The following is a 64653-nucleotide window of genomic DNA, read 5'->3' on the forward strand; positions in this document are numbered from 1 at the left end:
TTCTCTAGATCCCACCCTTGTTAGTCGAGATGGACTGAAAAATATACATGCGTTCGTGTCAGGAAAATGCATAAACATTCTGTTCTGGGCAATGCCCTGAGTGCCTTCTCTGATGAATGGTGAGATACAAGATGATGCACTTGTTTAAACGGCAATAGATTTACAAATAGCCTACTTGGACAGGGAATCAGTTAGGTGGCAGAAAGTCTGTATGAATAGGTTGATGACAGTACAGGGTCTGTGTCGTTTTGCTGTGGTTCTACCGCCGCCAGCCAGTCTGCTACTCCCTTGTGTGGTGTTATTTCTCATAATCATCAACAAAGATAAACAGGGTTAGGAGTTAGAATCTTACCTCTGGGTTGTAGTGAAGAAAAGTTGGCCTTGTTCAGGAAGGCAGGCAGTTCTGATGTGTGGGAAGGCGTTCGTGTTGACTGGCTGGGCCAGATGCAGCAGAGCAACGTCGTTGGCAAGGGACCTGGCGTTGTACTGTGGATGAATGACAACGCGGTCCACTGGGACTTCCAGATGAGGGAGTTGTGGGTGATCTTGTGGGCTTCGCACGTCGTGCTCACCCAGTCTAACTTTCACCCTGGCAAAGGAAAAAATATCGCTACAGTGAATGTCGGTTGGTATATGGTATATAGCTTTATACGTACCCATTCTGCCCTAAAATGGAAAACTGCAAAATTTTCGAAATTGAGATATGCCACCTATTGGGCTCGTGAAACACTAATGCACAAGTTACTGCAGTTTCAGAATGATTCTTCACTGCTTTATTTAGGGGGTTCCATTGGTAGTATCTGCAAAATCAGTAGCAAGGCCAGGGAAAACTGCAGTATCTAGCATTTTTCTGAGTGTTGTATCTTTGCAGATACTGCAGTTTTATATTTTAGGGCAGTATTAGTCAATACCAATTATTCATGCAATTGCTGCAGTTCTAGAATGTTGTTGTCCTCTCATACTCAAGTAGCTTTTTGGTACAAATTGGCCCAAGAGTTCTTCTTTCTTGGGTTTGACAAAGTAAAGATAAATGCGAGGAGATTGGTGAATAACGGGCCAAGATTGAAAACACCGAGTCCTAAGTTGAGCAAAAATGGAGGATGATAGAGAGTCATGAACTGGCGAATTGCAGGGAAATTCTGATAATGCAAATCACCAGCTAAAGTGATTCGGATTTCTCTGCTTCGACAGCGACAACAGTTAGATTTTACAGGGAACGTCAATAGAACTTCAAAGAACAGAATAGAATACAGAATTTAGGCCAATGGCCAAGCGCTGGGACCTGCGAGGTCATTAACTGAAAGGGAAATTGACTGTAAGAGGGTCTGAAAGGTGTAACAGGAGGAAAACCTCAAAGCAGTTGTACGAAGAAACAAGTGTTAGAGAGAGTGGAAAGTCAGATGGAAGAAAGAAAATATGAACGGAAATACAGTAAATGGAATGAAAAGGTTGCAGCTAGGGGCCGAAGGGACGCTGCAATAGAACTTTAAAGGCATAACAAACTTGGTATGCCTAGGGGGCGAGTAGTGTTGGTTTAGATAAAAAATAAAAAAAAGTTCGCGAATCAATATTTGATATAAAACTGCTGCGGAAGATGTGTGACAAAAAGGTTGTAAATGAATGTAACATAAAAGGAGATGGGTGAAGAGAGCCATGCAGTGTGAAAAGTACCGAGGCTAATTCGTGTATAGGAGCGACTGGACGATGTCATGAAAAATGTGAAACGTGTGAAATGTGCAGATGGAAGAGCGAATGGCCTGTAAAATGATCCAATAGCTGTTTTAATATTCATATACACAGAATAAGAAAAGAACAAGTTAATGTTCACGTAAGTACATGAGATAAGAGGAGATTGGGGTTCGCAGGTGGGAACGCTGTTCGATGATTCTCAAAACAACGTGTAAAATCTGGTGAAAGTTTGACAGGCAACGGAAGTGCATGGTACCCAGGAAATGAGATAAGTAGGCTTATTAGCGTGAGGAGGTTACATTACTAGTATTTTGGAGAACTTATTACTGGTGATGGTAAAATGAGAGCAATGATGATCACTGGGCAGGTGAGGTCAGAGTCATATAACATAGGAGATGAGTGTCGAATTGATTGATTATAGCTACTAAAACTGGCGTCACAACACCTAGATTATTAACGCCGAGATGAGTGTCGAAGGAAGGAATCAAAAGTTCGATTTAATTTTTGTTGTTAAATGTAAAAAAAAAAAAGTGGAAGCGGTAATGATGAACTTAAAGAACCATTCTGCTGTTTAATGTAGAGATGGTGGCTCGGAGTGCTTTGAAGTAAGTTGGTCATGAGAGGGGGAGACTGTTCGATAAAAAAAAAGGGTATTAATCTGAATTATCGAGAGAGAGAGAGAGAGAGCGCGTTAAAAAGCGACCAGAATGTTAAAGTTCAAAAGGTCCTATAAACTGAAGCACAAGAATGTGGGAAAGACGCAGTATATATCGAATGAAGCTCGGCATTCTTTTTAGATTTCACAGTAGGAAAATAAAGCGTGCAAGTACCAGTGAAAGGCAAAAACCTGGACTCGAGAAACTTGTCGATCTCGTTCACCTTGAATTTCTAGTCTGGGATAATCGGGTTCGATACAAGAAGTCGTGAGGGAATCATATATTTAGGTATTATTTAAGTCAGGACCCACTAAGAGTCCAGATTTAAGTAAACGCATTAGAAATAGGAAAATTTCCGTTGGAGAATGCTAAAGCCACTGCATTGAAATGAAGTATAAGTTGGCATTATTTCTTCGACTTGTGGCTGCATGGAAGGAAGATATGGATCTAGGAAACCGTATCCTGCCTTGTGTGGGAGGTTTGTTGGTTGAGTCTAGGCCTGGTGAGCAGGCCTGAGTCTAGCCGTGGTCTAAAACACTTACTAAACAGTTGTAAATTAGAGAAGTTCCATTACTGTAAACACTGTCATTATAAGAGAGACTATACAAAAAAATATAATCGTAGACAGTCGCTGAGAAGCAGCCACTACTGGAAAGATTCATGACATATGACGAAAAAGGCGAATATATATATATATATATATATATATATATATATATATATATATATATATATATATATATATATATATATATATATATATATATATATATATATATATACTTACTGATTTGTGTTGAGTTTGTGAGCAGCTGTAAGAACCCATTCGGGGGAGATAAGGACACCTCCACCCAGATAGTTGTTGCTCAGACCTAAGACGACGGCCATCCATGGGTACTCGCCGAAGTCAGCCTGAATTCGCAAGAGAGAGAAAAAACGTTAAACGTATACTTCCTTCGATGTCCTTGCTAGCACACACACACACACATTTATATATATATATATATATATATATATATATATATATATATATATATATATATATATATATATATATATATAACATATCGTATGATGCATAGAAAAAGAAATCTCTCGTGTGTCCGACTTCTTTCGAAAGTTGAGGAAGCCAGATTATTCAAATCTCCACATTTGAGGACTAGATTGTATCTTCAACGTTCGATTATAAGCTAATATAAAATGAACTGAGAAATATGGACGGAACCTCATTCTCCCAGGCCAAGACCCCCTTAAAAAGGTACTTAGACTTTGATGCAACGTTTTCTGAAATAGAAATCATACGGAAGTATTTGTCTTAAAAAATACATTATCACGAATATATTACATCACAAGTCATACTCTCGCTTACCTCAGCAAACTTGGAACGGCCAAGTGGGATGGGGCTAGACACTCCACACGATCCACCACCAACCTGGACGGGGTTAGGCACTACTGGGTTAGGCCTGGGACCACCAGGTGTGGGGACGTTTCCAGATCCAGGACAGCAGAGCTTCTGCTCGACATCCACGCAGACTCCTCCCTGAGGCTGTAGAGAAATTCAACTGTCAGTTTTCATTTCGAGAGTTGGCTTAGCTCGGCCTACTAGGATTCTTCTTCAGTCGGTTCTTTGAACGTTTGAAATTGCGTGAAAATCATTTTGATGTTTCTTATATCAAAGTATCGCTATACTAAAACCAAGGAGGCTGTCAGACTACACATTGTAAGCTAGACGTGATGCATAGTAAGGCTAATTTAGAATATAATACTTAGCAACGACAACAAGATTATTTAAGAACAGTGATGTCTACCAGTCCAAACTCTTACTCTACTTGCTGTCTCAAACGAGTTGTTTATTTATATTTTTTTTAGCATTACCTGGAACCGTGGGTGATTCTTAAAGCACCCGTTTTTCAATGAGGTAAAATTGAGATTTAAAGAAGCATACTCACTCTGTGGGCAATTCTGAGAAGAGATGCAATTGGCTGGTTGGGGCAAGCCTGGTTGACCGGCAAACAGAAACAGTCAGGGGAGTTCGTGTTTTGTGGGTTTCCTGAAAATACCACCGACATAAGTAACGAACATTCACGCACTGAATTTCACAAGAGACCAGTCTTGACCGACTTTATAAGCGAGTGCATGTGAATTATGAAATGAGAAAATTATGCCACGAATGTATGAATGCACAGAAATATATAAATATATATATATTACAGGCAGATAGCGAACTGCGATAGTAAGTGTGAAACTATAGGCAGACAAATTAAACACAGTTCCGTATAACCAAAGAAGACTAGTAAGAAATGGGTCATAGCACTCACCAAACTGGCCGCCGGGTACGGGCGGCACTCCGATATCACTGGAAATGAGGCCCAGCCGAGTTGCTTCGTCATTTTGACAGTGGACATCTGAGAAGATTGTGGCGAACGCCAGCAAAGAAACTAACAACCTGCAAAGGCAAAGAGAGAAAATGCTATAACAAAAGGATTAACTCCTCACTCTTTTGGGATGTAATTCTGCATCTGGCAACAGCGGTTAAATGCGCGTCACTGTAGTCCTGAGTTCTTGTCTTCCGGGGGGTTCGAGCCCACGAAATGATGAACTCATTATCAACTAAAAAAAAAAGAAAAATCTCCCTTCGGGTAACATATATGAAAATATATTATTTCCGAGGTAGAGCTAATTGGATATTAAAGGACGTTTGTAGCTAAATGCTTGTGAATGAATCACGGTCATGTGATAAAATTCATTCATGTATACATACACACACACACACACACATATATATATATATATATATATATATATATATATATATATATATATATATATATATATATATATATATATATATATATATATATATATATATATATATATATATATATATATATATATATATATATATATATATTATGTCCCTTTTTCGGACTGACAAAGTCGGCACAATAGTTTTCCTTTTACAGAAAACTAAAAAATGAATTCCCAGAAAGCAACAGACCTCATTGAACAAAACTAAAGAAATATAAATGTTTTCTTGGAATATTATTATGCTTGGCAAAAGTAGTCACGATTCTTTCGGCCGAGTCTCAATTATCTCCAGAAAACGAGTTCTTGGTATCTTCTTCTTTTTTCTACTTTTATGTATTTGCGCATCAGCCGATACGGTAACTAGTTCTTACTGTCAGAACTAGTTTTCAGTTACTTACTTTCCTGTTATCGTCGATGGTATTAGCGCGAGCGATTAGTGACGTCTGTTGACAAATGCCCCACGTTGTAGAATCCCCGTAGGGAGTTATGTCGTCAGTGTATTTCACGGGGTGCACTGTAGGCATTACTAAAGGTTCTTTGCAGCGTCCCTTCGGCCCCGAGATGCAACCCCCTTTCATTCCTTTTACTGTACCTCCACTCATATTTCTTGCTGTCCAACCTCTCCTAACAATTGAGGTTTTTCCTCTTGTCACACCTTTCAAACCTACCTACTCTCAATTTCCTCTCCAGCGCTGAATGACCTTATAGGTCCCAGTGCCTGGCCTAAACATTCCATTCCATTTCACAATGTAGTTCGCTGCGGTAACCGGTTCAATGCTGTCCGAACCAGTTTCCCGTACTGCTATTCGTCTATGCTTCGACTAGGACTTGTTATGCGTATTTGGGACGCTCGTGTAACGCATTTGGTAACTTTCTGCAAGAACTTGATTATATTGACCCGTGTTTTATACATAAGCGCCATCTCTCACGTCCAAGTGCTACAGCCTGCGACAGTGAACCATCTTCCTCTAAATCTATTCGGGATATTTAGAAGGTTTTAATGAGTCGCATTTCGACGTGTGATCATATATATATTATATATATATTATATATATATATATATATATATATATATTCTCTCTCACTAGATTCATGATCAAGGTTACCTGGTGGAGTTCAAAGCTAGTTTTTCTTACGGTTCCTTTGGCAAGCATCCAGGCACGCAAACTGCTTGCACGTAATTATCGGCATCATCGTTATTGCTTTTGTTGCTGGAGCTACGACGTCATTTGCCGTTACTGATGCATCGTTAACCTGATTGTCCTTTAACCCATTGTCTCGCGAGGAAACAAGTTAAAAATACGCCGAAGTTTCTTCGGCGCAGTCGAGTTTTCTGTACAGCGTATAACCAAGGCCACCGAAAATAGGTATACCTTTCGGTGGTCTCGGTATAATGCTGTATGAGCAGCGGCCCATGAAACTTTAACCGCGGCACGGTGGTGGCCTGTCCCATATCGTTGCCAGAAGCATGATTATGGCGAACTTTAACTTTAAATAAAATGAAAACTACTGAGGAGGCTAGAGGGCTGCAATTTGGTATGTTTGATGATTGGAGGGCGGATGACCAACATACCAATTTTCAGCCCTCTAGCCTCAGTAGTTTTTAAGATCTGAGGGCGGACAGACAAAGCCGGCACAATAGTTTTCTTTTACAGGAAACTAAAAAGCCACTGTTTATTGCTGTCGTGTTAACTGCGTTAAGTAAAAATATTCGGTGAGAAGACCTAATTATGCAAATGAACACAAGCCAGGAGACATCATTGCTGAGGTTTAGTTCCCCGTCAAAGAAAACTATTGAGTGGCTGTTTGTCAGTCCGTCCGCGCTTTTCTGTCCGCCCTCGGATCTTAGAAACTACCGAGGCTAGAGGGCTGCAAATTGGTGTGGTGGTCATCCACGCTCCAGTCATCAAACGTACCAAATTTTAGCCCTCTAGCCTCAGTAGTTTTTATTCTATTTAAGGTTTAAAGTTAGCCATGATCGTGCCCGCCAGCAACACTTGCCACCACCGGGCTGTGGCTGAAAGTTTCATGGACCGCGGCTGAGAGTTTCATGGCGGTAAGTTTCAATGGTCGGGAAACCAAGATCTCTAGCAGGAAATTCTCGCAGTGAGGGAGAAAAAAGGTGACATTCTCAACAACTGCACAAATTCATGGAGCCCTGAAATGAATGTCAATCAGAAATAGACTGAAAACTTCACATCAAGTTTTGTTTCCGTCATTTTTTTTTAAGTTCCCCACGGACGCCATTTTATTCAAGGTCCTTGATTTTCCTAAGAATTCTCTATCCGGTAACTACTCGCTTATTTAGAGGTCGAATTTTTTCTCAGGCGAGCAAGCGCGCGCGCGAGAGAGAGAGAAGTTCTGGTGGAATGTACGAAAGAGCCCTAATTCATATATATATATATATATATATATATATATATATATATATATATATATATATATATATATATATATATATATATATATATATATGAAACATACAAAACTATGTCATTAGCCAATAACAGCTGTCGCTACACGAAACGACAGGACCCCAGTAGGTAAAATTCTCGGGTAAAATCCTGGGAAACCCGTGACCAAGGACTAGTCCTTCCAGACTCCCTGAAGAAAGGTTCCAGACAGCGCTGATATTCATTTACCTTTGCTCTGTTCGTTCGTTAATTGTAAAATGGAAGGAATTTTGTCTTCGCACACATATATGTATATATATATACACGTATATTATATATATATATGTATTAATTTTATCTCTTACACAATTGTTCTGTGCATTAATACAATTGCTACCTGGGCCTCATTGAAATCGGATGGTATCTGCAGGAGATTTTTATTCAGGAAGAGTTACGGGTAGACTTGACAGTGAGGACTCTTGTTAGTCCTGGAAAGCTTGTAACTTTTCTTGAATATATACAGGTACATCTCTGCTAGATACCATTCAGCTTCAATGAGGTGCTGTTAGTAATATATATATATATATATATATATATATATATATATATATATATATATATATATATATATATATATATATATAATCTAAGTGTGAATATTATGAATCAATAACATGTGATCCTGTCTTAGTTCCCGTATGGGGGCAGTGCCGTCAGTGCAACTCGTGCGGTGTACTGTAGGCATCACTAAAGGTTCTTTGCAGCGTCCCTTCGGCCCTTAGCATTATCCATTACTTTTATTTTACCTCCTTTCATATTCTCTTTCTTCCATCTTACACTCCACCCTCTGATTCGTCCTGTTTCACCTTTCAAACCTTTTACTGTCAATTTCCATTTCAGCGGTGAATGACCTTATAGGTCCCAGTGCTTGGCCTTTGTCCTAAATTGTATATTCAGTTCAATTCAGTTCACAAGGATAAAGATGAAGATATGACACCAAGGCGAGTGGTTTTTGCTGTCACATCACCAGACTTAACCCTCTGATATTTTGCAGTGTAGGACCACAAGAGTTCATGGGCTGCAGAGAAATCTCCCTCAGATGACTAAGCTAACTGTAGACCCATATTTTCCCACCGAAGAAACATGACAAATCAAAAGCCTCCATCAAGGACACCGGGTTGTTTGATCTCTAGACCTGGGAGTGGAGGGAAATATTTCATTAATATTTACATTTAATTCCAGCATCGGCCTAAAGTCAGCGTGAGACTGGTGGGAATTGCGGAAAGATAGATGAGAAACATTACAAATATTTTATGTGTAAAGTATCTGACTTGTGAGGGTCACGTGCAAATTCCTGAGGTCATATGGACACAAGACTCTCTCAGCATGTCCAAATTAGTTTCTGTTTGAAAGGCACTGCGATCTACAGGCGAAACTTGACTCATTCGTAAGAATAAATAGATAGCAGGAGGATTTGCTTTCCCTTGGGTAGAAGCCGCCATGCTAATGTGGTAATATTCAAAACTGCCCTTGGGGCTGGGAAAGTTATGGCAGAGTTCGCAAAAGTTGAAGGATTTCAGCACTAAGAAATGTCTGACTTCAACTGAGAGAGAGAGAGAGAGAGAGAGAGAGAGAGAGAGAGAGAGAGAGAGAGAGAGAGAGAGAGAGAGAGATTAACTACTACGAATAGGTAACTCTCGCTAGAAACCATATTCGTTTAGTGCCAAACATCTTTCGTATTTTCTGAAACAAAGCGAAGATAAAAGCAAACTTCTTCTTATTCATTTACCAGCATAAACGAGGTCAAACCTTCTCTAAATGTGTCCCTAGACCGAACCGAGACGCAAGGTCTAATTCTTTAGACCAAGTCGTCGTTCCAAATTCTTCCAGTCGCTCTCGTATCTTTCTCTCAGGATGGAATTCTCTGGGGTCTCGTTCGTACACCGGTAAAACCAAGGCCACCCAGATGGGAGGTAAAAATCCCCCAAAAGCAGCTGCCCGGTGTACGAACTCGTTTCTGGCCCGCCCTCCGGCGCCTTCGACTCTTCCCATGAAGCCGGCTGTTATGAAGGCTTGCGATGAATATTAGTCTCCGTATTTCATTGGTTTTCGCGATATGCCGTGAGGTATGACTGCTTGAAAATTGGCTTTGATATTTCACGTTCGTTATTCTTGTTAAATGGTGCGTTTGGCGTCGTATCATCATCATCTAAACGAATACTGACGACGAATAACGCAGCCTTCCGTGACCGCGAACCCCACCAACTGCATACGCGTCTTTCTGTCCACTAAAATACTCTGTTATCGTGATAATGTTAATAAGTAGAAATGTTAGTATTAGATTATTATCAATGTAAATGAATTCTCATTTGAAATTTAGTGCCTTTTCCCAGCGTATATAACGTATGAACTAAATAAAGAAATGACCCATTTTTAAAAAAAAAGTGTAAATAGACATTTTCTCCCGACAGATGTCCCTCTAGGAATCAGCATGGACGTATCTCCATGTTAAGTAGATGGCAAAAATGCGCCGAAGCTTCTTCGGTGCAATCGAGTTTTCTGTACAGCGTATATAATGCTATATGAAACTCCCAGCCGCTGCCCATGAAACTTTCACCCAAGGGCCGGTGGTGGCCTGTGTCGTTGGCATCTGTAGCGGTGCCAGACGGACGGACAGACAAATAGCTATCTCAGTGGTTTTCCCTGACGGAAAACTAAGACGTGTACTTTTTAGCTTTCGTTAAATTTAATTCGCTCCTAAAAGATCGGAAGTAATGAATCAGCTTTCGTTTTTTCTGACAATCTCGGTACTTCCCTTAATTCAGACATCACCGATGGATTTCATTAATATCTCATTAACATTTTTGACTGATGGTCTTTGAGGTACTGACTGACATAATTGAGGTTGATTCATCTTCAGGAATTCGTCACAAATCCAACAACGAGAAATTCAAACCATATGCGCCCGAACCGTAGACTTGGAAAACACATAATCTCAGTCTGTGATTTTTTCCACAAATTCTCACTGGCTCATGATCGGTTACTGCCGCAGTGTGGGGTCTGCTGCGGTTGAAACCAACATTCTTTGGAAGCTTAAAGAATTTCAAGTGAGTGGCCCCTTTGGTGTGATTGTTCTGTGTGAATAGGTTTCATCTACTGAAATAATAATAATAATAACTAACCGCGTCAGGTAAATCAGAATATGCACTCCTCGTCAGGGCCGACGCTGGCAGAGGTATGCACTGAGGGCATATGCCAACAGCGCCTAGTACTGAAAGACGGTACCCCATCCAAGCATCGTGCATAAACAGCGTTGTTTAACTTCCCTGATAGATAATCGAGTAATATTGAAAAATTCACTCAACACATAAACCGCCCGATTTTTGCGTCGTTCTCATTTATTTCACTCATTCCGTAGATATCGTCCATTGACATTAGACGATCGCCAGATTACTAAATAATGTCTATTAGTATTTATTATAAGTGCATAAACTTACACACGCATTCGTTTGACCTAGAATTTATCAGAACACTATACAATGTTGTTCCTAAAAATTAACCAAGCATGAACAAGTCAGCATAACTTACAGTGACACTTTTTAATTACCAAATACATTTAGTATCAGTGAGGGAAAAATCAGAGTAAATGAAAAATGTATTCCTCTGTTGAACTGTTGAAGTTAACTACGAAAAAGTAAACGAATTTGATGTACTTTTACGCAATATATATATATATATATATATATATATATATATATATATATATATATATATATATATATATATATATATATATATGATAACAACTCCTTTGATTTGAACTGAACATACCTCATGATGGCGCACTGCTACGGACTAATGGTTCCACTCGCGTAGTCGACAACACCTACAAGGCTCAGGTACCCTGTTCTCCCAGGTAAATATACTTGTACCCGCGAGGTGACCAGTTCATCATTTCCGTCACCTATTTTTACGGGATTTCTGCTGCACGCCCTTTAACCCCAGCTTAAGTTTGGCGTCATGCTTTTGTAATTTTTAGCTGCTTACAGTACGTGATTCGAAGCTAGCGCGAATGGTTCAGAAGCTTTTAATTACGTAAATGGCGGTTTTGGTAACTTTCCCGAGTTGCCTCGGAAAACCTGAAATCACTGTGACGTCATTGTGTCTGCGGAACTCAGGTGCGTTGAACGTTTCATATATATATATATATATATATATATATATATATATATATATATATATATATATATATATATATATATATATATATATATATATATCTGTGTATATATATATATCTAAAGGAAGTCCGCTTGCCGCTAAATATTCTGTCAAAAAAACAGAATCGGTATTTCTGGAAGGTAGATATTTCTGAATTTGGAACCACCCCGGAAGGCAACACCGGGGGATTCTCTAGGAAAATATCTCAGCGAGACATTGACCCCCCCCCTCCCCTCCCCCCTCCTGGAACACCAGAAAAGAGTATTTCCCACAACGAACGTCACCACAGCAAAATTTGAATACTACGTGATGACAAAGAACTAACCCCGTGATTGAATCTAATGTACTTTATTATTATTATTATTATTATTATTATTATTATTATATTATTATTATTATTATTATTATTATTACTGGAGAAACAAATCCACAGTTATGTATCGTATATTTGCCTATATTTAAAGATAAATCTGCACAGAAGGTTTTCGGGAAACTTTTGTTTCCAGAAAGCCTTCTGCACAGATTTATCTTTAAATGTATGTGCATATACATAACTGTGGATTTGTTTCTCCATTTCAAGACTCATGCTAATATTAATATTTTTAATTATTATTATTATTATCATTTGTCTTTTTTGTAGTTTTGGCTTAGTTCATCAGAATCAGTCGAGCAAAACTTTGAAAGAGATTTGGGTTGAAGGATGATACGATTCAATCTCTTTAATACACAACATTCGTTCATCTCTACTCTTTGTGTGTATATATATATATATATATATATATATATATATATATATATATATATATATATATATATATATATATATATATATATATATATATATATATATATATATATATATATATATATATATATATATATATATATATATATATATATATATATATATATATATGTTTCGAAAAGAACAACTCTCTCTTCCTCTCTCTAAGGCGACTCTTTAATATTACTGTTAATAAAAAAAAAAAATATCCTTTTACAAGGAATAAGATCTGCATAACGGTCAACATAAAAGTCACCCTGAAGACCACTTGGCGAATATTTCCAGTCGTCTAAGAAAAAAATCCCCCTTTAGAGAGAGAGAGAGAGAGAGAGAGAGAGAGAGAGAGAGAGAGAGAGAGAGAGAGAGAGAGAGAGAGAGAGAGAGAGAGAGAGAGAGGAACAAGCTACTTAATCAATATGCTGATAGCACAAAGGATACTTATTCTTCTTTGTTCTACACTAAAACTAAGTCAAATTTGAGATTATACCAGACTTTCACTTTATCTTCTTGAACGAGTGATGCTACAATTCGGTGTCGGCATTACAAAAAGATATTGTCCTCGACTATGACCATTGTACTATATGACATCAAATAAAGTCAGTGTCTATAAAAAAATAATGTTTTCGACGAAGAGTTAATGAGCTACAGGCTAAATTTAACAAACTGGTTTGATGAGAGTTGCATTGCATTGTCGCCGTCAGAACTTGATTATTGTATCGGGTTAGTGCTGTCAGTGCAGCTCATGCGGAGCACTGTAGGCAGTACTTGAGGTTCTTTGCAGCCTGCCTTTAGGCCCCTAGCTGCAACTCCTTTCGTTCCTTTTACTGTACCTCCTTCCATATTCTCTTTCTTCCATCACACTTTCCACCCTCTCCTAACAATTGATTCAGGATGCAACTGAGAGGTTTTCCTCCTGTTACACCTTTCAAACCTTTTACCCTCAATTTCCTTTTCAGGGCTGAATGACCTCACAGATCCCAGTGCTTGGCCTTTGGTCTAAATTATATATTCAATTCAATTCAGTTGATTATTGCAAGTCCTTACTAGAATCTGAAGATCAAAGGACCCCAGCTATCATAATCTCTAGAGCTACGACAAAAAGAGTAAATTTCTTGCGGATTTTTAACTGACCTGTGACCTGTTGCCTTAGAAAATATAGGTCAAGGTCGAGGGGAAAATGTCTAGTGGAAAGTGATCACTGTTTCCAAACGCACGATTCATCAGCTTCATAGGGAAAGGAGATATAATAATAATAATAATAATAATAATAATAATAATAATAATAATAATAATAATAATAATAATAATAATAATAATAATAATTATACCTGAAACAAAATACTTCATTTTACTCTTTACCAATGAGAGTCACTTGATAATTGATTTGTTCAGATAATCATCATTATATTCTGTTTCTTCGGCGCAGTCGAGTTTTCTGTACGGCAGCTACAGCGTATAATCAAGGCCACCGAAAATAGGTCTATCTTTCGGTGGTCTCGGTATAGCGGTGTATGAGCCGCGGCCCATGAAACTTTAGCTACGGCCCTGTGGTGGCATGTCCTATATCGTTGCCAGAAGCATGATTATGGCTAACTTTAACCTTAAATAAAATAAAAACTACTGAGGATAGAGGGCTGCAATTTGGTATGTTTGATGACTGGAGGGTGGATGATCAACATGCCAATTTGCAGCCCTCTAGCCACAGCAGTTTTTAAGATCTGAGAGCGGACGGAAAAAATGCGGACAGAAAAAAGTGCGGAAGGACAGACAAAACCGGCACAATAGTTTTCTTTGACAGAAAACTAAAAAAAGAAAAAAAAAGGAGAGGAGGTTTCCAAAGTCAGAGCACAGTAGTCGTAAACCACTCACCTCTAGGAAAACTTTTGTGGAATTGTCCCGGTGAACTAAAAGCTTCGAACGGAGAATTTAACTCCCCCCCCCTCTCCCCAGTCTCTCTCTCTCTCTCTCTCTCTCTCTCTCTCTCTCTCTCTCTCTCTCTCTCTCGTGCGCGCGCTTTTCAGGAAAATGCCTTTGAAACGCTGACCTTACCACTTCTCTCTACCTGGAAACCGTCTGATTTGCTTACCCAGAATCCTTCATATTTTCTTGCATATTTAGAGCTAAGACCTGTTGTATGTACTGCCTTGCGCTTGATATATTTTTAGTTTTCTTTAAAGGAAAACTATTGTGCCGGCTTAGTTTTCCGTCCGCACTTTTTTCTGTCCGCCCTCAGCTCTTAAAAACTACTGAGGCTAGAGGGCTGCAGATTGGTATGTTGATCATCCACCCTCCAGTCATCAAACATACCAAATTGCAGCCCTCTAGCCTCAGCAGTTTTTATTTTATTGAAGGTTAAAGTTTGCCATAATCATGCTTCTGGCAACGATATAGGATATGCCACCACCGGGTCGTAGTTAAAGTTTCGTGGGCCACGACTCATACAGCATTATACCGAGACCACCGAAAGATGGATCTATTTTCGGTGGCCTTGATTTTAAGCTGTAGCGGCTGTACAGGAAACTCGACTGCGCCGAAGAAACTTTGGGGGAATTTTTACTTATTTGTATTTTTGTCTTAGTTCATTGTTTTTCGAAACCCCCTGGAGTATATCGGTGAGAATCGACACTAGAACAGGGAAACGAATAGAAGGAATTGCTAATGAACAAACTTGTTTTCGAACGAAAGACGGAAATAGATTGATGTTGTCTGAAGAGAATATATAATTAATGAGACGAACATTATTGATTGTAGAGAACAGGAGGAAGGCTTTTCTGGATGATGCAAGAATCGAAAGGAGGCGATTGTTGATTATGAAAGGAGGCCGATAAAAGGATTGAAAATAGGAAGAAGTAAGTGGTGATCACGACATCGGTTGGCTAACTTGGAGTTTTTTTTTATGGTATTTCGGCACGAAGGTAAAGTTACCGTGGAATGGATAAGACGTAACTTCAGATAATAAAATAATATAGGACAGCAAAACTATAGCATAAAATAATGAAAATTAATTCATACTATACTTACATTTAAAAGCAAAAGAAATCTGCGAGAGAGAGAGAGATAGAGAGAGAGCATTTCCAATGCACAGAGATTATTCTTCGTTTTACATTTGTGCAACCGTTAAACAACCTCGGCAGTGAGTAAAATGCAAGAAAAACTCAGAGAAACGAAAGAAAAACTCTACTGATTAAAAGAAAACAAACGAACATAACAATTACTAGAAGTGATGTGAAAAAACGCAGCTGTCCAAAATGGTGAACTGACGTTTAAGGGAGGGAGAGAGTCAGTCACCTGGTGACAGTTAATATTTAAATTTCACGTAATTTGAGCTCACGTGCCTTCGTTTGTGATAATGGCGTTTCTAAAAGAAGAGTGAGCTCTGGATTCAGTTGTTCACCTGAGAACCAAAACTAGGAAATACCAAAGAGGATTATAACAGGTCAAGGTCTTGGGAAGGAAAGAGTAGCCACAATCCACGAGTTATTCAAGAAACGGAGATATGTCAACGCTGTAAAGCGATTGGGGCCCCCTCCCCTTTTGATCAAGCACGCTGTATAGGGAGACTATAGGTGTGTGGGGAAGAGTAATGGGGATTTAGACGAGAGAGGCTTGTGAATCGAATGTTTTTCACTGTATGTGAGAGTCTTAGAGTACAGGGCAAACGCTGTTTGTGAAACAACGCACTGGGGAAAAGCTCTTGACAGAATTGATATATTATTCGGTGCGAGTTACTAGTTTTCACAGTAAAAGTTAGGCCTGTGAGAATTTCATAGTAGGGAGAGTGTCTGGTTTGCTGTAAAAATAAGTTTTCTGAAAAAGTCGTGGAAGAGAAAAGAAGTTTTCGTGGAAGTGCGGAAATGAGGTTTAGATGCTGAATGGGAGTAGAGGAAAAATGGAACGTTGTTGTGATGAACTACTTATATATTACATAACGGTGTGCGGTGAAGACTGGAGAGGAGAGAACAGTTACAGACAACAAAGATGTGGAGGTGAAAAGATGGGTCAAGGCCTTGAGACTTCTGCATGGGCACTTCGAGGGACTGAAGAAGACAAGAAATTGCTGGTGAAAACGATGAACAATTTGGAAGTTTCAGGAGGAAGGAAGAGAGGCAGGCCAAGACTAGTCTGACCAGATATGCAGGTGTTGCGAAAGGACACAGGACCTAGGAAGTGCCAGAATGCATGTAAGACGGAGCTGAATGGTGCAATCGTTGTAATTCATCCACAGCCTGCCGTTGAACCCTCTCTGTAGGTGTGTAAGGACATGATGTTCAAAATTTCTGCAGTGCGTTTCATTCTGAGTTGCAGTTAGACCAACCTAACCAGTCAACCGGTCCTGAGTGATTTGTGGCAGTGTCATATCTGGGTATTTCATGCCTTCACCCAGGGTATTTGCTCCTTTTAAAGTCGTCACTTAAGAGTCTTTGCGGCGTGCCTTCGGCTCCTAGCTGCGACCCCTTTCGTTCCTTTTACCGTACCTCCTTTCATATTCTCTTTCTGACATCTTACTTTCCACCACCCTCTCCTAACAATTGATTCATAGTGCAACTGCTTTGGGTTTTTTTTTCCTGTTACACCTTTTAAACTTTTACTGTCAATTTCCGTTTCAGCGCTGAATGACCACATTGGTCCCAGTGCTTGGCCTTTGGCTTAAATTCTAAATTCAATTCGATATACGATTATCACAGTATAAAGAACTGCTACTTTCCTATTCCTTGTGCATTTCTTCTTGTGCTTGCAATGTCGACATGAATAGGATGTGAAATCTTAGAATTTGTTTCGGTATAATCGATATTTCAGTCGCATTGTTTCGTAAAATGTGAATTTAGCAACGCCATTTCACCTCAAACCTACCCCTGAGTTTGCATTGCTTGTCAGCAAAGGCGAGATAAGGTTGTGACAATGCATGTGTAAGTAAAAAGCTGGAAAATCAAGTACAGGACCCGTACCATTCATGACAGACCCGATAAAAAGAAATCTATCTAGGCCGTGGCCAGAAGTAACATTATGATGCAGAAGTCGTATTTATTCATTCGATGTACTCGGACTCACAAGTAGAGTTCTGTTTTGCTCCGAATGTGATTTTTTATCCGTAGCAGATAAAAAATAAGTGATACAAGATGATACAAAGATGCGCAAGTCAGTCGTTTCAGACAGAGAACTAAACTCAATAAAAATTTTGTTTACCACAGGGTATAAATGTAACAACGAAAGCCCTCGTTCACGAAAAATTTCACACAGTTATCAAGGACTTAATAATTGAATTTTATCTGATGAATTCTTGACAGACTCCTCAGATATCCATATATGTGACTGTCGAAAGCATCGATTAAACACTGATGTGTTTTGAGATATTGGAAATAAAGTACTTTTAGAATGTGACCAAAAACCATTTGGGCTTTAAAACCTGAAAGAGGGTCAGTAAAAGCTGCACAATGTCGATTTTTCCGTGATTTTCATGTAGTTTCTGTAGATAAATTTAGCATGCTTTTTCATAGTCATGCTATGATCCATATGGTTTAATGGCCGTGCTCTGGTATTGACCTTTATATTGCAAAACCCCGTAGGGGGGTTAGTGTCGCCAGTGCACCTCATGCGGTGCGCTGTATGCTTTCCTTAAGGTTCTTTGCAGCGTCCCTAAGGGCCCCTAGCTGCAACCCCTTTCGTTCCTTTTACTGTACCTCCTTTCACATTCTCATTCTTCCATCTTACTTTCCACCTTCTCCTAATAATTGATGCACATTGCAACTGCTTAGAGGTTTTCCTCCTGTTACACCTTTCAAACCTTTTACTGTCAAGTTCCGTTTCAGCGCTGAATGACCTCATAGGTCCCGGTGCTTGGCCTTTGGCCCAAATTTCATATTCAGTTCAGTTCAATTCAAAAGTGAACATGTGAACATGTTTCTCGGAAGTATCTTGTAGGAATCGTTCGTTGCATCAGAATTGTGTAATTGTACTCTGTTGAATTGTCTGTTACTTTGGCGCGAAACGATGACTTGCAACAGGGCGTCCTTTTTACAGTGATCAGTGGGCAAAGAAGTATCAGACCTAGTTAATTAATGAGAAAAACAGCGTCGGATATCACTAAAAATCGGGAAACTCAAAGGCTCCCATATAACATTATAACCAGAGACCTGACGACCTTACACATTCAGAGCAAGACTTTTCAACTCTTCTTGGGAAGGACTCGTACCAGATATTGCATGAGATACTGGTCTAATCCGGCAAAAACCGAATATGTATACAAAAAATAACGATTACTTTGGCAACAGCACGGTTTTCCCACATGGCTACGGCCTTGAGCACGACTTGACTCACTGGAAGAAGCTTTGAGTGGATTCGCCTTCGTTTCCCCAGCAACGACAGAAGAAGAAGAAGAAGCGGATTTTAATTTTCTTAAGGATACTTACAGAAATGAATTGTGAGAGCTCGCGTGAAATTTCCTCACGAATCAGTAACAAAAACACTTGTGTTTTTTTTGAAATGGTCTATTTCCACCCTTGCACCCTCCTACTTGAAAGTGCTTTTTGGTTTGGTTCTGTTCTGGTCTGACAGCAGGAGTTCTGGGAAAATGACGTGTTGATACTGCTTGGGATTTCCGTGTGAATTAGGTTACTTTCCGCGAGTTACTGGGCTTAGAGCTTTTTATTGACCATGAAAACAATAATTGTCTGTTACTCAAAGTATGACATATATACACACACCATAATGAAGCCTCGTACCCCTCTTGTAGATTGTTTTTCAGGAGGGTCAGTACAGTGAATCTGAATCTTCTCTGTGTACAAAAGATTAGTTTTACAAAGGGAAAGAAGGAAGCCTCTAGGGAGGTACAAGGTCCGTGCGGAAACGAAGTTGCCTCAGATGCATGTTTGTGAATGAAAACACGTAAACTTTGAATGTGGTAGTTTAGGTTAATCTCCGCACCATTATTATCATCATTTTTGTCATTTGTCATTATTTACCGCTTGGGAAAAATGTGCATTCCATATTCAGACTCTTACAGTTTGAAACCGCATTGATTTGTGTATGAATAGATCGCACCAGTGTTTATATACAGTTGCTCAGAGTAGGTATTTGGGTGCAAACTCTTCGGGGATTTCCCCAAGGCCAAGATTTCGTTTGCATTCTAATTACATCAGCGCTGATTCGAGACCGGACGCTGTTGTTTTGGTGATTATTTTTAAAAACATTGTTACACATGATGGCTTTACGTCTTTCTAGACGCCTGCGCTGAATCCCTGATAGGCAAGGAGAGTTTCGGCCCCCTAGCTGCGACCCCTTTCGTTCCCTTTACCGTACCTCCTTTCATATTCTCTTTCTTCCAGCTGACTTTCCAACCTCTCCTAACAAGTGATTCATAGTGCAACTGCTTTGAGGTTTTCCTCCCGTTACACCTTTCAAATTACTGTCAATTTAATAACAGTTAACCATGTGTTATGCGATTGTCCAAAATATAGCCGACATCGATTATCAACTTTTGGAAATTTGATCAGAGTCTGCAACATTTTCAATTGACCCAATTTTAATATTCACGAGGAAGTGTACATTAATCGATAAAGTATAGAAAGTAATTTATGAAGATATAGAAGCCCACTGGGCAATAATATAAAAAAAATCCGAATTTTAAAAATGTTAAGTTATTCTGATTTTTATCATTACAGCACTCAGTTTCATTTATTTTATATCTTTGTGGTGCAGATGGAAACGTGAGTAAATGTATTTAATGTGTGCAAGTGTTCTAGTGTGGAAGCATATGCCTTTTTGCATATTTTTAAGGCTTCATTATTCATTCATCATTTAGTCCCAGTGCTTACACAAACAAAGCCACTCCAACATCTTCTAAAAAACATAACACGAACTGTCGGCCTAACCGCTCAAGTCTCCTTGCTGCTGGCAGAAAGGGAGCTGGGGATTTGGTACGATACATATACACGTGCTACCGGGGTCTAAGCGATGTCAGGCAGGGCAGCCGATCGAGGCTACGACCTACCCCAACGCCAAATCATAGTCTTCAAAAGAAGGCATCGTGCTTACCCCATACGAAAAATGGGAAAAAGCACGTTAAACGAAGAAGATTTAGTCCCAGTGCTTAGCCTATGGCTTAGACCTCCTGGGATTCCATTTCATTTTAATCCTTCGGGCCAGCCCTGTGAGTGCTGTTAATCAGCTCAGTGGTCTAGGTAAACTATTTTAGTAATAATAATCCGTTTCGGCGATGAAAGACCTCATAGGTCCCAGTGCTTGACCTTTTGCCTAAGTTATATATTCATTTCAATTCAATTCAGGGAGCGTTACCACTTTAAACTACGCTTTCACCTAGAAGTCACAATAGTGACTACGATGTACGATGAGGAATATACCCTGTTGAACGATTGATTATTACTTTCTTCGACTGCATTCTGGCCTCTTGAAAAAACAGTGGCTTCTGGGGAGCATTTTTTTCTATTAGAGGAAAAGACTCATTATGAAAATGTCTGGGAAAACATTAGATCTTGGGGATTAACAGGAACTTGCAAACTCGGAAGGATACGAGTTTTGAGCAACCAAGAAATTCTCGGGTATTTCGTACCTGCTTTGAAACTGGACAGTTCTGAATTATCATCTTGTATCATATATGTGTTAAACACTAAGGAGCCGCGTGTCCTTTCTCCACTAATAGATACATTCACGTATATGTATATATATACATACATATTATATATGTATAATTTTAATGAGTCTTGAAGGGTAAGTTAAAAAAAAGACAGCATTGTTATTTTTCGTATATTCCATGCTATATTGTTACATACGCAGGAGCGCATAACAGGAGGCAGCCAGTGAGTTACATTACACAATAGGCTTCGCAGGTTAACCCCAAGAGTTTCAAAAGAATGAAATGGGAATCACGAAGGCAAAAGTTACGTAAAACAGATTTATCATGGACAGGTGGCGCCGTTTAAACTTGAGTCTGGAAGCATTTTGAATTCAAAGTCTTCATTCCACGTATTCACTGTAGATGATAAACAAAGAGCTTGACGAAGGACGCCAATCGCACAAAAGCTATTGAAAACCAAAGAAGGAATGTTTCAAGTGAACGCGAAATCATCGAAGACCCGTATGGGGGTAGCGCCGTCAGTGCACTTGGCGGGGTGCACCGTAGGCATTACTAAAGGTTCTTTGCAGCGTGCCTTCGGCCCCTAGCTGCAACCCCTTTCATTCCTTTTACTGTACCTCCGTTCATATTACCTTCCTTCCATCTTGCTGTCCACCCTCTCCTAACAATTGCGAGATTTTCCTCCTGTTACACCTTTCAAACCTATAACCCACCCTCAATTTCCAGCACTGAATGACCTCATAGGTCCCAGTGCTTGGTCTTTGGCCTAAACTTGTATTCCATTCCGTTCCAGAATCATCAGAGCAATAAGGGAAGAGGTTATTAAATGTTTTTGATTTTTTATTATCTTAATATATCTATACTGGAAATATCAACTGCGAGGCTGTCGAAAGGCCAGTCAAGGTCGACTGGCAAAACTCGCTGATGTAATTAGCCAGTCAATCGAATGTGCTGCGTCTTCTTCTTATTTTTTCTCTACGAACTCAACGAGGAAGGTATTACAGTAGTCTTTTACATACCGGAGGAAATTTCCAACTTCTCTAAATGCACTTCGTTAACGATAACGATCAAAGAAGCGGATAAGAAAATGGTGGATGTGAAGTGTTGCTATAAAATCCCAAATTTATCTTTTACTGTCACTTGCTATCCTGCTAATAGGAAAAAAAAATATATATATATATTATGTGGATGTTATAAAATGTGTTTAAAGATTGTCTTGTTCATTTTCCATAAATGTCCCTCTAATTTCTATAAACTTTCGAAACGAAAACTAATTCTGTAGACTAAATTTACCATCACTAATGAAGCCTAAAGAGGAGAATAAGAATTAATCATTTGTCAGCACCAGTATGCTCATCCATCCCAAAGGTCATTTCCCTAAATGAGAGACCCGCCCCCCTTGAACAGAAAGTGTAAACTTAAAAAAATTACGTTTTATTTAAATCAAAATTCGGGTGTTTTCTCCAGTATACACGTGACATGTCGATGTTTCGGTTATGTAACGGTACGATGCGTCTCTACTATCCACCATGCTGTCCACAGTCTAAAAAGATTCAAGGTCAAGTGACCTTGGAGAGAACGGGTCAGCCAGCGAGCATTTAGGGGATACGAGTTATCGCTACAGTGATGAAATGCGTCTAGCTGCCTCCGGCGTTGGCCCCGAGCCTCCGGAAATTAAAACTTGTCTCCGGACACACTTAGAATAGAAAGACTTTGGAGTATCACTCGTGTTAGTCCACTCGTTGTTATTTAACTGTATCGTTTGACTGTAACGAATTTCATCGCATGAACCCAGTGTTCCAAACGATAGACATAAACATGAAATGTGTTGTATTAAGCTGTTCACCTGATGAATACATGTAAGTACTACCTTCGAAGAAAGAAAGAAAGGCCTATTTAAGGAAGAAACGACTCTCTCCCCCTGAGACAGCTTGGGCATTAATTGGCAGCATGGCATCACAAGGCGTTGCGACCACGGTCTAGGCCGTGCGTGTAACAGTCCTAAGGACTGAGTCCTTCTTCGGGCTGAATGATTCTTGGAAGGTGTCAGTCCGCACTCCTAGGCTTACCACTCACATGGCACATAGCGAGTCCTACTTCTGCAAGCTGGCGTGGTCTTGGATTTGACAGAGAAATTAGAAACCACTGTGGGTGGTGTAATACCAGTACATTTTTCTTGCATTCAGCAAGGGGCCGTTCAAAAGTTACGTAACGCCTTAGCAGGGGAGGGGTTATGGTGAAGTGTTATGAGAGTGACATTTGGGGGCGAGGGGGTTGCAGCCATATTACGTAAAATTTTCAGATTCTTTTCCGTTGTTCCTTTTGAAAATATGTAAATGTGGAAGGACAAAAGAGAGATAGTAAGGATTCTGCAATAGACTTTTATTATATTTTAGTAATATTGAGGATATGGTATTTAATTTGTTTGCATAATTCTGTTTAAAAAATATCATAAAACTCAACCCTTGTTTGTAGTTCAGCATTTCTTACTATATGTATTACATGACATAGAATAATATCGCAGACTCATTCCTTTTCTGAGCTACGACATTCTCTACCTTATGCCTTATAACTTAGAAAAAATATCACAAATTAAATTAATCCTCTTCTAAACATGGCATAAGAGAACATTTCCACTTCAAATTTATCTGTGACTCTTTGGTATCATAACGTAAAAGTATTAAGAAAAACCTAAAGGTAATAATTTCCAGGTATTAGGCTAGACTTTAATATATTATTGCATTAAAATAGGAAACATGCTAATTCTGGGGAGGGGGCATTAACTAGCTGATGTTGCATAATTTTCTAGGGGGAGGGTTCACATGTGTTATGAGGCATGAGAAGGGGGTGGGGGGTGTTAAAAATTACCAAAAATAGTGTTACGTAATTTTTGAATGGCCCCTAACAAATATGGTATGTTCGTTACACTGATGAGTACAGGCGAGGACTTTGGCAACCCAGTTTCTGTCACCAGTTTAGGCTACTTTGTGATGCTAGTTCATGGGAATAAATCAATCAATTATTGGCCAAAGTTCAGCGATAGAATGCTAAAAGATGCCGGAATACGTACTTGTGTGATAATGCTTTTAGTCATTTAACAGTGCACAAACAAAAAAAACATGAAACAGTCCCAAGTGAAATATGAAAATATAAATTTCCTCGCATTTTTCGCACTATTATTAAGAGAGAGAGAGAGAGAGAGAGAGAGAGAGAGAGAGAGAGAGAGAGAGAGGACTTAAGGACTAACTCTAAAGAATACCAGGTCTGACCATGCGCAGGTAAATTGGGCTAGAGCCTGGATAAGACCCCTCATAATTTTTTGCTAAATATTTAGTGATATTAGTTTTTCACAGAATATAGATTTGATTACTAATATTGATAACTTAGGAATTTCCACATATTTTCATATAAAAAATATGCAGTTCTTGAAAAAAGTATAGAAAAACACCTTACAAAAAATTTCACTGTTGTATACAACTAATTTCTGTCGATAAATCACAGGTCTGAGATGTAACCTATTCTTAGTCCTTTTTACCATGATAGCATTTAAATATTTTTTTCCAATGTTTTCATTTGTTCAGAAAATAATTATGTAGAGGGCTTCATTAATTATCATCACCTCTGTTATTATGCCTGTCCATGAGTTATCTTGTAATGTTTCATATGACCCAAGATATGGGTATTTTGATAATTTTTGGTCAATACATCCACCGAAGTGTTCTAAACCATATATCATTTACTGAGTAACTTCACTAGCATAAAAGCTCAGAGAGAAGTTTGACATATTCCTGAAATTGTTCTCTTCATGAATTTGTTTTTCAGGTCTAAATCTGAATTCTATTAGCTTATCCATTTTTGAGATGGCGCTCGTCTCCTCAACACATTTTTGTCTCAGATACGATATTAAGTACTACGTCACTGACAGCCAGATCTAACTTACTATCATTATTCCTTGTTGGTGTAGCATATTCAATATTGCTAACTGATTATGATTCCAGTAACTCAATCAAGACAACTTCATTACCATTCTAATTGGGCTGAAGTCATCCCGGAAATGTTATAAATTTTTATAGCTACAATGTTAATGCTTTGGAATATACCAACTTCTCAATAAAGCATTAAATATTGTTAGTTTTTTAAAAGAGGCTGTGCCTATGCAGTAAGCTTCTGCATTATGTAAAAATTCTAGGGAAAACTGACAATTATCTTAATGTATCATGTTTTATGGTAAGGAGACGATAGAAAAAAAAAAAAACATTCCATGTCTCGTTCAAATTTGCTAACGACTGTACATATAAATCTCGAACACAGAGATAATTTAATTCAAAGATAACAAGAACTCCTGGGAAAAAAGTCAGGTTTTCGAAGATGGATGTCTAGTAATGCATTATTATCCACACGGCAGGAGTAGCAAAGGCGAGGCGTTGTGGGCGCCGCAATACAAATTAAAGAAAGACTCCTCTAGAAAGCTGGCTTTTATTTCTGTCGTGCTTGCTATTATCTCTTTATTATTTGATAATATTAATCATAATGGGAGTATGATGCAGAAGGACATAGGGAAACGTGAGAAGCAATACAGAACGAAACCTCATCCTGAAGGGTTGTATACTCCCCACAATCCATAACAAAACCAAAACAGTTCATTTTTCACGTCGCTTTTGTTAGTAAATAAAACGGGACCAGCGGCTTGCGAGTGACGCACGCATGCGACCTCCATTCACGGATCCTTTGCCCCATTAAAGGAAAGAAGAAGATGGCGATAATGAACTCATTCAGTGGCAAAACTGTGGAAAACTCGAGCTGATTCGCTTTCGTGGAGAGAGCGACAGAAGACAAGGGCTGCTTCTTCTTCTTCTTCTTCTTTGAACGCGGAACGAAAATCCTCCTTTTTCCTACCCGTGAGGAAAACTTTTCTCTACCCGTGAGGAAAATTGAGCCGACGAAGTTTTCCATCCTCGACTCACGCGTAATTTGAGGAGCCATGCCCAAGAAAAAGACAGGTAAATAGTGAAGAAGCAGGTAATGATCTTGTCACTTTGTACCGGTGCGCTGCTACACCGCCTTTCCTCTCAATGGTTTCTCTTGGAGTGGCCAGAAGCCTCGGGGTTAATTCTTTTAATTATCTCGCTAAATAAACGCATTTCCGACTGCTTTTCTGACTGTAATGGTGCTTGCTTATCCAATCCTTTACCTAATATTATTACCAGCTATGTAATGCTGTCATTTTACTTTGGGTTATTCATCTTAAATGCGAACCCCGTCATTTTTCCGACGGGTTAAATGTCAAGTTTGTTACGCAGTTCTTGTCGCAAACTACTTATTCTTATTTGGGGGGGTGTTTTCCATCCCCCCCTTAAGATATATCTAATAATTATCCCCGGGGGGGATCCTTGAGGGAAACCAGAGTTTATGGATAGGGGTTAAACCAAAGGCGAGTGTATGGCACTGCTCGGAAAGATGAGAAATGCATATAATAATTTAATAAGTTTGAAATACATATATAGCTGTCGTGAAAATGTACCGAGGATTATTGCAAGGGTAGATTCTGAAACGACCTTTTTAAACTAACCTAATGTAGGATGCCGGGTTCTCATGTGTCGTAGGGTAGCATAAAAATCGTACGGTAATTTATGGAGATGTATCTTAATGTAACCGTCCGTAATGTAACCTAATTGGATGATGTTTGTTTCCTGTCCGAACATCCATCGAGTACTCTGTACCATCAAGTACTTTGGTTCTGGTCATTTCGGCCATAAGTCGTTTAGGCCATAACATCCAAAATAACATAAGATGTTATGTGTTTGGTTATTAACGTCCTTATTTTATGTTTTTATGCACCCCCAAGGGGCTGGTACTAAACACGGCGCCCATTTTGCATGTAAACGTGCTTACGGCCTGAGGTTTGGAAGCTTTATAATGATTTCTGGTTGAAATTTTGAATTAGCAAGAAAACTGTCGAAAAAATATCTTTGTCATGTGGAGTTGGAGTTCGGACCAGGAGCGAACTTTTACCGCCTAATTTATTAGGGGTGCTGGGTCCCCAACTGGCCTGAGTCGTAACTGGCAAGGGTTACCCCTCTTTCCCCACATCTTTGCACAGAGCACATTCCTTACCAGCAATTGATGCTTTCAGCCAAGGTTTGCCTTGAGAAGAAAAATTGATCAGTAAGTGATCTTACTTCCAGGTGGATTAAGAGCCATTTGACATCTGTAGCTTAATATGGAATATATCACTTAAGATCTCCATCAGCACTTCTTACAAAGAAACCATTGTCAAACTGAAGGCGACATTCATGAATCCTGGAAGGGGTCAGAAAACATTCGGGTACCTTACCATAAGAATTTCGTAAGTTTTAAGTGGTTGAAAACTGTAGATAATCCTAGTGTAACATGAAAGCAAAAAAAGTTTCCTCAAGCATGGTAGAATTAAGCACGAGCTCAAAGTGCCTATTGCCTTCTAAGTTTGGCTAGTGTCCAAGGGCCACTGCAACACAACAATAACGATGGACATAGGAAATGAGGGTTTTCATATTTGTATTTAAATATATACTAATCTTATTATTCACTGGCCCAGTACAGTACAAGCAATATCAAAATGAACATACTATCTTCAGATGTTTTCAGTAACATTGTACAGTATATATAATACTTGTTGTGAAAAACTAGTTTTAGTATTTAAAAACTAGATTTTTATGCTAGTATTTATTTGTTCCTGTGCGAATATAAACCTGAGTCTTTTATGTAGAAGTGACCCTCAGCTTGAGCTGAATTGATCATTAAAACTTGGTTAACGAGGTAGTTAATGTGAGGTGGGTTAATTGCGGTAATCCTCCACTCACCTGCTGCTGTTATCAGGTACTTTTTCTTTGGCTGCTGTCGAGTTACGACATCCTGCTGCGCTCTGACTTTCCATGAGGTTGAAACATTTTTCATCTTTGTTATTATACGCATGATATATTTTTTGATCAACATGGATTGGACAAGGAAAGTGATCAGTGGAAGGTGTGAGGATATAACCTATTGTTTGGCCACTTTGATGACCTTAGTGTTCTTGTGTAACTAGTTTTGTTATTCTGCATTGGTGCTAGGAGTGCGCTGGCCGTTCTCCTTTACATAGGAGAGATTTGGCAGCAGTGGAAAAAGGCCAAAAAATGTTCACCAGTTTCTTTGAAGGGGATTATTCTGTCTTCGACACCACCAAACATTCAGCACATGGTACACTGAGGGGTTTTGACTATCACTGTTGGTCTTGCCACTGTTTCTGTTAAGACTGCGGAACCTCTGGTGGTGAGTGTCTTAAATGTTGGGATATCCCCTCATTATGAGTACAGGCCTTGCTCCCTATGTGTGTCTTGGTGAGAATAAGACTAATGAGAAAAAGAAGAAGAAGAGGTCTAGACTTCTCAGAAGTTTTTGGACTTTGAGTGAGTACCCTCCTTCTTCAGGGGTTGGGGACAGCATTTGCTCACCTGCGCTGGGGACATTTGCTGTAGGTAGGGTTGACATAGGGTTCTTTGTGCATGCTGATGAACCAATGTCTTTCTTTTTACTTCTGGAACATGAGGATTGTAACAAAATTTCCCTGTTCATATTACTGTTGAGGTAGGCAGAGGTGAGTCGAGTGATGCTTCCTGCCTTGACCATTCTTCTGTGGTAGCCAGGTAGAGTAGGACTTGGGATAGGAGTGTCTCCCCTTCTTCCTTCTCGTCATTTCTGAGCTTATTCCCATGTTCTGCTTTTTCTTCCTTCACACAGGGTTCTTTGAGCATTCTCAAGAATAAGTATCTTCCTGTTTACTTCTAAAACATGAGGACTGTCCCAAACTCATCCCCTTTTCATGCTACTGACAAGGTAGACAGATGAATCGAGTGATGCTTCTTACCTCAAGCTTTCTCCTATCGTAGCCAAGTACAGTAGAGTGGGACTGTGGATGGGGTAAGGTGAAGTAACACAGTTGTGTATCTTCTCCCTCCTCCTAATTGCCATGCTTATCCTCATCTTTTTCTGTTACTTCTTCCTTCCTAGGGAAGAAGTTGTAGTCTTGGAAGCCCTCTCACGAGAACTTGTGTATGACTTTGAATGGGCTTCCTTCTTCAGGGGTTGATGATCGTATTTGCTCACCTCTGAGTGGGATGTCTGCCACAAAAGGTGATGGTTTGTATTCCCAAAGGAAAAGTGCTCAGTGATGGCAGATAGGTGGAAGGTTCCCCTCATTCACCCACCTACTACCAGTTAACTACCTTGTTGCCAGTTCAGTAATCAATTCCAGCTCACACAGAGAAGCACTCCTACAGAAGGTTCTGGTTTGTATAAATAGGGAAAGTACAAATTACTTTATTAATTTGATCTTTTAACAACGTGACAAATAAATATTGTTCTTACTTTTCAGCTGTTTCTAACAATAGCAGCTTGACTGGGGACTTTAAACCAGGTACCGGAGGCTCTCCGGATTCCCCAAACAACCCCAAAAAGAAGAGACGGACTTCAAACACGCCTGCATCTGTACAAGGTCCCCCATCTACTCCGCCCAGTCATGAATTGGTTCCGCCCCCTCTCTCAGGTATGTTTAAATTTCATGTTTCAGGTTTTGTTTTAGACTACAGTATTGTGATTGTAATCTTTTATTCCTCTAACACAGATGCATGTGTCTGTAAAAATTCATTATTCTTGTTCGAGAAAGTTATTCATTCCATCTATAAATGTACTGCTAAATCATTTTTGTTCATATTCTGGTGATAAGCGTTGATGGAGCTAAGGATGAATTTACTGGTGGGGTGTACGAATGGTGTGTACAGCACCAAGAATGAGTCATAGCTGTAGTAATCATGTGAATGTGGCTGATTGCCAGAATGGCTATTATGCTGTAGTTCAGGGTTGCCCACTTAATTTTTTTAGGTGGGCCATTTTATACGAGATGAAAAAGTTAATCAGGTCACCCTTACATTTTAGACTGAAGTAATGTAGGCCAGGGAGTAGAATTTAATATTCTTGTGATCAGTTTGGAAGCTTTTTAATGAAAATCTATTAATATACTCGGTTCATATAGAATACTTAAATCTTATCACTTTTATGCCTTTGTTGTACTCACCTCATGCCTTTGTCATCATAATCAGAAAGTTGATTGTGTGTTGTGCTCAAGTAGTCCCTAACTACAGCTGTTTAATGTAATCCACAAGATGATGATATAGTTTGCTGTAGGCAGTAGATACTGTATTTTTTGCTGTTAAAGATGCACTGGTGTTGAGAATGCACCTCCCTTTGAGTAGATAAAGTTTTGAAAATAAAATCATAACCAGTGTAGAGAAAAGTGGAACGTACCTCCAAGTATATTGCAGAAAATTCACTAATTCACAGATTTTTTTGTAGAACAATCTTCACTACAGTAATTACTTTCATGACTAAATACATTTTGTATGATAAGAAAATGATTTACTAATTTCCAAATATTAATATTAATGTAAACAGCAAAATATCAGTAAATTGTGTTTTTTTTTTTCAATACGTATATTTAAATATTTAGGTACAGTACTTAACTCGACTTGTGAATTCCCAGTGTTTCCCTATATACTCTAAAAAGAAAATAGGACTGGTTGAATACTGTATGAGAGAAAATGGCTGTGCCTGAATATATTTGGGACTTTAGTTTTTTTCACGTAGCTGTAAGCCATATATTTTTAAGGTTCAAATGTTGTAAGGTGACTTTGAAATTATATTAAAGTGTTTTAGGATGATAGTTTAAGGTATATTTGGTGTTTGAGCTATTAAAGTAGGCAGTTATAAGAGTTTTAGTTTGAGGTACATTTGGTGCTGGAACTATTAAAATAGGCAGTCATAAGCATTTTTAGAGGGGTGGGTTCCAACTTATCGCTGGTTTCAGCTTATCACGGGTTGTTGTGAAAACCGGGGTTCGATTGTTATCTGTCCCAACCATTTTTTACTATTACAGTAATTCCTAGATTATCCAATTTCACCTTATCCAAAGCTTGACATTATCTAGATGCAACTGGACCTCAGGGACTAAAGATATGTATATGTTACATATATAAATATAAAAAAAATAAAAAATTGCTCTTCGATGGTCGGCAAAACTGCACAGGTCCGAGGAAATGTTGGTAACACTTCCTATATTCAGACAGGGTGAGAAAGGCTTGAAGAACCGGGGGAGTGGTTGGGAGGCCAGGGAAAGTTTCTAGGGGGGAGTTGGGAGGCTGGGTGCCATGGGAGGGAGAGGCAGTGAGGTTGTTTACAGGAATAAACACACACAGAAGGAGGGGTTGTTATGGACGGTGGGTGTCTGGGAAAGGAGTTTCGTGAGCTGGGAGTTGGTGTTGCAGCACAGCAAGTGGGGTGGGGGATGAAAGTTTCAGTCTGTTTCTTAAAAAATTCATTGTACTTTTAATAACTTGACATCTAAATTATATACCTGGTAGCTAGCCTTGCTTACCCCACATAGCACCTGTATTCCTATTGGCTCCAACAACTTGCATCGCTCTGCACATGACAGCCATCAGCTTACATGCCTTCTGATCTAACGAGTATCCCACCAGCTCACCATGCTTCCCTTGAGTACTTTTATTACTTCTGTGACAGTGGTTGAGAAGCATACTTCCCTGTTCTAGCTGTCGTTATGCCCCTTGGAATACTTTTATCTTCTGGGGACTTATGCAAGTCATCTCACTCCTTTGAATTTAGTAACATTGTTTTGACAGAAATATTCATGTTGCTCACTTCTCAATTGGATCTAGCTGTTTAACAGGTTTTAATGATTTCCCAACTCTGGGTCTAGTTTCCACTAATACTTGTCCACCTGAGTTTAGTGCACCAGCTGCCTTTTTCATTATTCAAGTACTTTGTATTGTTTAAGGCCTTAGTACTATTGGCTCACACAGCTCTTCAGTTAACGGGTGTCCAGATTCTTCATTGAAATGCTTACATGTCCATGGTATTTCTGATGTGTTGCCTAATGCCCATGGGGTTCCCATCTCTAAATATGAGCTGTGCACATGGGTCACCTGTACTTAGTGACATGTTTCTACTGCTATTTCAATTGATTTTAGATGACAAATGTTCTGGTTCTTCGTCAAGAAGTTTACTTTTTTTACGGCATATCTGTTGTCTTAGTGCATGCTTGTGGGACTCCCATCTCGGAATCTTCTAGCTGTCCACATTACAGACCGTAACCAGTGATGTGCTCACCTAGCTTTAACCTGCCTCTTTTATGCTGAGCAGTGCAACCATGAGTGACGTTGTTTTAGACTTTTCTTTAGAAAGTCTTATGCCTGGCTCAAATTGCATCTCCTTCGTGCTCCATGATTATGCAGTTTTGACACTCCTTAGTTTGAGTGTTCTGAAGCCAAACATATCTTGGTCAAAAAAAATGCTACTGTTAAAGACTGGCCTCAGTTCTTGCTGTGGATTTTACTGCTATTGGTGTTGCTGACTTTTACTCTTGATTCTTGACGCTATTGCACTACATAATCTAGACACTTCCTTCATTTGAAAGGAGTGTCAGTCCTCTCCAGTTGTGGTTGAAGTTCATGCTGTTCCAGGTAGGAAACCGTTCCCATGAAGGGCAACTCATGTTGTTACTGCTACCAAGATGATGGGGTTTGGTGTGGCTCTTGCGAAGACGCATGTTGAGAATAGTGAGGAAGAGGAGTTCTGCATTCCTTAGCAAGGTGATGCTTTGTTTACTAAAGCTTTGAGGTGGATTTGTGACATTTTGAACTTGGAGAGAGAACTGAAGCATCCAGTAGTGCTATCTACTGCATAACCTGGAGTTGGTATGGAGCTGGAAGAGCCCACTGCTGGTTTTGAGCTCCTCTTGTACGAGCAATAGCCACAGCATTGGACATGTTACAAACCTTGTGGAAGGCGAAAGAGCTTGAGTAAACCATTTTAAGTTTCTAAGAGGCTTTATCCTTAACAATATCCTTAACATATTGTTATTTCTAAGAGCTCTTTTGGATCTGTCATCCTTAAGCAAACAAATTGAAATCCTCAGTGACCCAGCCTCCAACTTGGATAGCAATTTGAGCATAATATGATCAGTGGGATTATTATGAGTAAGTAGAGTTATGAGTCGGATATTGAATGGATTACTGTAGGGCCAGGTGGTGCTAGTGTAGTAAGAGTGCTTTTCTTTTGTGAACCAAAGACGAAGATTGGGATCATCGCAGACCATGATGTGGTCATAATATGATTGGTTAGGTTCTATGAAAACCAGAGTTTGTTTAAAATTTAGTTGTTTTTAGGTGAATTGGTTAGTTGAAGATTGGGATTGTGAGGGCAACGTACACATTTACATATATCCATGTCTTCATTAACTGTTTACTATCTATGGATCTGAAGCAAAATGATAGTTAAAATGTAGACGACCATTCTAAGACATTCAAGTTGAGGTATGGCATCCTAGATTAGATTATGTCACTTGATCATATAATTCAAAACATTTTTTCTTTTACGTAACAAAGGTGCATTGTCATGAAATGGCTTTGCGCGCAAAATGCAACTTACCAGCTTCACCCAAATATGAATTGAAACTGGTTGGTTGTGCTGTAATTGTGGTACTGATTGCTAGGTTTGTAATGATGGATGTAATGGCATGATATCTTTAAGATATATCAATTCTGTGTCATGAAAGGTAATTTTGATCATAGCATTTCATAGTTCCTGCACAGTCAATATTGCATTTGGTGTGAAAGGTTGTATTTGAACTGTTTTAGGTGTTTTGCCGATGTTACATTTAGATTCTGAGATGCCTTGTTAAAGGCAGCAAGTGATTGGTTCAGTGTATTTAAGTATGTTTATTATTATTATTATTATTATTATTATTATTATTATTATTATTATTATTATTATTATTATTGTTGTTATTATCATCATCATCGCTGTATATGCTTTTGACTTCCACAGGCATAACTTCTCTATTTTATAAAATAGTGCATGTTTTTGTTTTGTCTTGTACTTACTGTAAAATTTTCCTAATGAGTAAACAAATCTGATTGTGTTGAAATTGGTTTTCTTTTTATTAAACAGCTTTTCATTCTGTTGAGGGTCCATTCTGTAAGTATTTTCCGTGGTTGAGTTTGTTATTAGAATTTGTTTGCTTATGTTCTTGTTTTTGTTTTTTGTGAATGTTATTACTTGGTTTATAGACCTTGTTACTTTGCTAAGTGTTAATCTGTCATTTACTGGGAAATCTGAATACTCCAAATGGATGAAATTATGCCTGGATGACAAGTAAGGATTAACGAATGAGAATGAACGACCTCTGAGGTATGGGACACCACCAGTGTAGTCTGCACTGGATTCATTACTTTTGCTGTCTGCTTACAATCCAGATGCTGACAGTTGATGTTAAAGGCTCAGCCATGCTGTATAATTTGTTTACTTTCACGGCAGTTGAGATCAATTTTTGATGCTGGCTTTCGTAGGGAAATTGATGCCATTTTGCTTGACAGTAACTGTGAAGTTTTGTTAGGAGCTTGGCTATTTTTTTTATCAGCATTTGGTCAGTGCTGAGGAGAGAATACCTTAAACAATCCAGAGATGGTAAGATTCAGAGTTTTGGAGGAAGAAAAAACTCTTGAGATTTAAGTAGTTGTGTTTGCCCATGATTATAATTTTTTGGTTGGCTCAAAGAATATACTTTACAGATTTTTGTGACTTTGTCCATGTTTAACTTTGCTTGGCTTTATATCCAGAGGTAGGCTTCATGTTCATTAACATGCTAGTTCCATTATCCTTAGTAGTATACTGAGCAAAAGTTCAATAAAAGATAAAAACTTCAGCAATCTAAACAGAGATGCCATTTCAGCATGTCCAAAGCACTTGTCAGTCTCGAGTTGGTCTCTTCAAAGGAACTAGATAAAGAAAACCGAATCTTCGACTGAAGACGGTTTAAGCGCCTGTATCATAAAAAACCAGAGGCCCCGGCAGACTTAAAGGGAGCTGTGTGTGGCCGAGTATGAGAAAACTTATGAAACGTGCTCTAATTGAAGGAGAAAGCTTGGGTTCTCTTTCTCCAAAAGTGCACCGAAATACTGTACTCGAAGACAACCGAGACCTATTCTTTACGTGGCCTCTTTCCTCAAGTAAATGAGGACACAGCGAAGTGCAAGTGCTCCAGCAAATGCCAATCAAACCGAAGGAGATTCCTCCAGTTAAAACTTTTTCCGCCAGAGGGCGACAGTGGGTGACAGGAGGCAACAGCTGGCAACATGAGGCAACAGCTGGTGACACGAGAGGACAGTAGCCGAGTACCTGCATCACATCCGCGACTCAATGAAAGGGAGACTGGGAAAAGCAGCCTGAAGTGACTCAGTTGAGTCGGCTGCGCAAAAGAAAACAGGAAATGTTGGGTGGCGGGAGAAAGAGGAATTACAACGGCTCTCTGCCTTGTCCGAAAGTGAGTCGGCAGACTTGAGAGCATTCCCAAACGACACATCCTTAGAAGCCTAAGTAACTAGAATAATATATAGCTTGGAAATAACAGAAGATATTGCAACTATGGTAGGTTTGGAATGAGAAATGTTAATCGAGGCAGAAGTAAGAGATTCGCTGATAGCTGAAGAAAAGGCATTAAAGAACAAACAAATGTATTTCGATGGAGAAGGGGGAATAGGCTAGCAGACAAGGATTTAGAATGAGCAAAAGATGAGATTGGTTAAACAATCGACTGAGTCGACATAAGACCAGAACAAGTACAACTCACTACAGCACAATATTATTATTAATACTGTCTGTAGGTAAATAATTTGTCCTACCGGTGCTACAACCTCATACTAGGTGCTGATGACAGCAGAAGTTGCATATGAAGCCAGGATTAATGTTTACCAAAACGATCTTTCGGCTAATGCATTATACGAGACTCAGAGTGTGAAAAACGGAGAGGTTGGTGATGGAGAGTACAGAACCATATCGCCCTGAGCAGCGACTGCATTCCCTGGCAGTGGACTTCTCCAGCTGTCCCAGGCCAGTCCTAGGCTCAGGGTACAGGCGGGTGAGAGCAACGACACCTTACCTCTTATAGGGGAATGTGAAAAAGATCGCACACTATGGGGAGAACCGGGACCGATTCCCTAACCAATTTAGACAAACCTTGTACTGACCAAAATAAGGTTTTTGTCCTGTTCTAACTTGTCAGTACGCTTTCCCTGAACCAAAAGAGGAGTGGAAGGCGGAGCTGAAGAGGAAGTCTTGGTACTAACTAAAGCATTAATAGAGGAAAAGCTTAGACTGAGTATGAATAACTACAGATAATGACCTAGAGATGGGGAAGAAATCACAGGTTGGTGACCTGACCTAACTAGTTGCTTTCGCAATCTATCTGCTTACACTCTCTTCCTATACTAATGAACTTAAGCAGAAAGTCCTTCAAAAATCCCCACTTCCTCACATCCATTTTCAAGATCACACTTTCATACTATTGCAGCCAGTATAAACAGTGTGTATCTCCTACAGAATCAACATTCTGCTAACACAGTAATCATTCATACGGAGCCTGAAATTCTTAGCCTTGATTCCAGCAGAAGGCATCGTAGGAAAAATAAATATACAGTACCGTGATAGCAGCAAATAGCCATGAATTACCAACTAGCACCTATACACAATGGCGACATGTAGAATTCTGACAAGAGCTAAAACATTCAAAACACACCTGATGGAGAACAGGTGTACTAGACAGTCTTCTGGGTAGCCATTCGATCTTTTTTCTTAATGCTGACTCGCCTATCGGTGCGGAGATATAAGCTATCTTTAACAGTAGGTAAGATTCATCCCAAATAAAGTATTTTACAGAAATGATATGAGGTACAGAGTGAAAAATGTACAAGTAAAGACAATAAAAGACAACACAAATGCACAAGCGGTGCTTTTATATATGCAATATATATAAATAGTTGTCTGTCAGTCATTACGTCTCTTTATACCTATAGGGTAAATGCAGGTAACAGTTCGAAGTTGGTAACACTACCTGTGATAATAAAGTATTTTGTAATACATTGTGTATATAAGTGATGATACAGGGTGGGAAAATGATTGAACAAATGAAGTATTCATGTGCAGTTCAGAAACTACAAAAGTAACTGGAATACTAAGCTTATAGACCATAGATAACAGTTAGCATGAATTGAATCAACCGCCTTCTCCTTCTTAACGGTAAATACCGCTCATTCAGTAACCGGCACTGTTATCCGCAAGTTTCATCATTTTGGAAAGCCTCATTTTCACCATTACTGGCAGATTACACGTCAGTTATGTGGGTCCGTTTGGCTATACAATATCAAAATTATTTCAGATAATTTAGACTATTTTATGTTATTCTGCTACTTGGAGGGCTTCGTTGCTATGTAGCCAATTGGTGTTCGTCAGTATCCCTGAAGTTATGTTCATTAATGTTGAGCTATATTATTTATTTCATGAGTTGTCACAAAGTCATATTGTAATTTTCTTTCATTTGTGAAATTTGTGTATGAATATGTGGACGCTTAGGATGCAGTACAGATTTTTGTTTATTTGTTTTCTTCTCTTGTTGATGTATGTCACTGTGAAAAGCTTCCATATTCCTTTTTTTTGTAAATCTGTGATTTCTTGTTATCAATAATTAGATGTAGATTAAATTATGTAAATGTGATTTTATACATAGCTGATTACATACTTTAACTTTGATAGCTCAGAATGTTCAATTGTGCTGTCAGAGGTACTTCTATTATTTCATTTTCTATAATCTAATAGTAATCTTGTGTGTTCATACAGAGTGCAGACTATTGTATTGGGCATTAGTTCATTAATATTTCAAAGGTCATACTATTTTGAGTGTGTTTTACAAAGGAAAATCATTGTGCCACTTCTCACTCACCTCAGTCTTGTAAAACAGACATGGCTAATGATGATGAACCTGGGCTACCGTTCTGTTATAGAAAAATAAGACTTAAGATGAAAAGGGTGACCGAGGAGCCATTTTTCCTTAGCATCTTGACTCGAAAAGAAGTTGAGAAAGAACTTCATGGTCATCCTGAGCTGCATCACAACTGTCTTGATTACCCTGACAATGGCGATGACATCTTGAAAGGAACCCATACCTTTGCTCAGGACTTGCAATGGACATGTAGATGGAATGGAAACCTTGGTTGATGTTGTAGTTATCACAAGGATTTATTGCAGCAGTTTCATTCCTATTTTCCTGTAACAAACCCCAAGAATGCTGGCAGAAGAAAGGGTTGCATGGGTAACGTCTCCTTGGAGAATATCATCTTTAGGTCTTTCTACATCTGCAGCTAGGAGGACTGAATAATCATGGTCCATAATTTGTAGATTTGTCTACATTCAGTAAATTTTCTATTGTTGATTAATGGGAAGGGTTATGGCCACAATGTGAGTTCTTAAAGCCGCTAATAGGAAGTGTGGTGTGATGGTGATCATCTGGTAACGTTTGAACTTGTCTTTATAATTTTTTATAATGTTGTTTGAAGGCAAGAAATTAGTTTGTGTTTCCATAGGTTGGTTTCTTTTTTGCTGTAGGTAATTCCTTGTAGGATTTCAGCAAGTGTATTAACATGGTCCTAAAAAGTGGGTATGGTTTACATTCTTCCCTCTTACGTTGGTGGTATTTCAGAGTAGCGGAGGTAGGGGACATTTTTGAGATTATCTGTGTTGATTTTATGTGACCAGCTAAACTCTAGGAAAACATATCAGCAGTATTGTTAATAGTTCCTTCTTGTTAAATTTAAAACTTGACAAGACAAATCGAAGGAAATTGGTGAGAATTACTCGAAGATTAGTAACAAAGATTATTCAAAGTTAAGAGTAATAGAAGAAGAAATGGAGTCTTATGTCTTAAAGTTTTCCAGGTGTTTGCAACCAAATGTAAGGACAAGTAGAGACAAAGTGCTAATGATTAGTTAAAGTTGAAATATAAACCACTGTAAACGGTAGGTAGGAGGCTTATGGTGAAGTTAGGAATGTTCTTAATTGTATCAGCTTTGAAAAAAACATTAAGGCTTGGACACGAATGCAAATATTGGCGAGTTAAGCAAAAATCTCAGTTGTATAAATTTTGGAGGAAAGCTTTATGCTTCAGACAAGGTGTGCAGCTGAAATTTATATAAGATAATGATCATAAGGTAGCCTTTTGGTAAAAATGTGGCTTTACTGTGAATATGCTGAACTTTTCAATTAATACTATGAAGAGAAAACAAATGTTTAAAGAAATTTGTCCTATACAACCAGTTCTGGTAAGTAGGCATTCAGTAACTAAACATTCACATTAATTAGTAACTTGCATTGCCATTAGGTAAAATACTGAAAATTGGAAAGGGAAGTAAGTTCAAGTGTTAGGATTCTGAATTCACATGTAAATGATCTTTTGTTACATACTGTAGTAGAATTATTCAGGACCAAGAGCCAAGTGGAATTAGCAGTAAATGATTCACAAGTTGACCTCTGTTTGCACTGCACCAAAGCCATAGAATTCCATATTATGTTTGATCCAGACACTGAAGTAATGATGAAGTGTAGGTTGTCCTTAACTGTTTCACATAATCTTGTGAATTTGTCAAGTGTGAATCGTTTAAAAAAAATATTTACACAGTTACCGGACAGTGAGAGGATTGCCAAGCCAAGATGCCAACCTATCATGGAGTAGCAACAATTAATAAACTCCTACATACCCAACCCCTTTCCCTCCCCCAACTACATTTCCTGTTCTTTATAAGAAAAATCCACAACTACATTTCCTGTTCTTTATAAGAAAAATCCTGTGCTCAGGCCATATGTCAGCAGACGTTCGGGTGTAAAGTTATGTCCGAAATACCCTTAAGTTATAAATATACTAGAATATAGTAGTGTATGTTATCGAGTGAAAATTGAAATCTTAGTGTGTAACATACCGCCATAAAAAAAGAACTCAAAATAATAAGAAAACAAGAAAACAATAAAATTGGTCTAAGATGACCTGTTCTTACCACTGTTGATATTTTTGTTAAAGATGAGACAAACCTCTTGTTTGGGATTTGAATTGCCAACATGTGATTTACCAGGTCAGTATAATGTCCGATAATGCACAGAGGGAATTAAAGGAGTGGAACCAGATATTCTCCTGTATCTACTTGGAATCATCATTACATTATTATTATTATTAATATTTCAGAAGAAGACCCTCTTTCAAACAAGCTTCACTGGACAGTATGGCCATCTGGATGCCATTTGGTTTATATTGTAGTTTCTCAGTCTCTCAAATGAGCTTCTTTGTTGCAGCACGTAAATCATACAACAGCTGTCCGAAGTTCATTTATTCCTTGATGTTTCGATAGAGCGTTTTATCATACTAGAAAGTTGAATGAAGCCATGGGTACATCTATGCCACATTTACACCAGCAAGTGGGCTTACAGAAATTTTTGGCGATTTTCCATTGGTTGTCAAAGTTTTTTTAGGGGGGGGGAGTTTCCTCCAGTTGGCTGGAAACAGAATGGCTCATCTGGGAGAGTCTGGCTCGTGGGCAAAGGCATAGGATTGGTGCTTGAGGCCTGTACTATGAATGCTGCAGAAACATAAACATTGACAGGGAAAATTGAGATTTGGAAAATGTAAGACTATAGAATTTTAAGATTCATGGTCAGAGTACAGTGGGATGATATGAAGAATTTGGTCATGGAGAGATGTTGCATCCAAAGGGTGGAAAATAGACCGAGATCTCCAACAGATCTGGAAGAGTGGACAAGGCCTAAGAAACCTGGGAAAAGGGAGATAGACGAGACATGGACCTGAAGGGGGTTCAGGCAGAAAGAGCACAGGTCAAAGGAGTGTGACGAGAACTTGTTTTATGTCTAGCCTCCTGAAAAAAAGAGATAAAAATTTATGGAAATAAGGAGGTGTGACTGTTTCAGTGATGTTTTTTTTTTTGTTAAATTTTGAACATACTTTAGGAGTTTAATAGATACTGTATATACTGTAGTCTATTTTTCAGTGTATTATTATCATTGTTACTTTGAATGATGTGCTTATCCTAAGCTTATCCTAACTTGTTTGGTTCCAGGTTATGGTGATACAATTGTTGCATCCAATCCCTTTGATGACACGCCACCAGTTTCTGTGTCATCCTCATCAAATATGGGCCCTGGTCCTGGCCCCGGACCAGGGCCTGGAGGTCCAGGTCCCATGAATCATGGACCGATGGGGCCAATGAGTATGCCATATATGGGTGGTATGAATAATATGAACATGAATATGAAGGGTATGGGAATGGGTGGTCCGATGAATGGACCCATGGGGCCAGCTATGAATGGACCAATGGGGCCAGGAGGTCCAATGGGACCTGGTGGTCCCATGAATAGCCCTATGAGTGGACCTATGGGCCCAGGGGGCCCCATGAATAACCCAATGAATGGTCCTATGAATGGGCCGATGTCAGGTCCCATGAACATGAATGGCATGAACGGGATGAACACATCGATGTCCGGCCCTGGGATGCCGATGACTACAATGAGCCAGATGAACAACATGGGAGGAATGAATGGTCCCATGAATCCCATGAACGGCCCTGGCATGAACAACACGCCCGGCATGAACAATGGACAGGGTCCAAACATGGGTCCCAAGCCCATGCCGGTCAGCTCTGGAAAGGTGAGTAAAGACGTAATTTTGTCTTTTTGTTTTCTTTGAGTTCAGCGAACTGAAAGCTGTACAGTATATAAACTTAGTTGTAAGGATATTGCATCTTTTTATTATCTTTATTTTCTGAGACTTCCATGTGGTTTTGAGTGTCCGTTTAGCCGAGAAGTATATTGAGAGGTGTGGTATTTCATAGAGCTGATTAAAGAAATGTGTTAACATCATAATCTTGTATTTCACAGGGTGTAAAAACTGAAAGGTCATAACATAACTGTTTAAAGCATAGTTTTGTGATTTCTTTTTTAAAAAGATGGGTGTGCAGATTTTTCTTAATGTAGGCACATTGCTACGTATTGTATGCTTCTCTCATTATTTTTACAACTGCTTAAAGAATAGTATATTAAAATTTATGATTTTAACCAGTACAGTATAGATGGTACTGTGCTCATGGTGCTACAAGAGGTCCACTTTGTTTTACTGCTTTTTTTGGAAAAGGTGAATGAATTTTGTCACTGGATGTATGGGGCAATTATGATACCATAGGTCCTATGAATTTTTTTTTGCCAAGTTTTGTGCATTCACCATTTTTCCTACACATTTTTACCTAGCATCAAAGAAAGTTAGATTGTAGCATAAAATGAGAGCCATTGTTCAAAAAAATCCTGAAAGTAAACTGTTTTGCATAAACTGTACAATTTTCATATATCACTAGGGATTTCAGAATTCTTTAGATGAAATTAGCTTTCACAGTCACACAAACAAACCCTGGCTTTTTTATGATCTATAATTGAGTCTTAGTCATTTAACCCTTTTATAAGATGCTGGAGATGTATAATGACATCATTTAAATGCCATCCCTGGATATCCACTTGACATCGAATGATGTCATCTTTAAAAAAATGAACTATAAACATTTTAACATTGGGTAATGTTGGGATGACCTTGGAGAATGTTGGGAGCTATTCTAAATATATCTCCTATGTGTGTAAGGTTGTTAAAAGAGAATTGTCCTTAAACCACTCCAAAATAAAAAATCATTAAGAATTTTTCTCGGTCTTCATTATCAGGCACTCAACATTATCTGACACGCCCAGACAAGTGACCAAGGCCCAAATATATAATATATATATAAATTTCAAAAGTGAAAAAACTGCTCATTGATCGTTGGCAATGCTGCACAGCCTGAGGAAAATGTTGGTACGCTGCTTATACTCCTAAACAAACTGACAAAGGTTTTTGTGGGATTGGGGAGGCCTGGAGAAATTTCCAAGGTTGGGGTGGGTCGGATGGCCGGTCCCCATGGGAGAGGAGGGGCAGTAAGGCTGTAAAGAGGAACTCACCCAGAAAACAGGTTGCTTTGGAAGATGGGTGGAGCTGGGACGGGGTCTAGATGCATTGTTGGAGGAGTGAAGAGGGCTAGGTAGAGCTCTGACTTGCTAGAGCTTGTTTTGTTAAGTTTTGTTTTTATACTTACGATTTCTCCCAGTTTTGTTAAAGGATATGTACAGTACTGTAGTGTAACAAAGCAAAATAAAAAGGGGAAGAGTTACGGTAGAGAGAGAGAGAGAGAACAGCAACTGAGGTATATCGTACATTGTAGTCTACAGTATACAGTAGCACACACACTCATTCACTTCATTTGTGTATATTTTATACTATCCTCATTTATATTTCCTCTGTATTTTCTCATTTTTTATTTTTACAACCCAAAATTTAAATGCGGTTGTGTGCATAGGGTATGTACGTACACACACTCACTTGCTGGCAGGTAGTACAAGGCTTCAGTTATATATAGCGCAGTGTGTTGCCGACACTTACAAATTCGCATTTGAAATATTTTTACGGTCACTATAGATGTTATATCAGAGCATTATTGCAGTATATTTTGTTACAATAAGGGGGGAAAAAGATAGATAATTCCCTCTGGCATAAAGTTTTCAGTTTAAAGTGTGATGCTTGTTGTTTATAACCATATTGAGTGTTTACAGTTTGTGGTATTGATGAGGTTAGGTGGGGAAGGGTATGGGACTAACCTTGAACACCCACAGATTTATTTACATGGCCTTGTGTGTGTATATATATATATATTGTACATACAAGTATACAGTATGTCCATAATAATATAATCCGACCAGATTTTTCATGTTCGTCCTCCCCCGGGTGACAGTAGGGGAGACATGAAACCGCCACCCAGCCCCCGCAAACTGGTTTGTCCGCCCCAGGTGAGGGTGGGGTAGGTAGGGGAATGGGAGGATAGGGAAGACATCCACCCTCCTGGTGCAAACCTGTTTGTCCACCCTGGGTAGGGGATTGGGAGGGTAGGGGAGACAGCAGCTATTCATGTGGAACAAACCCACAGGGGCTTCCAAAGAATATGGCGTGCATTAGGAAGAAGCAAGGGGAAATACAGAAGAATAGATACCACTTATTAAAAAAGGAAAAATAAGTTAATAAATAGATAAATAGATAAAAATGTATTAAAATGCGAGGAGAATAGTATTAGGGTAGTAATGCATTGCGTTTTCACTTGAACTTCTCAAGATCCAACTGCACGACATCCTCTGGGAGGCTGTTCCACAGTCCAATGTCGTGAGGAATAAAGGTCCTCTGGAACTGAGAAGTTCGACAGCGAGGCACATCTGGTTGCTCAACGCAGATAAATGAAATCAGGGATCAATTTTGAATTTGAAAGATCTCTGTTGAAATACAACTTATGAAAAAGTGACAGACAAGAGACCATCCCTCACAAACAGTTCCTAACTTTCGTGCAGCATTTGCTGAAACTTACATTAGATGTTTCTCAAAAGTTAGATGTGAGTCAAAACTTACACCTAGAATAGTTCAAGCTTGAGACTCATTTAGCAAAGTTCCATCAACCTGAAGGGGAGGATGGGGTGGGAAATCTGTACAAGATCTGCTAATCAGTAGTATTTTCGTTTTACTGGAGTTCAGCCTCATACCGCACCAAGTGCACCATTGCCTGATCTGGTCCATTTCCCGACTGAGGCTGAGGGCAGCTTCAGTTCTCATAAGTGGGATTTCACTACCCCCACAAGCGATGCATCATCGGCATACTGAACGATCATGTTTAAAATAACAGTGGACCAAGAATGCTGCCATGTTGAACTCCAGACATAACAGTCTTGGTTCACTAAAGATTCCATCCACAGCAACTTGCTGCGCCTGCCTGTAAGGAAATCTTGAAGTAGTCCTAAAACATATCTACCCACTCCAAGATTCTGAATCAAAAGCAGCACTAAAATCAATTTGAATTACTTTGCACTCAAAACCCTTATTGAGGTTCCCTTGCAAATGGCATGTTAAGTCTAAAAGAGCATCACAGGTCCCTGACTGCTTCTTGTATGCATATTGACCATCAACTTACAATCCTTTAGATTTAGCTTTCAACAATGCCAAGTTACCTGTATCTTCAAATGACTGGAAATGAGACAGGCTATCTTTGTTGAGGTTTTCGGAATTGATTTTGTGAACCTTAATTCCTTCTTACAAGAGTTCTTAGACCCATAAAGTCAGCATTGTAATGATTCCATGAAGCTTTGAAAGCAGGAAAAGCTAGACCAAGAACAGATTCCGAATAGACCACTGTTCCTGCAGCCAGTGCCCTTTTGATTTGGGAGGTAGTATGTCAAGAATGGAAGCCTGTATAATTTGGGTAAATCAGTTGTCAATGTATGTTGTTATTATACTGGGATTGGTCAAAGTATTATAGATGTGGAAAAATACTAGAGTAGAGTAGAAATGAAAATAAAAGTTCTGATGAAAGATTAAGTAAGTGGACAGTGTTATTATAGTGTTAGTGTAAATGTTCGTAAAAAATAACATTTATGAGACCAAAGTAAAAATGGGAAAATTATATAATCATATGAGTTAACCTTGAGTTGTAGGTGGGTATTTTGAGTAGAGATACTATTTTATCTTGAAAATATGACACATACACAGTAACTTTTGTGGTATGTAACAGTTTTTAATGTGAAGTGTTATAAGTATAGAGAATTGATTTCATGTCCAACCCTGTCACTGGAAAATCTGGTGTAAAAAAATTGTTGTTGATGACACTATGTTTTATTTTATTTGACTTGTTTGTATGGTTGGTGCTCTTTGTAATTACCATTAGTGCATGCTTTCCATTTAATATTGGCTAAAGTTATTGCCTTTTATTTTTCTTGGTAAGGTTCATCTTTTATATATTGATGACAGTATTTAGTTATTAAGTTTTTTGATGGTTCACTGAATTTCTTGTGTTGACCATTACACTTCTCAGTTGCAGAATGCATGTAAATATTAAGATAACGTATTCTGTCATTGTATATGGTAGAAGTATTCTCTATAAGTTATGGTATTATAAATGGTCTGAGGAAGAAAATTTGTTTCTTGTATATTGAGATTATATCACAAACACATGAATATACTGGAGTTAACACAATGAACTGCATGTGGTAGTGGAATCAGAATTAGAAACTTCATTTTAAGGATCCTTATGTAGCATTCATTTGAAATCCAGATTTCAACCCATTTTTGTAAATTGCATAGGTGGCAATGGCAATGTCTGACCTAGTGATCAGCTCTGCAGCGAGTGATCTAGCCAGTCAAGATGTCGTAAGTATCTAAAGAGGAAAGAGGAGCACTTTCGTGCTAAGCTTGAAAAATGTTTTCCCAGTTAACTAGTTAAAAGGAATAATGTATGCGTTCACTTGTTCGTGGTTGGGCATGACATTTTAGTCAGTAGGTCTCTCCTAAAATATTTTGCTTGTATTATGTTGTATTATACTCTTAACCCCTTTTACTTTATACTTTTTTATAGCATATCATCCCACCCATGATCATGTGAACAACATTATGTAGTATGTGGTACGCTTGAATGTCGTTTTACAGGTCTTCTGATGATCACGTTACTGATAAAAAGAAAATTGTCAGTGTATGTTGCTTGTTTGTGTATGTCCGATAATTTTCTTCTTTTGACAAATAGTCTGACCCTTATATTAATTATATTAGTCAGCATTAATTGGTATTATGATCAGTGCTTGCATTTGACCATTCCCAGACTTAGTTAGATTGTAGAGAGTTGTTATTAATCTGCTGCCAGTTCAGATGGAATTCGTTTGTTTACGAGTAGCTTTTCATGTGGTGCTATTCTGATTTCTATTTCTGCCATCCATGTTTATTACAGTTTTCACGTCTGTTAGCAAAGCTCTGAAGATTTTTTGTATGATATTCAAGGGGTAGATTCTTGGAAGCTTGCATAAGTGTTGTATAATAATGATGAGAGTTTAAACATAAATATATTTACATACTTCTGTATGTATAATCTATGTTGTATTTGCAAATTACTAAACAGATCTATATCTTTTTGGTACTTAATATATGCCTTGAAGGAGAAGATAGATAAATGCAAGGCATTTCATTGTTTAGTATTTTTCACAAGTTCAGGTATTTCATAGTTATAAACAATTTCCTTACTGCTGGCTAATACTTCAGTACTTTGAAAGTCATACCCATGAAGACTTCATATAAAAAATGACAGCACTCCACTATTAGTGTTTGCAAGCTTTCAGACTGACTTTTCTTTGCACAAATCACAAACCTTTTCTTTACTGAATATCTAATGAGGCTAGTAGGTGCTTGAAGTTGGAAAAAGTTCCCAATAGAATGACCCCATTAAGATAAAATGTGTGTTAAACGTACAGTGCAAGGAAAGAATGAAACACAAACACTTGTTCTGGTCTTTTGAGGGAAAACACAGAAGGAGGTCCTCGACTTGAGGCGCGGATCCGTTCCAGTGCCGCGCTGTAAGTTGATATCCGCTGTAAGTCAGTTTTTCACCTTTAACAGCACTTATGATGCATAACTTGATGTTGCATCAAGTTACAGCACCATAAGCACCGTTAACTTGATGCGTATTCTTGCCGTTAGCGCCGTCAGTGGTACTGTAAAATGCCGTTAACGACGCTGGAAGTCGGTGTTGCTGTATGTCGGTGACGCACTATAAGGAAATGCATGACCTATCGATCCACATAGAATATAAGGTCAATAGTTTTGGATATAAGTTAACTTCGTTACTTTTGTGTTCGGTTGCCCAAGGGAAGGTGTCATTATTTTTTAAATAATACATTATACACTCATCAAAAGTACATACCTGTACTGTACTTCAGTTACCACTTTTTGCTGGTGAAGATAGCTATCAGCCTGTGAAACACAACCTGGATGAATCTCTGGTAAAGTACAAATGCCACAAGTTCTTTTCAGTGTACTTAGAGAGAAAAAATAATCACTAAGATTGAAAATAGTGCAAGCTCAGGTACGAACACCAAAGAAAGATTGGTGGATGATCCTAAACTCAAAAACTGGGGAGAACTTAGCTGCTGCTCGGCTGATAGACGCAGATAAAATGTTATAGTTTGATATAGGGTCAGTGAGGGCACCAAACGTGCAAGTGCTGCTGTACTGGGCACAGGAAATGCTGGAATTGGAGGATCCTCCATATGTGAACTGTATAAAACCGAGTAGGAGATACTATGAGGCTTTGAGAAGACAAAGATGTCAGTATTTTTAGTAATGCTGTAAATATGGCGAATTTATTAAATGAATACAGGCAGTGCCCGGTTATCGGCGGGGATTCCGTTCCGACGGTGTGACGATAGGCGAAAATCGCCAGTAACCGAAAATCAGTGATTTTCGGCTCTTTTTCGGCACCCCCGTTAGGTATGTATCGGCGCCAAAACACGATTATTGGTGCCGATAAGCGGAAATCGGCACACATTGGCACCGAAAGTGACCAATTTTCGTCGCCAGACAAGCTCCGAAAACCCGGATCGCCGATAACCGGGTACTGCCTGCTAATTTGTACAGCAAGGAAGATACTTTAGAATATCTTAGTAACCCAATAATATCTAAGAAATGAGTATGAGAGAAGATAGAAACAAAATAGCAAGAAAGGAAATTTCTCACTGTTTATGAGGCATCTGCAAAGCAAAGAAAATCAGTGAAGGATTGGAAACTGCAAAATATTTCATCAGTGGCCACAGCTTGTCAAGTACTTAAAGAAAAGCTATTGAAGGTAGTTTATACCCAAATTGTAATTAATGGAATTTAGGCCAAAATTCAGTTTACATTATACTCTAGCCAGTGGCAAAGGGTGAGTGATGATTTATATACAGAATCGGTATAAGTTTCGTCTCCAATACAGAGTATGCTTCAAAGATGTGGCTCAGCTGAAATGCTAGGACAGGACTGGATTCTTCAAGCTTCGTAGTTTAATGCTGAATAGAGTATGTTTCAGTCTAGGATGATATGAAGAAATACAAGCATATTGGTTATTGAAGATGCCACTGCCTTGATTATTGGTCCCAGATAGGAGCGTTGCTTTCTTCGTTCACTAACAGTGGAGAGCCTATATGCTGCGTGTATGTATCCTGAAGTCGGAGTTTCTTCGAGCAAGGGGTGTATGATGGGTACAGCCAGGTCTTAACCACTTTAGAAGTGGAGCTGATTTATAATGTGGCAGCCTCCTCATACCTTCAGTTCTAGACACAATCATTTTAACCAGTTAGCCATGCTTTCACTGGGTTGATACATGCATCCTGAGTTTTTTTATTTTTGCTTGTTTATGAGAAGCCTTAATGTTTAGGTTCTGTTTCTCACTGTTTTACAAGTATTTGATGGTCAATGTTTGCTGTTGACCCATAAGAACTTCAGAGGTTGGCATAAGCTTGGTATTATCAGCAGCTACAATGGGATTGCATTCAGTCAAGTTGCAAACAGTGGTACCAATGAAAGATTGATTAAAGAAGGATATTTCACTCCAAGGACCTTACTTTTAGTACTGATCAGATTAATATACAAGTATCTAAGGTATCTCAACGGTATTCGCAACGGTTTCCAATCTTCAGCCTTGGAATCGTTTAATTTTAGCGAATGATTGCAGCAGCTACAGTTCAGTATGATATTTAGGTGGTATTTATTGCCTCCTTTCACTAGATATTTTCTTTCACTTGAAAGCAGTGGAAAAGAATTTGTATGGATTTATTCAAAATTAGAATAATTTAGAACAAGGTTATTATACTATACTTGGGCTGCCTTCATCTCATTCCCTTTAGCTGTCATGCATCTCTGTATGACAGGTAGAGGCAGTAAATGATTGTAGCAGGTGACAGAGACTCTCCGTAGTGAGTGGGGTCTCATGTATGTAACAACTGTTTTACTTTAACAGTTACAAAGTACAGTAGTTCTTTTGTATATTTATCCAGCGGTACAGGTTTGCAATAAGCACAAGTGAGAGGGTTGTATCTATTAAACAACATTTTGAAATGCTTTCTTTTATGTCTTGTTTACTTCATATTAGAAGTAAGTGGGATGAGTATGACTTTATTAATTAATCATATCAAGTTTCTTGTTGTTGGTTGTGCATGCAGTGTTCCTTTGCTTTATTGATTGAATGTTGAGAAGTACATTGGCAAGTTTCTGTGGTTTTCCTGTGCAGGCAGTGAATGCATGTAGTGTTGAACTTTTATTGCCATTCCACAGGGCTAACAACAAGTTTATTAAATGGTGATTATTGATTTCCTTTACGATAAAATGATCAAAAGATATGCACTGCAATAAAATTATAAACTTTTCATCTCTCCATTCTGGGTGGTTTTTATCCTCCCTCCTGTACAATTTGAAAGGCCTCTGCTTCATGGGATTACAGTACTGTATTTCTGTACGTAAACTACTGTGGCAAAATGGGTCGGTTATACAAGTGATAAATTGAACAAGACGTATGATGATGATAAGATTAAAGTATGTTTCCCTTTCTGGCATACATTAATTTCCTCCTGTGGCTTTCACTCTTAATTCAGTCAAATTTATTGTATGTCTGTTCATTTAAGCAGTCGATCAGTACTGTAGATCTAGCAGATTGTGGTGGGTTGCTGCTGAGCATAGAGCCGGCAGGCTCATCTCAAGAGGCCACCCCATTCTAAGGTGAATTATATATATGTATATATAAAAATAGGCACAATCTGGTAAAACCCTTCAATAGTAAATTATGTACGTGGTAGTTGGTTGTGTTCGGTCACAGCCTGTGTGAAATTGTGTCATTAATATCTTTGCTCTGCTTCATTTTCCACAAAGCTCCACACATCTCCACCCTCCCTATCCCTTATCCAAGTAGGTCTGGGTGATCCAACTTTTCTGATACACACAGGAGCCCAGCTGACACTAACACATACTATTCTTTTGTAGGGTTGTGTGATGGGCTTGTTCAAGCCATCTCTATCTTCATTTTTTCATCATTTCATCATTTGTTATCTCTCATTTCTCAAATGAACAATATATATATATATATTTATATATATATATATATAAACTTTATCACTTACACAATTATTCTGTGTAATAATACAATTAATAACAGGAACTCATCTAAACTGGATAGTATCTAGCAGAGATATTTATTCAGGAAAAGTTATAAGCTTTCCAGGAGTAACAGTCCTCATTGTCTTGGGAAGCTTTGTAAATTTTCCTGAATGAATATCTCCACGAGATACCATCCAGTTTAAATGAGGTCCTGTTATTAATATGCAGATCTGCTTCCAACGGATATTACTCCACCGATAGTGACATCACAGGCATTGAGCTTTGTCGTGATGTTTACTGTATATTTTTCCTGGGAGAATGCAAAAGTATATTTTTACATGAAAAATAGGGGGTCGTCTTATACGCCGAGTCGCCTTATACGCCAGCTGCAGTAGCTGTTGCCTTCCTTTTCCCAAGCCAATGGTTTTTGAGATCAGGGTGCTACCCCAAGGATGTTTGGTAATTCTTGGTGGTCACCTAACCAGACATTGACCAGACCCAATTTTGCCAATCATGTGATGGAGTATTCGCCACAGTCTTCAACAGTTTCAGTAAATGAGTTGCTCCATTTAAAGAACAGTCGAGTGACCTCGTTGATTGCTTTTAAACGTGATTGGAGACAGTTTTATGGGTTAAACTTCATCATCGGCTGCATTGTATACGTACACAGAAGGCTCATTAGTGTCGTGTGAGCCTCTTTCTCACTATACGACTCGCTTCCTTGACCTTTGCTTGCTCTCACACTTTTTGGATAAAGGTCCTTGTTCCAAGTCCTTCCACTCCATCCAAACACTTGGTATCCCTTATCTCTTCTACCCAAAAGTTACCAAATTATAAACATTTTTCACCAACCTATTATCCTCTCTTCACTTCAAATTAAAATTACCTAATAACCCGTGAACACTAGTCCTTTTTGTCATTATGCCACCTTTGATTATATTTCTTACCCTTTCAGTCCTTTTTATTTTGCTTATACCTTACAGAGAGTTAATCTCGCTGGTTTCTTCCCATCTTCTCTCGTTTTTATTCAACATCGCACTACATCCATCTTTTGCCTTCAGAGAGACCCATATTTTTTTTATACTTTCTGAGATCCTGCTCCTCTACCTTCCTAGCTTCACCTAGCATGTGACTTACTGTTTCTTTTGTCTTGTTAACACCTGTGACATTTGTTCATAAATGCCTTCATGAGTTAACCATCTCCATTCTTCTGCCGGCCATGTTGACATCCGTTTCATCCTCTTTCTTACTAACACCATTTTGGTTAAAAGGGTTTGTTGATTTCTGTCTAATGTGCATGTTAAAATGAAACATGGATTTTACTGAATGTTATGTAATCATGCAGCAAAAAAAACTCTAAAAAAAATTGCTGATTCTTCATCATTTGGATGAAACAAACATGAGAAAATGCATCATATCTCTTTTTACACTTGTGATATACCAGTTTCATTGTTTTCATGTCATTTTTATTATTAAAAAATTTGTCTGAATTTTGCATATGTTATATTAATTATATCTGAATTGTTTTTTAGAAATATATTCTTTTTCTGAGCCCTGGTTTTAAGGTTTTCGTGTTTCTTTAGTATGTACAGTATTTATATATTGTGTAGTGGATATTAATTATCAGTTATTTACAGGTTTTATTTCTATCTGTTGTAAATCTGAAACACAGTTGGCACGGTCATCTTATATCTAAAATATTATCATTCCAAGGTCCACATTCCTATGATTACAGTTCTATTTATGTTGCAGTCACAGTAAACATGCGGAGTGGGACCCTATATTTAATTTCCTTTAGAATTTTACTGCTGGGGCCAGTTCTCCGCTTTTAACATCCTGATGCAAAACAATAATTTTAGGTTTACCCGCCCGACCAGCCGATGGTCTTCAACCCACAAAACCCAAATGCACCACCAATCTACCCGTGTGGAATCTGTCATAAGGAAGTTCATGACAATGATCAGGCCATACTTTGTGAATCGGGTTGTAACTTTTGGTTCCACAGGTAAGCCTAGAGTTCGATACTCTGTTCATTACTTTGTTATTAAGGAGGGTGACATAATGTAGATTATACAGTAGTTTTAAATTCTGCAAATTGAACAGCCCCTAATTATTATTATTATTATTATTATTATTATTTTTACAAGCCAAGTTGTGACCTTCGTTTGAAAAGTAACATTAAAGTTGTCTTCTTCATATTATATTAAAATATATTTTTCTTACGCTAGGTAATTGCTCTCTAATAAAGTCAGTACCTTCAAAATTCCAATTTAGCAAAAAGAAAATATTTCAGATTATGTCCCAGTTCCTCCTATTGAATGATGAAAGAATTTAAGAAGAATTGACAGCAAAGCTTGTAAAGCTTCAGAACATGTAGAGTTCCCATGTAGGTGTATACGTACAGTTCATCTTTTCATTAGAGGTTATGGCATTCTGCCATCCATTGCATGAATTGATTTTGTCAAGTATAGAATTTTTCAGTAACAAAAACATCGTCCACCAGATTCAGTCATCATATGTTTTCGTGTGATCATGAGTGGCTTATGCAGAGATCATTGATAGTAATGTAGCCAGTACTCAGAATGAAAAGAAATGGAAAAGCATTATGTTAAGTGACAGGTTCTGGTGACAGCTTGACATGTGATGCCATGGAGCTGATGTGTGGCAACACTGTTTTTTGCTGACTTGTTTGTCTCCTTGTCCATGTGATCTAATACAGTATACAGGCAGTCCCCGGTTAACGGTGGGGTTTCCGTTCCCGGCCGAGCACCGCTAACTGAACATCGGCGATGACAGCGCCAAAAACCTCGCTGAATGGCGCCATTAACCTGAGATCGGCATCGAAATCCTCACTTAACAACGCTGTTAATCAGAGATTGGACATGAAATCCCCACTTAACAGCTTTGTTAACCAGAGATCGGCACTGAAAATCTGGTTAATGACTTCGCTAGCCAAGTGCCGTTAACCGATGCTGCTGGTAAGCGGGGACTGCGTGTACTGTTAGTTTTTTTAATGACATGTTTGACTCTAAGACGGGAGATAAAAATGTCAGTTGGCCGGGCCATACTTTAGGTAAAATGCTCATAGTACGTACATGCTTTTCAGAAGTTGTAACTGATATGCACCACGCTGGTCACAGAACCCTGGAACCGGGTAGATATTTTAGTGATGATTTTAGTAGTCTGGGTAAACTATTTAATAATAATAATAATAATAATAATAGTAATTATAAAAATAATAATAGTATTAAGATTACTCTTCATAAAGTAATATTGAAATTATGTAAAATTAGGTATATTCACTTCTCCAGTATCATATTAAGTGATTTGCTTCTTACGTTTGTTATAGCATTTTATCATTTGGTTAGGCATTCATCTCTAACCTTTAAGAGTTTGGAAATGTAAGAAGTTATGAGGTATTATTAACAAATGTTACTATACAAAAAGGATCCTGCCTGACATCAGTTATATTTCATATGATTCAGAAATGACGAGTTTCCTGGTGATTGAGAAGGGACCCCCTGCTGAAAAAGAATACCATTTTTATGCCTGTGATACAATGCAAGTAGCAGTAATTAACAGTTACATCAATTTGGATACTTTAGTAATTGCTATAACTATCAGTTAAAGGATTATATGTTTAGAAGTATTGAAAAAAAGTTTATGTAATTCAGCAATTTGTATCCTTTGCAAAATGCTAGTGTGTGAGTCTGACATAAAGCTTTTGTTTTTGTTGACCTTAAATTTATTTGCAATGATGAGTTTCATCCCCTTTTCTTCAAAGGAAAAATATTTAGGGGACCAGTTTTGTTTAATGGAGTTAAATGTTTTCACATGTTCTGACTTTCACAGCAATCTAGTAACCGTGGTGTACGATTTTTTCAGAGTATGTACTGGATTAACAGAGGGCGCATATCATCTTCTGACCGGGGAAGTTTATGCTGAGTGGGTGTGTGACAAGTGCCTCAATTCAAAAAATATCCCACTTGTGAAGTTCAAACCATGAGGGAGAGCTATGGATATGTAAAAAGATCAGCCATGATGAACTTCCTGCGTATTGTTTCTGTGAATGTATATACGTATGGATACAGTGCCGTGTATGAGTATATATACTCAGTATATGTTCATACACGCGTATCTGTAGTGTATATGGATTATTTTCCATATGCAACATACCGAAGGCAATGTTAACGTATGCGGCTTTAAAAGTTTAGCCATTCCTATATGCAGTTTTTCCCATTTTGAAAGGAGGTAGGTTTGATGCTGGTGATGTTGGCTACTCAGGTCATGGCTTTTGTTTTTTTAATTTCCTATTGGTTCTTGAGCTGTAAATTAATTCGAGGATATTTCAGTGTAGCTAAACTACCCAAATCACCAGGTTAATTCAGACTGCTGTTATTGTCTTCCGTAATAATGTGCTCATCTTTGCTGATCTTTTTGCATATGCCATGTTAAGTTCAAAATAATTTAGTGCGTAATATGGACAGCAGGTTATGCTACTTTGACTTTTACTAGTGTATTTCTTGTATTTTTTTTTGAGTGAGTCGGTGAATAATGGAAACAGGTTTTGAAAGTTGTTATGGCACCTTAGGTTACTGATTTTAATGTAGATAAGTGAATGTGCAATAGACATGTATCTCGAGAAATTAAGAACTCTTTTATCGTATAAACATTTTAGCTCAACTTTTTAAGGTGTAAATATGTTTGTAAAGGAAAAATTTGATTTTTTGATTGTAAAAAATAGCTTCATAAGTGACCTTTATTTTATCAGAGTAATAGGCTACCGTAGTTGGAAATCTTGAATGATAAGGATCCTTTTTCTGGTGTTCTGTTGTGTCTTGTGCACACTAAGTATGACGGTGTGAAAGGCTCATGAGAGCTAGTATGAATGTTCTTAAAGTTTTGGTAAAAGAATTCTCATTCATTCAGTGTTGACGAACAAAAGGGTCTGTGGAAGAATTCCTCATTCATTTAGTCCTGATGCGAAAGTTTCTTTTGGGAGGATTTTGGTTTGTTTATTTCATTAAACGCTAATTGGAAACAAACCACAGCAGGTGTGTTATGTAAACTCAGAGAAGTACAGACAATTGTGTATTATTTTCAATTTTTGTTGCTGGGAAGTGTCAGGTATCCTTGAATATTAGTTTGTGAACCACAACCCCATGAATTAGGTAACTTGACTGATGTGAAAAATTGTTTTATGTTTGCTGTCACTAGATTTTATGACATTTCTGTTGTCCTTCTGTACTTGTGGCATGGTTACTAAACTAAATAGTAGCTAATGTCTGTCAATATGAATTGCAAACTTGAAATTTTTATTTGAGCTTAACGTCTTGTTAATAACTGACAAACTTGAGTGCTTAAAGAGCTCGGAGCTAATGAGCGTTTATTAAAATCTATGAAACTACTCTCCGCCAAGTGTAGTCCTCCATTTTCCCTGTACCAAAATTTTCATTTCTTAATTCAGTTGCTTTTGAAGCAGGTGTGTGTGAAAGTGCCCTTGAAACTACTTTACTTTCATTTCATCTTTAATGCTATTTTTTATATCACTTGTGAGAATTTAGTAACTGCTGTCACCAAAGTTGAGTGTTATAGAATTTGATGTATTTTGCTGTAAGTCAGGTAAAGCTGGTCCTAGTTCATGGAGCAATGAGTGTAGATTGGGTTCTGAAACACCATGGTATGGAGGTACCCGTTGGGGGAGATTCATTTTCAGAGGATTCCACTCTGCCTGTCAACACTTCACACGGAAGTTATCAAAATTACAGTCAAGGAGGTAGGAGTGGTCTTAGTTAAGTGGAACTCACTTGTATTGCCAGTCGAATGAGAGGTCATACACTTGGTAGAGTGACAGCTATTTGCAGTAGTGGTCAGAAGGATCATGGCCTAAACAGTCCAAGAAATGTGCCATTCAGTGGGCAGGTCAAGTCTTGTAGAACATGATACTGTTGTTAGGTGATGATTTCTTCAGCCTTCACCAGGTCCAGGCTAAGAAGACTTGAAAAGAATATGGTTGCCAATCTTGAAGAGAGGTTGAAGTCCTCTTGCACTCCTTTTTGCATTGAGAATGACAATACTGTGGGTTATTATAGAGGCTGTAAGTGATTCCACTCATTAGCTGGAAGGATGGAGTGCAATAATGTGCGCTATGAACAGTCAGTGGAGACTTAATCCCAGATTGATAGGATGAAAGATAAGTATCTAAGATAAGAGGAAATGGTAAAGGGTGAATCTCCCTTTTCCTTCCTTTTTTGTGTCTGAAGGCAACCAAACCAGGAAATTATTATGAATAGAAAACACAGTGGATTGGATCTCTAAGGCTTTTCTAACATCAGCAGCAAAGAAGTCATCCTAAGGAAACCGCAGGTATTGATAAAGGACTATATGATATACAGTAAGGCAAGAGAGAAACTTTCAAGACCATGCCATCCTGAATGTTGTCAGAAGTATAGTAAGCAGCTGAGGGCGATGGCAGTAAAACCTTTTTTGATCTTCTTAGGTCCACTGTAGCCATCTGCATCACTGAGGATTTGAAATTGAAAGCTATTGCAGTGCCTGAGGAAATTGAGTAGGTGCTGCTGAAGATGATCAGGTTTCTCTTTATAGCAAGAGATCAAGAAAGCTATGTAGACGTAGTGTCAGATTTACATCCGAGGTCTGATAGGAAAAATCTAGACGATTAATATGTATCAAGTTGGAAGGATTACCACCTCTGTAGGGAAGTGTGTAGTACTTCAACAGCACATATCAATGAATGCATTGTTGCTGAAAATATAGGACACTATATTCTATATCTCGTATCACAACGTAGAGATACATACGATCAAGATTTATTTCTTTTTTAGTACATTTCCAAGAAGGGCATGCTATTTGGTACACACACAATGAAAGTTTGTGGTTAAACCCAGGATGATACAGTCCCAAACCTTTTGGAAGTCACACAACAGGAAATTGAACTAATAAAAAGATGATAAAAATAAACTTCAAAATCTGAATTATGCATTTTGTAAGGAGTCATGTATACAGTAATGCAATTGATTCATACATTTTAATATGACCTTTTTCTGATGATGGAGATGTTGGTTATCACATTGATATGAATATTGTCGTTATTCGAATGAGTAATCTTGGTAATGGAACAAGCCTAAAATGTCTGTATGTGAAAAATAGGAAATCGGAAAAGAAATGAAAAATAATTAGAATTAAAAAGCATGAATATTTAAGTAGAAATACGCCAGTATGTATAGGTTAGAAGAAGTATTATACCCTTCCATAACTTCTGAGTGTCATCGTTCATAATGCTGCTAATAAGCCACTGTGGTTTTACAGTAACAGGGATGTTATTTTTTCATTCTCCTGTCTGCTATCTTTGCATTGAGTTTACAATTGAAACTGTTAATTTGTTCCTCATCAACAGCCCACATCAATTTTAAAGGCTCATAATCCAGGTAACTGGAATTTGTGTTGTAATTGAGGAAATTTTAAACATAATCATCCTTGAAAGCTTAATTGTTTTGTGAAGCTGAGAATTATTTCAGAAAAGCATTATTTTGGCAAACATATTTTATTTACTTGTGGTCATGGCATAAAAAACTGACGTCGTATCATGGAATGTCAAAAGTACTTCTGATCAGTGTCTGATGTGTTTCTTGAATTTTAGTTCCTTGCTCATTCTGTGCTTATTTTTGTCATTCATGTGGGCTGATCAATCATCTATCAGGTTTTTAAGGACTGGAGCTTCCCTCGTTTTTGAAAAATCCGTGGGATTTGTTATATCCTTATATTTTTTCAATTCCATAAAAAACATTATTGTACAATTTGGTACGTGAAATTTTGACCACACGTAAGTAATGAGGATTTTGACATTGGCAGTGTGAATGCAATTAAGGCTTGTACTGTATTTTTATATCCTAAGTATCAGGGCTAAAAGTTTCCTGTAATTTAAGTATCTTGTAATAGTGAGACATCACTCCTAGTTGCAGAGCTGGTGTTTTTTGTGACTTGTGCAACTCAGTCATGAACATGAATTGGAACACGGCAGAATTCTGTGTGTATCATACTGTGAATTGTAGTTAGTGCCAACAGAAAGTAACGTTTGTTTTTCTATATTCTATCATACATGTATGCACAAATGCCGAAGCGTTAACAATGCTTTACAGGCAGTACTCACCCCTAGGTAGGCAGGTGAAGTGAATTTTTACATGCTGGAGTTTACTGGGCATTACAAATTTTTTTTTATCGTGAGTACTGCAGCGGATATTTTATTTGGGATTTCATGGTTGAACAAATTATTGTTTCTTACCAGATGTCTTTAGAAATTTATTCTGACTGTTTTTTTGTGCAGATTGCTATTAAATTCTGTTAACGAGTGTTCTTTTCATGTTATTATATAATGCAATGGTGGATAATAAAGTACTGAAGGGTTTTTTAAGTCACGTTATAAGTTTGGCACAACATTTGTTGCTGAATTGTTCAATTGCAGTCCACTTCCTGATAAATTGTTCGTAAATCTTTTGAAATGTGAGTTCTGCAATGGGTATTTTTTACGATTTTAACTACTTTATAGTGATGAGAACGTCCACTCGGGTGGCATTCAACCTCCCAAACCAAGTTAAAAACATTTCTTTCTTATGATTCAGTATGTCAGAAAAGAAAAAAAATGTCCTGTAATCTATTTTCAAAGGTTAGTTTTAGTGTTCGTCCTTTTTGGATATTTTTTCTATTTTCATTACGTTGTTAATGAAATTTTAAGATAAACGTTCAAACAGAAATACAGTCTTTAAGCTGGAAACGCCCCTTAGTGATTAAGGACTAAGTTAGATGAAATTTTAAACACCAGAAGAAATTATTTTAATTTACTGTAACTCATTTCTTTTTAATCTCTATAAATTCTAAGGACAAAACCAATTAGGTGAAGTGTTCAGCAATAGGGTTGGAATATTTGAAATGAATATCTTGAGTAAACGATTTATAAAATCTCGGTAACTAAGGTACAGTACTTGAAAGTTTATATGGCTGTGTTCATGCAAAGTACAAACTCTGCCTTGACAGATGCCTCTTTCAGCTGTCACGACGTGAGACGAAGTCCCAGTTTTCAGAGTACTGTTTAGTGATCATATTCTTCATAGGTTAAGCTCGAACAAATCGTTCCGGCTAGTTTTGTGAGAATTAAGAATCCACCCTCGTTGATCTGATTAGATTACGGTGTTGATGAAATTCAGAATTGGGACAGGTGTAACCACCAAGCCATAGGTAGCTTAGCACTGTAATTGTTATGCTATATATTATTACTAAATAAAAATTACAGGGACATACACAAGTAGTATTCTTGGCCTAATTTTGTTGGAGTGTTTTCAAAGTAAATATATAATATAAAATGAGCTGCAAAAAATATTTTGTGACTTACCAGGTGCTTCATTAAAGATAAATAAGGTTCTTTTATACTGTCAATAGAGTTGATAAATTTGTATTTCTTATCAATATTTTTTTAGATGAATTCATTGAGTGCTTTTTCAGAGTTGAGATTTTAATTTTGAAGTTCTGATTAGGTCAACATACACTACTTACATAAAGGGAGTGCAGTCATTTAGGAACTGAAATTATGTATATTCAACATGTCTACCAATAAGATGTATAGTGATTTTTCTCCAAACATGAAAACTAAACCACATTGATGCACTCATTTATAGCACGTGTTTAAGAAATATATGTCAATGAGTGAAACATCCTATTAAGCCTTTAATTAAACATCTGCAACAAACTACTGTATTCCATTTTGCCAAATACACAGAAGAATCAGTCATTGTAGTTGTGTATACTACTATATCAAGTGAGGATAATTCTACACAAAGTGTCATTGAAATTACTAAAGAATGACAATTGCTGCATTTCGTAATCCAATGTGCATCAAGACTCATTTAAAAATCATACTGTACATGCAAGCATAGATAATTATTGATTATTATTTATACAAAATTTGTATGTTATGGGGATATGGTTTCAGTTATGATGGATGACATTTTATGCCTGAGTGAAAGGCATTGAACTTTGAGATCCTGCAGTCAGAGTAGCAAAAAACAAATTCAGAAGTTTACCAACACCCAACATCCTTTGTGCTTGGCTTAGCAGCCTAAACTTCTTAACTTGGTCAGCACCCAATTGTCATTACTTTCTGTGTGTAGAAAATGCAATAGGCTCACATACACAAATGAGTGTCACCAGAATAAATGGTAAAATTAATTTGATTAACCTATAACAAAATCACCTGAACTTCCTCACACTACTGGCTCTCATTACAAAACAATTGCTAACCATTGTCAGAGTTGGATGCAGTCATTCAACTTATGAATATCGCTTGTCAATTCTGCCTGATATTCCGCCAATATGTAATATTTTTCATAAAATCCATAGCATAATGAATTGTAAATGCGCTAAGTATTCAAATGTATATACCTTCAGAAATAGGTAATTATAAAATCATCTGCATTTTTATAATACAACTTAAAAAAATGAGAAATACACTATGAAATAACTTGCTTTCAAAAACATGAACTTGATTTAAAATTAATCTGTTGGGCCAGTTAAATTTATTTAATGAGGTTCCTTTGGGCCATTGGAACACCCACTCTAGCACGCGTTCGTGACTCATATCTCTGAATCTGTTAGCCTTGCACATGGCACACCATACCCAGTGACGTGGCCAGCTCTACTTGCTCTAGTGGCTTACGTCGCTTGAACCTACATACCACTCCCATATATACTAATTTTGTGCCCATGTTTTAGACTATTATTGTTGATTTGACTACACTGGTGTTGGTTAATTTACCCTCATAATTCTTAATACTAGTGCACTATAATCCATCCCTCTAGGGGGTAGTAGAAGCCCCGAAGGGGTTTAGTGCCGTCATTGCACCTCACATGGTGCATTGTAGGCATTACTCAAGGTTTTTGCGGCGTCCCTTTGGCTCCTAACTGCCACCTCTTCCATTCTTTCTATTGTGCCTCTGTTCATATTCTCTTTCTTCCATCGTACTTTTCACCATTTCCTAACAATTGTTTCGTAGTGCAACTGCAAGGTTTTCCTCCTGTTACCTTTAAAAGCTTTTACTCTCAATTTCTCTTTCTGTGCAGAATGACTTCATAGGTCCCAGTGATTGATCTTTGGCCTAAATTTTATATTCTGTTCCATTCCATTACATAATCTAGAAACTTTCTTCTTTTGCAAGGATCCGTTGTTTGTTGAAGCTCATGCTGTTCCACATGAGAAACTATTCTTGAGGGTAGCTACTGTCATTTCTACCACTAAGAGGAAAGATTTGATGTGGACCCATTCAGAATAATGAGGGGGAGGACATCTGTATCTCTCAGCAAGGCGAAGCTTTGTTAACTTAATCTTTGAGGTAGATTTGTGATATTTTGAATTTGGAGACAGTCAAAGCTTCTTATAATCCCTTCTGCTGCATAACCTAGATTTAGCATAAAGCTGGAGGAACATGCCATGGGTTTTAAGCTCCCCATTTCATTATCAGTAGATGCAGCAATGGCATGTTACATCGATATAGAAGGCAAAGGGGCTTGAGTAAACCCATTTTGGTTTCTAAGATCTTCGGTCCCCAATATATTACAGTTTCTAAGAACGCTTTTGGATCTACCATCTCTAAGCAAACTGAAACATCCAGTGACCCAGCCAGTAGCCTGTATAGCTATTTGGGCATAATGTAATTGATAGGATCATTATGAGCAAGCAGACTTTCTATATCAAAACCTTTTATTTCTTAAAATTCCCATGGTCATAAGTTGCACCACCCATCACCCAACCTGGCCAATCTTGCAGCTGCATGCTCAATCTACAACTTTATGCGGTGTATAGTGAATGGATAGCTGTGGGTGCAAGACTAAGTTTTGGGATCATTGCAGACTATGATGTGGAAATATGATTGAATGGCTTGTATGAAAACCAGTTTCATTTTGTTTGAATTTTAATATTATTTCAGGTAAAATGGCAAGTTGGAGATTGGGATTTTGAAAGATTTTTTTGGCAGATATCATAAAGCACAAGGAAATTCTTGGAACTATACCATGTACATCAAGTGTAGACTCGTATCAGTGAACAGGAATTTGGAGGAGTATATTCAGAGTTTGTAGAATTCCAGGTTGGGATTAAGGAGTCATAGGCAGTGTATGGGGTTTTAGGGAGGTGGCAAGAGGTACAGTGATAAAAACAGTGAGTGGCTGGATGAAGAAAGAAGTTTAGTGAAGCATAAAGAAGCATAAACAGAGACTATTTGAGACGCAGTTACGAGACGAGGGAGGACTGTGTGCAGTATCACAGGAGGACGGATAAGATGGTCAAGAGGAAAGTGAAAGAGAAAAAGAATTGATTTTATTGTGAAAGGGCAGAGAATGTAAGCAGAAACTTAGGGAGAGGAAAAGTTCCTCTAAAAGTGGATATATGCAGAATGAAATACCATTGAAGAAATGGACCTCAGAGTGATGAAAATGGAGAGATATGGTCTGAAGAGAATGCAGTCTTAGGTCGATGTAATGACTGCTGTGTTTTGAGGATTTGTGAAACCAACGACAGAAGAGAGGCAGAGATGAATGACACACGAGTGGAAATGATTAAGGTAAGTTTAAGGTGAATTGTAGAAGTTATTGTTGAAGATTTAAGGAGATGCTGCAAAATGGAAAGACGCCAAGGGTTAATGTGACGACATGTGGAATGCTGTGGTACTATGGTGAAAGTGTGATTTGGTGACTGTAAGAATTATTGGGCATAACTTTGCTGAGTGTACCAGTGAACGTGTATGGTAGATTTTGATTGAGAAGCTAAGACGGACGGCAAAATTTAATAGGAGAGGAAATCTATGGATTTAGGGAAAGAAGAATGTGTGTGGCTCAAGTATTTTTAATAAAACAGTCACGTGAGATGTTTTAAAGTGAATGAAGAAACTGTGGTATGCAATGGCCTAGAGAAAGCTCATGATAAATGACTAAAATTGTAATGTGGAGGGTGCTGATAATGTATGGTACAGTATATAGGGTGAATTTCCTAGAGAGATGGAAAGTTTGTATGATATTAGTGAAGCATATGTTGAAATCTGTAGGTGGGAGGATGACTAACTTGGAGTAAAAATGTCTGGTTGTTTCTCCATGGATGTTAATATCTTTATGGATGAAGTGGTACTAGAAAATAGAGGGATGATAGCAGAAGCAAGTGGCATTAAGTGGGATAACATGGGGGTGAATGTGGCCTGGAAAGGCTCTTCTTAGATGCTGTAGTACTGATTGGGTATGATGAAGATAAGCTACATAGATCAGTGGAAGAGTTCAAAAGTGTTTGCAAGAAATTTGCACGTAAACGCGAGCTAAAGTAAGGTCATGAGGGTAAATGGTAATCATGAAGATGTATGATCTGGACAGTAACGGCATGGAAACTGTAGATTCTTATACTAAGGTATCTGGAAGTAAATGTTTTTGTTGATGACAAAATGAGAGAAGAGAAATTACAGAATCACAGAGAGGAGTTGGCAAAGAGGGCCAAT

General features: G+C 38.2%; 2 protein-coding genes across 8 annotated transcripts in view; one reads left to right on the forward strand and one right to left on the reverse strand.

Annotated features, from left to right (window-relative positions):
* The window catches only part of LOC136855719 (phenoloxidase-activating factor 2-like), a 14840-nt gene extending 3330 nt beyond the window's left edge, over window positions 1–11510 (reverse strand). The window contains exons 1-6 of the mRNA XM_067133049.1: window positions 11378–11510; window positions 4664–4791; window positions 4295–4395; window positions 3715–3891; window positions 3133–3257; window positions 353–589 (exon numbers count right to left, since the gene is read on the reverse strand). Of these exons, the coding sequence (XP_066989150.1) occupies window positions 353–589; window positions 3133–3257; window positions 3715–3891; window positions 4295–4395; window positions 4664–4791; window positions 11378–11382 (773 nt within the window). The 5' untranslated portion in view covers window positions 11383–11510. The remainder of the gene's footprint in view (window positions 1–352; window positions 590–3132; window positions 3258–3714; window positions 3892–4294; window positions 4396–4663; window positions 4792–11377) is intronic.
* Window positions 11511–25738: 14228 nt separating this feature from the next.
* On the forward strand, window positions 25739–60425 carry LOC136855717 (protein pygopus-like). 7 transcript variants are annotated; one of them, XM_067133041.1, is made up of 7 exons: window positions 25739–26141; window positions 29531–29701; window positions 34180–34206; window positions 41178–41764; window positions 46304–46369; window positions 52969–53114; window positions 54995–60425. In XM_067133041.1, the coding sequence occupies exons 1-7, from the start codon at window positions 26123–26125 to the stop codon at window positions 55113–55115; spliced, it is 1137 nt and encodes a 378-aa protein (XP_066989142.1). In that variant the 5' UTR covers window positions 25739–26122; the 3' UTR covers window positions 55116–60425. The 7 variants fall into 7 exon arrangements, with proteins under 7 accessions (XP_066989142.1, XP_066989143.1, XP_066989145.1 ...); XM_067133042.1 differs by having other exon boundaries at window positions 52987–53114; XM_067133044.1 differs by lacking the exon at window positions 46304–46369.
* The last annotated feature ends 4228 nt before the right edge of the window (window positions 60426–64653 follow it).

The sequence above is a fragment of the Macrobrachium rosenbergii genome, chromosome 32, assembly GCF_040412425.1.
Source record: "Macrobrachium rosenbergii isolate ZJJX-2024 chromosome 32, ASM4041242v1, whole genome shotgun sequence".
Classification (NCBI taxonomy): Eukaryota; Metazoa; Arthropoda; class Malacostraca; order Decapoda; family Palaemonidae; genus Macrobrachium; species Macrobrachium rosenbergii.

Excerpts from the sequence above, each read along its gene's own strand:
- LOC136855717 (XM_067133041.1), top strand. Across the intron at positions 41,765-46,303 it reads TGCCGGTCAGCTCTGGAAAG|GTGGCAATGGCAATGTCTGA; the intron begins GTGAGTAAAGAC and ends TAAATTGCATAG. Across the intron at positions 53,115-54,994 it reads TGTAACTTTTGGTTCCACAG|AGTATGTACTGGATTAACAG; the intron begins GTAAGCCTAGAG and ends CGATTTTTTCAG.